Source organism: Triturus cristatus, chromosome 8 (assembly GCF_964204655.1).
Source record: "Triturus cristatus chromosome 8, aTriCri1.1, whole genome shotgun sequence".
Lineage (NCBI taxonomy): Eukaryota > Metazoa > Chordata > Amphibia > Caudata > Salamandridae > Triturus > Triturus cristatus.
The window spans coordinates 111,171,786-111,243,874 of record NC_140591.1 but is presented as its reverse complement, the minus strand read 5'-3'; positions in this window follow the sequence as shown (position 1 = coordinate 111,243,874).

The window sequence follows — 72,089 nt, the reverse complement described above, 5'->3', positions numbered from 1 at the left end:
ATGGTGGTCTTTGCATCCTTCATTTTTTCGAGCGCAATCCTCGTGTAGAATTCGTGAGCGTGGTTAAGCAGATGTGCCTTCTCCCGATTTCCACCCTGAAATGATAGCTGCAATCCTTGATGGTGGTCTTTGCATCCTTCATTTTCTCGAGCGCAATCCTCGAGTAGTTCCTGTGCCAAGGCGGTTCCTTCTCCTTGTCTGCCTCAGAGACACTGCTCTGACCCTTTATAAACAAGAGGCATGTGAACTGCATGGAAGCCCCGCCCGTTTGGCCCCGCCCCACACTCCAGCGGTGGGCAACGTCTTCCCGCCCTTTCCCCCACTATGATGGACAGCTGACTCGAGGGACCCCGGGGCCGTCGGCGCCGTGGCAACGTTACAGACATACATGGTCACTGTAGACGACTCTTCTGGCCCTATACACAGCTTTAGTGTTGGAAAAGAACTATACATTTACCCAACGAGGTAGCACTTACTGATTAGCCAGTAGAAAGTACTCCAGTTGAGTAGAGGTATTGCACAAAACGGTGGCATCTTCTTGGGTGAATATGCAGGGCAGGATTCATTCTGGCACGATGCTCCTGTCACAAAAATTAAACCTCAACAGGAAGCACTTACAGGTATAAATAAAGCAGGTGCCCGAGTGGAAGCTCAAATTCAGTAACGCATTATGAGCCAAAAAATTCGTGAGCGTGGTGGTGGCTTAGCAGATGCGCCTCCTCCTCATTTCCACCCTGAAATGTTAGCTGTAATACTTGATGGTGGTCTTTGCATCCTTCATTTTTTCGAGCGCAATCCTCGTGTAGAATTCGTGAGCGTGGTTAAGCAGAGGGGCCTTCTCCCCATTTCCACCCTGAAACGTGAGCGTGGTTAAGCAGATGTGCCTTCTCCCGATTTCCACCCTGAAATGATAGCTGCAATCCTTGATGGTGGTCTTTGCATCCTTCATTTTCTCGAGCGCAATCCTCGAGTAGTTCCTGTGCCAAGGCGGTTCCTTCTCCTTGTCTGCCTCAGAGACACTGCTCTGACCCTTTATAAACAAGAGGCATGTGAACTGCATGGAAGCCCCGCCCGTTTGGCCCCGCCCCACACACCAGCGGTGGGCATCGTCTTCCCGCCCTTTCCCCCACTATGATGGACAGCTGACTCGAGGAACCCCGGGGCCCGTCGGCGCCGGTAAAGACACACATGGTCACTGTAGACAACTCTTCTGGCCCTTTACGCAGTTGTAGTGTAGGAAAAGCACTATACATTTACCCAACGAGGTAGCACTTACTGATTAGCCAGTAGAAAGTACTCCAGTTGAGTAGAGGTATTGCACAAAACGGCGGTGGCATCTTCGTGGGTAAATATGCAGGGCAGGATTCATTCTGGCACGATGCTCCTGTCACAAAAATTAAACCTCAACAGGAAGCACTTACAGATATAAATAAAGCAGGTGCCCGAGTTGAAGCTCAAATTCAGTAACACATTCATCAGCACAATACATTCTGGAGCTAGGTCGAGGCTGGGCAGGTGTGCTGTTCTCCCCATATCTACCGTCAACAATTAGCTGTGATCCTGGATAGAGCTGTGCATCCATGACTTGCTCGAGCGCAATCCCCGTGTGGTTCCTGACTCCAGGAGGTTCTGTCTCCTCATCTGCTGCTCCGATCGGTCTCTGGCCCTTTATAAACAAGAGGCATGTGAACTGCATGGAAGCCACGCCCGTTTGGCCCCGCCCCACACACCAGCGGTGGGCATCGTCTTCCCGCCCTTTCCCCCACTATGATGGACAGCTGACTCGAGGAACCCCGGGGCCCGTCGGCGCCGGTAAAGACACACATGGTCACTGTAGACAACTCTTCTGGCCCTTTACGCAGTTGTAGTGTAGGAAAAGCACTATACATTTACCCAACGAGGAAGCACTTACTGATTAGCCAGTAGAAAGTACTCCAGTTGAGTAGAGGTATTGCACAAAACGGCGGTGGCATCTTCGTGGGTAAATATGCAGGGCAGGATTCATTCTGGCACGATGCTCCTGTCACAAAAATAAAACCTCAACAGGAAGCACTTACAGATATAAATAAAGCAGGTGCCCGAGTTGAAGCTCAAATTCAGTAACACATTCATCAGCACAATACATTCGGGAGCTAGGTCGAGGCTGGGCAGGTGTGCTGTTCTCCCCATATCTACCGTCAACAATTAGCTGTGATCCTGGATAGAGCTGTGCATCCATGACTTGCTCGAGCGCAATCCCCGTGTGGTTCCTGACACCAGGAGGTTCTGTCTCCTCATCTGCTGCTCCGATCGGTCTCTGGCCCTTTATAAACAAGAGGCATGTGAACTGCGTGGAAGCCACGCCCGTTTGGCCCCGCCCCACACACCAGCGGTGGGCATCGTCTTCCCGCCCTTTCCCCCACTATGATGGACAGCTGACTCGAGGAACCCCGGGGCCCGTCGGCGCCGGTAAAGACACACATGGTCACTGTAGACAACTCTTCTGGCCCTTTACGCAGTTGTAGTGTAGGAAAAGCACTATACATTTACCCAACGAGGTAGCACTTACTGATTAGCCAGTAGAAAGTACTCCAGTTGAGTAGAGGTATTGCACAAAACGGCGGTGGCATCTTCGTGGGTAAATATGCAGGGCAGGATTCATTCTGGCACGATGCTCCTGTCACAAAAATAAAACCTCAACAGGAAGCACTTACAGATATAAATAAAGCAGGTGCCCGAGTTGAAGCTCAAATTCAGTAACGCATTCATCAGCACAATACATTCGGGAGCTAGGTCGAGGCTGGGCAGGTGTGCTGTTCTCCCCATATCTACCGTCAACAATTAGCTGTGATCCTGGATAGAGCTGTGCATCCATGACTTATGACTTGCTCGAGCGCAATCCCCGTGTGGTTCCTGACACCAGGAGGTTCTGTCTCCTCATCTGCTGCTCCGATCGGTCTCTGGCCCTTTATAAACAAGAGGCATGTGAACTGCATGGAAGCCCCGCCCGTTTGGCCCCGCCCCACACACCAGCGGTGGGCATCGTCTTCCCGCCCTTTCCCCCACTATGATGGACAGCTGACTCGAGGAACCCCGGGGCCCGTCGGCGCCGGCAAAGACACACATGGTCACTGTAGACAACTCTTCTGGCCCTTTACGCAGTTGTAGTGTAGGAAAAGCACTATACATTTACCCAAAGAGGTAGCACTTACTGATTAGCCAGTAGAAAGTACTCCAGTTGAGTAGAGGTATTGCACAAAACGGCGGTGGCATCTTCGTGGGTAAATAAGCAGGGCAGGATTCATTCTGGCACGATGCTCCTGTCACAAAAATTAAACCTCAACAGGAAGCACTTACAGATATAAATAAAGCAGGTGCCCGAGTTGAAGCTCAAATTCAGTAACGCATTCATTAGCACAATACATTCGGGAGCTAGGTCGAGGCTGGGCAGGTGTGCTGTTCTCCCCATATCTACCGTCAACAATTAGCTGTGATCCTGGATAGAGCTGTGCATCCATGACTTGCTCGAGCGCAATCCCCGTGTGGTTCCTGACACCAGGAGGTTCTGTCTCCTCATCTGCTGCTCCGATCGGTCTCTGGCCCTTTATAAACAAGAGGCATGTGAACTGCGTGGAAGCCACGCCCGTTTGGCCCCGCCCCACACACCAGCGGTGGGCATCGTCTTCCCGCCCTTTCCCCCACTATGATGGACAGCTGACTCGAGGAACCCCGGGGCCCGTCGGCGCCGGTAAAGACACACATGGTCACTGTAGACAACTCTTCTGGCCCTTTACGCAGTTGTAGTGTAGGAAAAGCACTATACATTTACCCAACGAGGTAGCACTTACTGATTAGCCAGTAGAAAGTACTCCAGTTGAGTAGAGGTATTGCACAAAACGGCGGTGGCATCTTCGTGGGTAAATATGCAGGGCAGGATTCATTCTGGCACGATGCTCCTGTCACAAAAATAAAACCTCAACAGGAAGCACTTACAGATATAAATAAAGCAGGTGCCCGAGTTGAAGCTCAAATTCAGTAACGCATTCATCAGCACAATACATTCGGGAGCTAGGTCGAGGCTGGGCAGGTGTGCTGTTCTCCCCATATCTACCGTCAACAATTAGCTGTGATCCTGGATAGAGCTGTGCATCCATGACTTGCTCGAGCGCAATCCCCGTGTGGTTCCTGACACCAGGAGGTTCTGTCTCCTCATCTGCTGCTCCGATCGGTCTCTGGCCCTTTATAAACAAGAGGCATGTGAACTGCGTGGAAGCCACGCCCGTTTGGCCCCGCCCCACACACCAGCGGTGGGCATCGTCTTCCCGCCCTTTCCCCCCACTATGATGGACAGCTGACTCGAGGAACCCCGGGGCCCGTCGGCGCCGGTAAAGACACACATGGTCACTGTAGACATCTCTTCTGGCCCTTCACGCAGTTGTAGTGTAGGAAAAGCACTATACATTTACCCAACGAGGTAGCACTTACTGATTAGCCAGTAGAAAGTACTCCAGTTGAGTAGAGGTATTGCACAAAACGGCGGTGGCATCTTCGTGGGTAAATATGCAGGGCAGGATTCATTCTGGCACGATGCTCCTGTCACAAAAATTAAACCTCAACAGGAAGCACTTACAGATATAAATAAAGCAGGTGCCCGAGTTGAAGCTCAAATTCAGTAACGCATTCATCAGCACAATACATTCGGGAGCTAGGTCGAGGCTGGGCAGGTGTGCTGTTCTCCCCATATCTACCGTCAACAATTAGCTGTGATCCTGGATAGAGCTGTGCATCCATGACTTGCTCGAGCGCAATCCCCGTGTGGTTCCTGACACCAGGAGGTTCTGTCTCCTCATCTGCTGCTCCGATCGGTCTCTGGCCCTTTATAAACAAGAGGCATGTGAACTGCGTGGAAGCCACGCCCGTTTGGCCCCGCCCCACACACCAGCGGTGGGCATCGTCTTCCCGCCCTTTCCCCCACTATGATGGACAGCTGACTCGAGGAACCCCGGGCCCGTCGGCGCCGGTAAAGACACACATAGTCACTGTAGACAACTCTTCTGGCCCTTTACGCAGTTGTAGTGTAGGAAAAGCACTATACATTTACCCAACGAGGTAGCACTTACTGATTAGCCAGTAGAAAGTACTCCAGTTGAGTAGAGGTATTGCACAAAACGGCGGTGGCATCTTCGTGGGTAAATATGCAGGCCAGGATTCATTCTGGCACGATGCTCCTGTCACAAAAATTAAACCTCAACAGGAAGCACTTACAGATATAAATAAAGCAGGTGCCCGAGTGGAAGCTCAAATTCAGTAACGCATTATGAGCCAAAAAATTCGTGAGCGTGGTGGTGGCTTAGCAGATGCGCCTTCTCCTCATTTCCACCCTGAAATGTTAGCTGTAATACTTGATGGTGGTCTTTGCATCCTTCATTTTTTCGAGCGCAATCCTCGTGTAGAATTCGTGAGCGTGGTTAAGCAGAGGGGCCTTCTCCCCATTTCCACCCTGAAATGTTAGCTGTAATACTTGATGGTGGTCTTTGCATCCTTCATTTTTTCGAGCGCAATCCTCGTGTAGAATTCGTGAGCGTGGTTAAGCAGATGTGCCTTCTCCCGATTTCCACCCTGAAATGATAGCTGCAATCCTTGATGGTGGTCTTTGCATCCTTCATTTTCTCGAGCGCAATCCTCGAGTAGTTCCTGTGCCAAGGCGGTTCCTTCTCCTTGTCTGCCTCAGAGACACTGCTCTGACCCTTTATAAACAAGAGGCATGTGAACTGCATGGAAGCCCCGCCCGTTTGGCCCCGCCCCACACTCCAGCGGTGGGCATCGTCTTCCCGCCCTTTCCCCCACTATGATGGACAGCTGACTCGAGGAACCCCGGGGCCCGTCGGCGCCGGTAAAGACACACATGGTCACTGTAGACAACTCTTCTGGCCCTTTACGCAGTTGTAGTGTAGGAAAAGCACTATACATTTACCCAAAGAGGTAGCACTTACTGATTAGCCAGTAGAAAGTACTCCAGTTGAGTAGAGGTATTGCACAAAACGGCGGTGGCATCTTCGTGGGTAAATAAGCAGGGCAGGATTCATTCTGGCACGATGCTCCTGTCACAAAAATTAAACCTCAACAGGAAGCACTTACAGATATAAATAAAGCAGGTGCCCGAGTTGAAGCTCAAATTCAGTAACGCATTCATCAGCACAATACATTCGGGAGCTAGGTCGAGGCTGGGCAGGTGTGCTGTTCTCCCCATATCTACCGTCAACAATTAGCTGTGATCCTGGATAGAGCTGTGCATCCATGACTTGCTCGAGCGCAATCCCCGTGTGGTTCCTGACACCAGGAGGTTCTGTCTCCTCATCTGCTGCTCCGATCGGTCTCTGGCCCTTTATAAACAAGAGGCATGTGAACTGCGTGGAAGCCACGCCCGTTTGGCCCCGCCCCACACACCAGCGGTGGGCATCGTCTTCCCGCCCTTTCCCCCACTATGATGGACAGCTGACTCGAGGAACCCCGGGGCCCGTCGGCGCCGGTAAAGACACACATGGTCACTGTAGACAACTCTTCTGGCCCTTTACGCAGTTGTAGTGTAGGAAAAGCACTATACATTTACCCAACGAGGTAGCACTTACTGATTAGCCAGTAGAAAGTACTCCAGTTGAGTAGAGGTATTGCACAAAACGGCGGTGGCATCTTCGTGGGTAAATATGCAGGGCAGGATTCATTCTGGCACGATGCTCCTGTCACAAAAATAAAACCTCAACAGGAAGCACTTACAGATATAAATAAAGCAGGTGCCCGAGTTGAAGCTCAAATTCAGTAACGCATTCATCAGCACAATACATTCGGGAGCTAGGTCGAGGCTGGGCAGGTGTGCTGTTCTCCCCATATCTACCGTCAACAATTAGCTGTGATCCTGGATAGAGCTGTGCATCCATGACTTGCTCGAGCGCAATCCCCGTGTGGTTCCTGACACCAGGAGGTTCTGTCTCCTCATCTGCTGCTCCGATCGGTCTCTGGCCCTTTATAAACAAGAGGCATGTGAACTGCGTGGAAGCCACGCCCGTTTGGCCCCGCCCCACACACCAGCGGTGGGCATCGTCTTCCCGCCCTTTCCCCCCACTATGATGGACAGCTGACTCGAGGAACCCCGGGGCCCGTCGGCGCCGGTAAAGACACACATGGTCACTGTAGACATCTCTTCTGGCCCTTCACGCAGTTGTAGTGTAGGAAAAGCACTATACATTTACCCAACGAGGTAGCACTTACTGATTAGCCAGTAGAAAGTACTCCAGTTGAGTAGAGGTATTGCACAAAACGGCGGTGGCATCTTCGTGGGTAAATATGCAGGGCAGGATTCATTCTGGCACGATGCTCCTGTCACAAAAATTAAACCTCAACAGGAAGCACTTACAGATATAAATAAAGCAGGTGCCCGAGTTGAAGCTCAAATTCAGTAACGCATTCATCAGCACAATACATTCGGGAGCTAGGTCGAGGCTGGGCAGGTGTGCTGTTCTCCCCATATCTACCGTCAACAATTAGCTGTGATCCTGGATAGAGCTGTGCATCCATGACTTGCTCGAGCGCAATCCCCGTGTGGTTCCTGACACCAGGAGGTTCTGTCTCCTCATCTGCTGCTCCGATCAGTCTCTGGCCCTTTATAAACAAGAGGCATGTGAACTGCGTGGAAGCCACGCCCGTTTGGCCCCGCCCCACACACCAGCGGTGGGCATCGTCTTCCCGCCCTTTCCCCCACTATGATGGACAGCTGACTCGAGGAACCCCGGGCCCGTCGGCGCCGGTAAAGACACACATAGTCACTGTAGACAACTCTTCTGGCCCTTTACGCAGTTGTAGTGTAGGAAAAGCACTATACATTTACCCAACGAGGTAGCACTTACTGATTAGCCAGTAGAAAGTACTCCAGTTGAGTAGAGGTATTGCACAAAACGGCGGTGGCATCTTCGTGGGTAAATATGCAGGCCAGGATTCATTCTGGCACGATGCTCCTGTCACAAAAATTAAACCTCAACAGGAAGCACTTACAGATATAAATAAAGCAGGTGCCCGAGTGGAAGCTCAAATTCAGTAACGCATTATGAGCCAAAAAATTCGTGAGCGTGGTGGTGGCTTAGCAGATGCGCCTTCTCCTCATTTCCACCCTGAAATGTTAGCTGTAATACTTGATGGTGGTCTTTGCATCCTTCATTTTTTCGAGCGCAATCCTCGTGTAGAATTCGTGAGCGTGGTTAAGCAGAGGGGCCTTCTCCCCATTTCCACCCTGAAATGTTAGCTGTAATACTTGATGGTGGTCTTTGCATCCTTCATTTTTTCGAGCGCAATCCTCGTGTAGAATTCGTGAGCGTGGTTAAGCAGATGTGCCTTCTCCCGATTTCCACCCTGAAATGATAGCTGCAATCCTTGATGGTGGTCTTTGCATCCTTCATTTTCTCGAGCGCAATCCTCGAGTAGTTCCTGTGCCAAGGCGGTTCCTTCTCCTTGTCTGCCTCAGAGACACTGCTCTGACCCTTTATAAACAAGAGGCATGTGAACTGCATGGAAGCCCCGCCCGTTTGGCCCCGCCCCACACTCCAGCGGTGGGCAACGTCTTCCCGCCCTTTCCCCCACTATGATGGACAGCTGACTCGAGGGACCCCGGGGCCGTCGGCGCCGTGGCAACGTTACAGACATACATGGTCACTGTAGACGACTCTTCTGGCCCTATACACAGCTTTAGTGTTGGAAAAGAACTATACATTTACCCAACGAGGTAGCACTTACTGATTAGCCAGTAGAAAGTACTCCAGTTGAGTAGAGGTATTGCACAAAACGGTGGCATCTTCTTGGGTGAATATGCAGGGCAGGATTCATTCTGGCACGATGCTCCTGTCACAAAAATTAAACCTCAACAGGAAGCACTTACAGGTATAAATAAAGCAGGTGCCCGAGTGGAAGCTCAAATTCAGTAACGCATTATGAGCCAAAAAATTCGTGAGCGTGGTGGTGGCTTAGCAGATGAGCCTCCTCCTCATTTCCACCCTGAAATGTTAGCTGTAATACTTGATGGTGGTCTTTGCATCCTTCATTTTTTCGAGCGCAATCCTCGTGTAGAATTCGTGAGCGTGGTTAAGCAGAGGGGCCTTCTCCCCATTTCCACCCTGAAACGTGAGCGTGGTTAAGCAGATGTGCCTTCTCCCGATTTCCACCCTGAAATGATAGCTGCAATCCTTGATGGTGGTCTTTGCATCCTTCATTTTCTCGAGCGCAATCCTCGAGTAGTTCCTGTGCCAAGGCGGTTCCTTCTCCTTGTCTGCCTCAGAGACACTGCTCTGACCCTTTATAAACAAGAGGCATGTGAACTGCATGGAAGCCCCGCCCGTTTGGCCCCGCCCCACACACCAGCGGTGGGCATCGTCTTCCCGCCCTTTCCCCCACTATGATGGACAGCTGACTCGAGGAACCCCGGGGCCCGTCGGCGCCGGTAAAGACACACATGGTCACTGTAGACAACTCTTCTGGCCCTTTACGCAGTTGTAGTGTAGGAAAAGCACTATACATTTACCCAACGAGGTAGCACTTACTGATTAGCCAGTAGAAAGTACTCCAGTTGAGTAGAGGTATTGCACAAAACGGCGGTGGCATCTTCGTGGGTAAATATGCAGGGCAGGATTCATTCTGGCACGATGCTCCTGTCACAAAAATTAAACCTCAACAGGAAGCACTTACAGATATAAATAAAGCAGGTGCCCGAGTTGAAGCTCAAATTCAGTAACACATTCATCAGCACAATACATTCTGGAGCTAGGTCGAGGCTGGGCAGGTGTGCTGTTCTCCCCATATCTACCGTCAACAATTAGCTGTGATCCTGGATAGAGCTGTGCATCCATGACTTGCTCGAGCGCAATCCCCGTGTGGTTCCTGACTCCAGGAGGTTCTGTCTCCTCATCTGCTGCTCCGATCGGTCTCTGGCCCTTTATAAACAAGAGGCATGTGAACTGCATGGAAGCCACGCCCGTTTGGCCCCGCCCCACACACCAGCGGTGGGCATCGTCTTCCCGCCCTTTCCCCCACTATGATGGACAGCTGACTCGAGGAACCCCGGGGCCCGTCGGCGCCGGTAAAGACACACATGGTCACTGTAGACAACTCTTCTGGCCCTTTACGCAGTTGTAGTGTAGGAAAAGCACTATACATTTACCCAACGAGGAAGCACTTACTGATTAGCCAGTAGAAAGTACTCCAGTTGAGTAGAGGTATTGCACAAAACGGCGGTGGCATCTTCGTGGGTAAATATGCAGGGCAGGATTCATTCTGGCACGATGCTCCTGTCACAAAAATAAAACCTCAACAGGAAGCACTTACAGATATAAATAAAGCAGGTGCCCGAGTTGAAGCTCAAATTCAGTAACGCATTCATCAGCACAATACATTCGGGAGCTAGGTCGAGGCTGGGCAGGTGTGCTGTTCTCCCCATATCTACCGTCAACAATTAGCTGTGATCCTGGATAGAGCTGTGCATCCATGACTTATGACTTGCTCGAGCGCAATCCCCGTGTGGTTCCTGACACCAGGAGGTTCTGTCTCCTCATCTGCTGCTCCGATCGGTCTCTGGCCCTTTATAAACAAGAGGCATGTGAACTGCATGGAAGCCCCGCCCGTTTGGCCCCGCCCCACACACCAGCGGTGGGCATCGTCTTCCCGCCCTTTCCCCCACTATGATGGACAGCTGACTCGAGGAACCCCGGGGCCCGTCGGCGCCGGTAAAGACACACATGGTCACTGTAGACAACTCTTCTGGCCCTTTACGCAGTTGTAGTGTAGGAAAAGCACTATACATTTACCCAAAGAGGTAGCACTTACTGATTAGCCAGTAGAAAGTACTCCAGTTGAGTAGAGGTATTGCACAAAACGGCGGTGGCATCTTCGTGGGTAAATAAGCAGGGCAGGATTCATTCTGGCACGATGCTCCTGTCACAAAAATTAAACCTCAACAGGAAGCACTTACAGATATAAATAAAGCAGGTGCCCGAGTTGAAGCTCAAATTCAGTAACGCATTCATCAGCACAATACATTCGGGAGCTAGGTCGAGGCTGGGCAGGTGTGCTGTTCTCCCCATATCTACCGTCAACAATTAGCTGTGATCCTGGATAGAGCTGTGCATCCATGACTTGCTCGAGCGCAATCCCCGTGTGGTTCCTGACACCAGGAGGTTCTGTCTCCTCATCTGCTGCTCCGATCGGTCTCTGGCCCTTTATAAACAAGAGGCATGTGAACTGCGTGGAAGCCACGCCCGTTTGGCCCCGCCCCACACACCAGCGGTGGGCATCGTCTTCCCGCCCTTTCCCCCACTATGATGGACAGCTGACTCGAGGAACCCCGGGGCCCGTCGGCGCCGGTAAAGACACACATGGTCACTGTAGACAACTCTTCTGGCCCTTTACGCAGTTGTAGTGTAGGAAAAGCACTATACATTTACCCAACGAGGTAGCACTTACTGATTAGCCAGTAGAAAGTACTCCAGTTGAGTAGAGGTATTGCACAAAACGGCGGTGGCATCTTCGTGGGTAAATATGCAGGGCAGGATTCATTCTGGCACGATGCTCCTGTCACAAAAATAAAACCTCAACAGGAAGCACTTACAGATATAAATAAAGCAGGTGCCCGAGTTGAAGCTCAAATTCAGTAACGCATTCATCAGCACAATACATTCGGGAGCTAGGTCGAGGCTGGGCAGGTGTGCTGTTCTCCCCATATCTACCGTCAACAATTAGCTGTGATCCTGGATAGAGCTGTGCATCCATGACTTGCTCGAGCGCAATCCCCGTGTGGTTCCTGACACCAGGAGGTTCTGTCTCCTCATCTGCTGCTCCGATCGGTCTCTGGCCCTTTATAAACAAGAGGCATGTGAACTGCGTGGAAGCCACGCCCGTTTGGCCCCGCCCCACACACCAGCGGTGGGCATCGTCTTCCCGCCCTTTCCCCCCACTATGATGGACAGCTGACTCGAGGAACCCCGGGGCCCGTCGGCGCCGGTAAAGACACACATGGTCACTGTAGACATCTCTTCTGGCCCTTCACGCAGTTGTAGTGTAGGAAAAGCACTATACATTTACCCAACGAGGTAGCACTTACTGATTAGCCAGTAGAAAGTACTCCAGTTGAGTAGAGGTATTGCACAAAACGGCGGTGGCATCTTCGTGGGTAAATATGCAGGGCAGGATTCATTCTGGCACGATGCTCCTGTCACAAAAATTAAACCTCAACAGGAAGCACTTACAGATATAAATAAAGCAGGTGCCCGAGTTGAAGCTCAAATTCAGTAACACATTCATCAGCACAATACATTCTGGAGCTAGGTCGAGGCTGGGCAGGTGTGCTGTTCTCCCCATATCTACCGTCAACAATTAGCTGTGATCCTGGATAGAGCTGTGCATCCATGACTTGCTCGAGCGCAATCCCCGTGTGGTTCCTGACTCCAGGAGGTTCTGTCTCCTCATCTGCTGCTCCGATCGGTCTCTGGCCCTTTATAAACAAGAGGCATGTGAACTGCATGGAAGCCACGCCCGTTTGGCCCCGCCCCACACACCAGCGGTGGGCATCGTCTTCCCGCCCTTTCCCCCACTATGATGGACAGCTGACTCGAGGAACCCCGGGGCCCGTCGGCGCCGGTAAAGACACACATGGTCACTGTAGACAACTCTTCTGGCCCTTTACGCAGTTGTAGTGTAGGAAAAGCACTATACATTTACCCAACGAGGTAGCACTTACTGATTAGCCAGTAGAAAGTACTCCAGTTGAGTAGAGGTATTGCACAAAACGGCGGTGGCATCTTCGTGGGTAAATATGCAGGGCAGGATTCATTCTGGCACGATGCTCCTGTCACAAAAATTAAACCTCAACAGGAAGCACTTACAGATATAAATAAAGCAGGTGCCCGAGTTGAAGCTCAAATTCAGTAACGCATTCATCAGCACAATACATTCGGGAGCTAGGTCGAGGCTGGGCAGGTGTGCTGTTCTCCCCATATCTACCGTCAACAATTAGCTGTGATCCTGGATAGAGCTGTGCATCCATGACTTGCTCGAGCGCAATCCCCGTGTGGTTCCTGACTCCAGGAGGTTCTGTCTCCTCATCTGCTGCTCTGATCGGTCTCTGGCCCTTTATAAACAAGAGGCATGTGAACTGCATGGAAGCCACGCCCGTTTGGCCCCGCCCCACACACCAGCGGTGGGCATCGTCTTCCCGCCCTTTCCCCCACTATGATGGACAGCTGACTCCAGGAACCCGGGGCCCGTCGGCGCCGGTAAAGACACACATGGTCACTGTAGACAACTCTTCTGGCCCTTTACGCAGTTGTAGTGTAGGAAAAGCACTATACATTTACTCAACGAGGTAGCACTTACTGATTAGCCAGTAGAAAGTACTCCAGTTGAGTAGAGGTATTGCACAAAACGGCGGTGGCATCTTCGTGGGTAAATATGCAGGCCAGGATTCATTCTGGCACGATGCTCCTGTCACAAAAATTAAACCTCAACAGGAAGCACTTACAGATATAAATAAAGCAGGTGCCCGAGTTGAAGCTCAAATTCAGTAACGCATTCATCAGCACAATACATTCGGGAGCTAGGTCGAGGCTGGGCAGGTGTGCTGTTCTCCCCATATCTACCGCCAACAATTAGCTGTGATCCTGGATAGAGCTGTGCATCCATGACTTGCTCGAGCGCAATCCCCGTGTGGTTCCTGACACCAGGAGGTTCTGTCTCCTCATCTGCTGCTCCGATCGGTCTCTGGCCCTTTATAAACAAGAGGCATGTGAACTGCGTGGAAGCCACGCCCGTTTGGCCCCGCCCCACACACCAGCGGTGGGCATCGTCTTCCCGCCCTTTCCCCCACTATGATGGACAGCTGACTCGAGGAACCCCGGGGCCCGTCGGCGCCGGTAAAGACACACATGGTCACTGTAGACAACTCTTCTGGCCCTTTACGCAGTTGTAGTGTAGGAAAAGCACTATACATTTACCCAACGAGGTAGCACTTACTGATTAGCCAGTAGAAAGTACTCCAGTTGAGTAGAGGTATTGCACAAAACGGCGGTGGCATCTTCGTGGGTAAATATGCAGGGCAGGATTCATTCTGGCACGATGCTCCTGTCACAAAAATTAAACCTCAACAGGAAGCACTTACAGATATAAATAAAGCAGGTGCCCGAGTTGAAGCTCAAATTCAGTAACACATTCATCAGCACAATACATTCGGGAGCTAGGTCGAGGCTGGGCAGGTGTGCTGTTCTCCCCATATCTACCGTCAACAATTAGCTGTGATCCTGGATAGAGCTGTGCATCCATGACTTGCTCGAGCGCAATCCCCGTGTGGTTCCTGACACCAGGAGGTTCTGTCTCCTCATCTGCTGCTCCGATCGGTCTCTGGCCCTTTATAAACAAGAGGCATGTGAACTGCGTGGAAGCCACGCCCGTTTGGCCCCGCCCCACACACCAGCGGTGGGCATCGTCTTCCCGCCCTTTCCCCCACTATGATGGACAGCTGACTCGAGGAACCCCGGGGCCCGTCGGCGCCGGTAAAGACACACATGGTCACTGTAGACAACTCTTCTGGCCCTTTACGCAGTTGTAGTGTAGGAAAAGCACTATACATTTACCCAACGAGGTAGCACTTACTGATTAGCCAGTAGAAAGTACTCCAGTTGAGTAGAGGTATTGCACAAAACGGCGGTGGCATCTTCGTGGGTAAATATGCAGGGCAGGATTCATTCTGGCACGATGCTCCTGTCACAAAAATAAAACCTCAACAGGAAGCACTTACAGATATAAATAAAGCAGGTGCCCGAGTTGAAGCTCAAATTCAGTAACGCATTCATCAGCACAATACATTCGGGAGCTAGGTCGAGGCTGGGCAGGTGTGCTGTTCTCCCCATATCTACCGTCAACAATTAGCTGTGATCCTGGATAGAGCTGTGCATCCATGACTTATGACTTGCTCGAGCGCAATCCCCGTGTGGTTCCTGACACCAGGAGGTTCTGTCTCCTCATCTGCTGCTCCGATCGGTCTCTGGCCCTTTATAAACAAGAGGCATGTGAACTGCATGGAAGCCCCGCCCGTTTGGCCCCGCCCCACACACCAGCGGTGGGCATCGTCTTCCCGCCCTTTCCCCCACTATGATGGACAGCTGACTCGAGGAACCCCGGGGCCCGTCGGCGCCGGTAAAGACACACATGGTCACTGTAGACAACTCTTCTGGCCCTTTACGCAGTTGTAGTGTAGGAAAAGCACTATACATTTACCCAAAGAGGTAGCACTTACTGATTAGCCAGTAGAAAGTACTCCAGTTGAGTAGAGGTATTGCACAAAACGGCGGTGGCATCTTCGTGGGTAAATAAGCAGGGCAGGATTCATTCTGGCACGATGCTCCTGTCACAAAAATTAAACCTCAACAGGAAGCACTTACAGATATAAATAAAGCAGGTGCCCGAGTTGAAGCTCAAATTCAGTAACGCATTCATCAGCACAATACATTCGGGAGCTAGGTCGAGGCTGGGCAGGTGTGCTGTTCTCCCCATATCTACCGTCAACAATTAGCTGTGATCCTGGATAGAGCTGTGCATCCATGACTTGCTCGAGCGCAATCCCCGTGTGGTTCCTGACACCAGGAGGTTCTGTCTCCTCATCTGCTGCTCCGATCGGTCTCTGGCCCTTTATAAACAAGAGGCATGTGAACTGCGTGGAAGCCACGCCCGTTTGGCCCCGCCCCACACACCAGCGGTGGGCATCGTCTTCCCGCCCTTTCCCCCACTATGATGGACAGCTGACTCGAGGAACCCCGGGGCCCGTCGGCGCCGGTAAAGACACACATGGTCACTGTAGACAACTCTTCTGGCCCTTTACGCAGTTGTAGTGTAGGAAAAGCACTATACATTTACCCAACGAGGTAGCACTTACTGATTAGCCAGTAGAAAGTACTCCAGTTGAGTAGAGGTATTGCACAAAACGGCGGTGGCATCTTCGTGGGTAAATATGCAGGGCAGGATTCATTCTGGCACGATGCTCCTGTCACAAAAATAAAACCTCAACAGGAAGCACTTACAGATATAAATAAAGCAGGTGCCCGAGTTGAAGCTCAAATTCAGTAACGCATTCATCAGCACAATACATTCGGGAGCTAGGTCGAGGCTGGGCAGGTGTGCTGTTCTCCCCATATCTACCGTCAACAATTAGCTGTGATCCTGGATAGAGCTGTGCATCCATGACTTGCTCGAGCGCAATCCCCGTGTGGTTCCTGACACCAGGAGGTTCTGTCTCCTCATCTGCTGCTCCGATCGGTCTCTGGCCCTTTATAAACAAGAGGCATGTGAACTGCGTGGAAGCCACGCCCGTTTGGCCCCGCCCCACACACCAGCGGTGGGCATCGTCTTCCCGCCCTTTCCCCCCACTATGATGGACAGCTGACTCGAGGAACCCCGGGGCCCGTCGGCGCCGGTAAAGACACACATGGTCACTGTAGACATCTCTTCTGGCCCTTCACGCAGTTGTAGTGTAGGAAAAGCACTATACATTTACCCAACGAGGTAGCACTTACTGATTAGCCAGTAGAAAGTACTCCAGTTGAGTAGAGGTATTGCACAAAACGGCGGTGGCATCTTCGTGGGTAAATATGCAGGGCAGGATTCATTCTGGCACGATGCTCCTGTCACAAAAATTAAACCTCAACAGGAAGCACTTACAGATATAAATAAAGCAGGTGCCCGAGTTGAAGCTCAAATTCAGTAACGCATTCATCAGCACAATACATTCGGGAGCTAGGTCGAGGCTGGGCAGGTGTGCTGTTCTCCCCATATCTACCGTCAACAATTAGCTGTGATCCTGGATAGAGCTGTGCATCCATGACTTGCTCGAGCGCAATCCCCGTGTGGTTCCTGACACCAGGAGGTTCTGTCTCCTCATCTGCTGCTCCGATCGGTCTCTGGCCCTTTATAAACAAGAGGCATGTGAACTGCGTGGAAGCCACGCCCGTTTGGCCCCGCCCCACACACCAGCGGTGGGCATCGTCTTCCCGCCCTTTCCCCCACTATGATGGACAGCTGACTCGAGGAACCCCGGGCCCGTCGGCGCCGGTAAAGACACACATAGTCACTGTAGACAACTCTTCTGGCCCTTTACGCAGTTGTAGTGTAGGAAAAGCACTATACATTTACCCAACGAGGTAGCACTTACTGATTAGCCAGTAGAAAGTACTCCAGTTGAGTAGAGGTATTGCACAAAACGGCGGTGGCATCTTCGTGGGTAAATATGCAGGCCAGGATTCATTCTGGCACGATGCTCCTGTCACAAAAATTAAACCTCAACAGGAAGCACTTACAGATATAAATAAAGCAGGTGCCCGAGTGGAAGCTCAAATTCAGTAACGCATTATGAGCCAAAAAATTCGTGAGCGTGGTGGTGGCTTAGCAGATGCGCCTTCTCCTCATTTCCACCCTGAAATGTTAGCTGTAATACTTGATGGTGGTCTTTGCATCCTTCATTTTTTCGAGCGCAATCCTCGTGTAGAATTCGTGAGCGTGGTTAAGCAGAGGGGCCTTCTCCCCATTTCCACCCTGAAATGTTAGCTGTAATACTTGATGGTGGTCTTTGCATCCTTCATTTTTTCGAGCGCAATCCTCGTGTAGAATTCGTGAGCGTGGTTAAGCAGATGTGCCTTCTCCCGATTTCCACCCTGAAATGATAGCTGCAATCCTTGATGGTGGTCTTTGCATCCTTCATTTTCTCGAGCGCAATCCTCGAGTAGTTCCTGTGCCAAGGCGGTTCCTTCTCCTTGTCTGCCTCAGAGACACTGCTCTGACCCTTTATAAACAAGAGGCATGTGAACTGCATGGAAGCCCCGCCCGTTTGGCCCCGCCCCACACTCCAGCGGTGGGCAACGTCTTCCCGCCCTTTCCCCCACTATGATGGACAGCTGACTCGAGGGACCCCGGGGCCGTCGGCGCCGTGGCAACGTTACAGACATACATGGTCACTGTAGACGACTCTTCTGGCCCTATACACAGCTTTAGTGTTGGAAAAGAACTATACATTTACCCAACGAGGTAGCACTTACTGATTAGCCAGTAGAAAGTACTCCAGTTGAGTAGAGGTATTGCACAAAACGGTGGCATCTTCTTGGGTGAATATGCAGGGCAGGATTCATTCTGGCACGATGCTCCTGTCACAAAAATTAAACCTCAACAGGAAGCACTTACAGGTATAAATAAAGCAGGTGCCCGAGTGGAAGCTCAAATTCAGTAACGCATTATGAGCCAAAAAATTCGTGAGCGTGGTGGTGGCTTAGCAGATGCGCCTCCTCCTCATTTCCACCCTGAAATGTTAGCTGTAATACTTGATGGTGGTCTTTGCATCCTTCATTTTTTCGAGCGCAATCCTCGTGTAGAATTCGTGAGCGTGGTTAAGCAGAGGGGCCTTCTCCCCATTTCCACCCTGAAACGTGAGCGTGGTTAAGCAGATGTGCCTTCTCCCGATTTCCACCCTGAAATGATAGCTGCAATCCTTGATGGTGGTCTTTGCATCCTTCATTTTCTCGAGCGCAATCCTCGAGTAGTTCCTGTGCCAAGGCGGTTCCTTCTCCTTGTCTGCCTCAGAGACACTGCTCTGACCCTTTATAAACAAGAGGCATGTGAACTGCATGGAAGCCCCGCCCGTTTGGCCCCGCCCCACACACCAGCGGTGGGCATCGTCTTCCCGCCCTTTCCCCCACTATGATGGACAGCTGACTCGAGGAACCCCGGGGCCCGTCGGCGCCGGTAAAGACACACATGGTCACTGTAGACAACTCTTCTGGCCCTTTACGCAGTTGTAGTGTAGGAAAAGCACTATACATTTACCCAACGAGGTAGCACTTACTGATTAGCCAGTAGAAAGTACTCCAGTTGAGTAGAGGTATTGCACAAAACGGCGGTGGCATCTTCGTGGGTAAATATGCAGGGCAGGATTCATTCTGGCACGATGCTCCTGTCACAAAAATAAAACCTCAACAGGAAGCACTTACAGATATAAATAAAGCAGGTGCCCGAGTTGAAGCTCAAATTCAGTAACGCATTCATCAGCACAATACATTCGGGAGCTAGGTCGAGGCTGGGCAGGTGTGCTGTTCTCCCCATATCTACCGTCAACAATTAGCTGTGATCCTGGATAGAGCTGTGCATCCATGACTTATGACTTGCTCGAGCGCAATCCCCGTGTGGTTCCTGACACCAGGAGGTTCTGTCTCCTCATCTGCTGCTCCGATCGGTCTCTGGCCCTTTATAAACAAGAGGCATGTGAACTGCATGGAAGCCCCGCCCGTTTGGCCCCGCCCCACACACCAGCGGTGGGCATCGTCTTCCCGCCCTTTCCCCCACTATGATGGACAGCTGACTCGAGGAACCCCGGGGCCCGTCGGCGCCGGTAAAGACACACATGGTCACTGTAGACAACTCTTCTGGCCCTTTACGCAGTTGTAGTGTAGGAAAAGCACTATACATTTACCCAAAGAGGTAGCACTTACTGATTAGCCAGTAGAAAGTACTCCAGTTGAGTAGAGGTATTGCACAAAACGGCGGTGGCATCTTCGTGGGTAAATAAGCAGGGCAGGATTCATTCTGGCACGATGCTCCTGTCACAAAAATTAAACCTCAACAGGAAGCACTTACAGATATAAATAAAGCAGGTGCCCGAGTTGAAGCTCAAATTCAGTAACGCATTCATCAGCACAATACATTCGGGAGCTAGGTCGAGGCTGGGCAGGTGTGCTGTTCTCCCCATATCTACCGTCAACAATTAGCTGTGATCCTGGATAGAGCTGTGCATCCATGACTTGCTCGAGCGCAATCCCCGTGTGGTTCCTGACACCAGGAGGTTCTGTCTCCTCATCTGCTGCTCCGATCGGTCTCTGGCCCTTTATAAACAAGAGGCATGTGAACTGCGTGGAAGCCACGCCCGTTTGGCCCCGCCCCACACACCAGCGGTGGGCATCGTCTTCCCGCCCTTTCCCCCACTATGATGGACAGCTGACTCGAGGAACCCCGGGGCCCGTCGGCGCCGGTAAAGACACACATGGTCACTGTAGACAACTCTTCTGGCCCTTTACGCAGTTGTAGTGTAGGAAAAGCACTATACATTTACCCAACGAGGTAGCACTTACTGATTAGCCAGTAGAAAGTACTCCAGTTGAGTAGAGGTATTGCACAAAACGGCGGTGGCATCTTCGTGGGTAAATATGCAGGGCAGGATTCATTCTGGCACGATGCTCCTGTCACAAAAATAAAACCTCAACAGGAAGCACTTACAGATATAAATAAAGCAGGTGCCCGAGTTGAAGCTCAAATTCAGTAACGCATTCATCAGCACAATACATTCGGGAGCTAGGTCGAGGCTGGGCAGGTGTGCTGTTCTCCCCATATCTACCGTCAACAATTAGCTGTGATCCTGGATAGAGCTGTGCATCCATGACTTGCTCGAGCGCAATCCCCGTGTGGTTCCTGACTCCAGGAGGTTCTGTCTCCTCATCTGCTGCTCCGATCGGTCTCTGGCCCTTTATAAACAAGAGGCATGTGAACTGCATGGAAGCCACGCCCGTTTGGCCCCGCCCCACACACCAGCGGTGGGCATCGTCTTCCCGCCCTTTCCCCCACTATGATGGACAGCTGACTCGAGGAACCCCGGGGCCCGTCGGCGCCGGTAAAGACACACATGGTCACTGTAGACAACTCTTCTGGCCCTTTACGCAGTTGTAGTGTAGGAAAAGCACTATACATTTACCCAACGAGGTAGCACTTACTGATTAGCCAGTAGAAAGTACTCCAGTTGAGTAGAGGTATTGCACAAAACGGCGGTGGCATCTTCGTGGGTAAATATGCAGGCCAGGATTCATTCTGGCACGATGCTCCTGTCACAAAAATTAAACCTCAACAGGAAGCACTTACAGATATAAATAAAGCAGGTGCCCGAGTGGAAGCTCAAATTCAGTAACGCATTATGAGCCAAAAAATTCGTGAGCGTGGTGGTGGCTTAGCAGATGCGCCTTCTCCTCATTTCCACCCTGAAATGTTAGCTGTAATACTTGATGGTGGTCTTTGCATCCTTCATTTTTTCGAGCGCAATCCTCGTGTAGAATTCGTGAGCGTGGTTAAGCAGAGGGGCCTTCTCCCCATTTCCACCCTGAAATGTTAGCTGTAATACTTGATGGTGGTCTTTGCATCCTTCATTTTTTCGAGCGCAATCCTCGTGTAGAATTCGTGAGCGTGGTTAAGCAGATGTGCCTTCTCCCGATTTCCACCCTGAAATGATAGCTGCAATCCTTGATGGTGGTCTTTGCATCCTTCATTTTCTCGAGCGCAATCCTCGAGTAGTTCCTGTGCCAAGGCGGTTCCTTCTCCTTGTCTGCCTCAGAGACACTGCTCTGACCCTTTATAAACAAGAGGCATGTGAACTGCATGGAAGCCCCGCCCGTTTGGCCCCGCCCCACACTCCAGCGGTGGGCAACGTCTTCCCGCCCTTTCCCCCACTATGATGGACAGCTGACTCGAGGGACCCCGGGGCCGTCGGCGCCGTGGCAACGTTACAGACATACATGGTCACTGTAGACGACTCTTCTGGCCCTATACACAGCTTTAGTGTTGGAAAAGAACTATACATTTACCCAACGAGGTAGCACTTACTGATTAGCCAGTAGAAAGTACTCCAGTTGAGTAGAGGTATTGCACAAAACGGTGGCATCTTCTTGGGTGAATATGCAGGGCAGGATTCATTCTGGCACGATGCTCCTGTCACAAAAATTAAACCTCAACAGGAAGCACTTACAGGTATAAATAAAGCAGGTGCCCGAGTGGAAGCTCAAATTCAGTAACGCATTATGAGCCAAAAAATTCGTGAGCGTGGTGGTGGCTTAGCAGATGAGCCTCCTCCTCATTTCCACCCTGAAATGTTAGCTGTAATACTTGATGGTGGTCTTTGCATCCTTCATTTTTTCGAGCGCAATCCTCGTGTAGAATTCGTGAGCGTGGTTAAGCAGAGGGGCCTTCTCCCCATTTCCACCCTGAAACGTGAGCGTGGTTAAGCAGATGTGCCTTCTCCCGATTTCCACCCTGAAATGATAGCTGCAATCCTTGATGGTGGTCTTTGCATCCTTCATTTTCTCGAGCGCAATCCTCGAGTAGTTCCTGTGCCAAGGCGGTTCCTTCTCCTTGTCTGCCTCAGAGACACTGCTCTGACCCTTTATAAACAAGAGGCATGTGAACTGCATGGAAGCCCCGCCCGTTTGGCCCCGCCCCACACACCAGCGGTGGGCATCGTCTTCCCGCCCTTTCCCCCACTATGATGGACAGCTGACTCGAGGAACCCCGGGGCCCGTCGGCGCCGGTAAAGACACACATGGTCACTGTAGACAACTCTTCTGGCCCTTTACGCAGTTGTAGTGTAGGAAAAGCACTATACATTTACCCAACGAGGTAGCACTTACTGATTAGCCAGTAGAAAGTACTCCAGTTGAGTAGAGGTATTGCACAAAACGGCGGTGGCATCTTCGTGGGTAAATATGCAGGGCAGGATTCATTCTGGCACGATGCTCCTGTCACAAAAATTAAACCTCAACAGGAAGCACTTACAGATATAAATAAAGCAGGTGCCCGAGTTGAAGCTCAAATTCAGTAACACATTCATCAGCACAATACATTCTGGAGCTAGGTCGAGGCTGGGCAGGTGTGCTGTTCTCCCCATATCTACCGTCAACAATTAGCTGTGATCCTGGATAGAGCTGTGCATCCATGACTTGCTCGAGCGCAATCCCCGTGTGGTTCCTGACTCCAGGAGGTTCTGTCTCCTCATCTGCTGCTCCGATCGGTCTCTGGCCCTTTATAAACAAGAGGCATGTGAACTGCATGGAAGCCACGCCCGTTTGGCCCCGCCCCACACACCAGCGGTGGGCATCGTCTTCCCGCCCTTTCCCCCACTATGATGGACAGCTGACTCGAGGAACCCCGGGGCCCGTCGGCGCCGGTAAAGACACACATGGTCACTGTAGACAACTCTTCTGGCCCTTTACGCAGTTGTAGTGTAGGAAAAGCACTATACATTTACCCAACGAGGAAGCACTTACTGATTAGCCAGTAGAAAGTACTCCAGTTGAGTAGAGGTATTGCACAAAACGGCGGTGGCATCTTCGTGGGTAAATATGCAGGGCAGGATTCATTCTGGCACGATGCTCCTGTCACAAAAATAAAACCTCAACAGGAAGCACTTACAGATATAAATAAAGCAGGTGCCCGAGTTGAAGCTCAAATTCAGTAACGCATTCATCAGCACAATACATTCGGGAGCTAGGTCGAGGCTGGGCAGGTGTGCTGTTCTCCCCATATCTACCGTCAACAATTAGCTGTGATCCTGGATAGAGCTGTGCATCCATGACTTATGACTTGCTCGAGCGCAATCCCCGTGTGGTTCCTGACACCAGGAGGTTCTGTCTCCTCATCTGCTGCTCCGATCGGTCTCTGGCCCTTTATAAACAAGAGGCATGTGAACTGCATGGAAGCCCCGCCCGTTTGGCCCCGCCCCACACACCAGCGGTGGGCATCGTCTTCCCGCCCTTTCCCCCACTATGATGGACAGCTGACTCGAGGAACCCCGGGGCCCGTCGGCGCCGGTAAAGACACACATGGTCACTGTAGACAACTCTTCTGGCCCTTTACGCAGTTGTAGTGTAGGAAAAGCACTATACATTTACCCAAAGAGGTAGCACTTACTGATTAGCCAGTAGAAAGTACTCCAGTTGAGTAGAGGTATTGCACAAAACGGCGGTGGCATCTTCGTGGGTAAATAAGCAGGGCAGGATTCATTCTGGCACGATGCTCCTGTCACAAAAATTAAACCTCAACAGGAAGCACTTACAGATATAAATAAAGCAGGTGCCCGAGTTGAAGCTCAAATTCAGTAACGCATTCATCAGCACAATACATTCGGGAGCTAGGTCGAGGCTGGGCAGGTGTGCTGTTCTCCCCATATCTACCGTCAACAATTAGCTGTGATCCTGGATAGAGCTGTGCATCCATGACTTGCTCGAGCGCAATCCCCGTGTGGTTCCTGACACCAGGAGGTTCTGTCTCCTCATCTGCTGCTCCGATCGGTCTCTGGCCCTTTATAAACAAGAGGCATGTGAACTGCGTGGAAGCCACGCCCGTTTGGCCCCGCCCCACACACCAGCGGTGGGCATCGTCTTCCCGCCCTTTCCCCCACTATGATGGACAGCTGACTCGAGGAACCCCGGGGCCCGTCGGCGCCGGTAAAGACACACATGGTCACTGTAGACAACTCTTCTGGCCCTTTACGCAGTTGTAGTGTAGGAAAAGCACTATACATTTACCCAACGAGGTAGCACTTACTGATTAGCCAGTAGAAAGTACTCCAGTTGAGTAGAGGTATTGCACAAAACGGCGGTGGCATCTTCGTGGGTAAATATGCAGGGCAGGATTCATTCTGGCACGATGCTCCTGTCACAAAAATAAAACCTCAACAGGAAGCACTTACAGATATAAATAAAGCAGGTGCCCGAGTTGAAGCTCAAATTCAGTAACGCATTCATCAGCACAATACATTCGGGAGCTAGGTCGAGGCTGGGCAGGTGTGCTGTTCTCCCCATATCTACCGTCAACAATTAGCTGTGATCCTGGATAGAGCTGTGCATCCATGACTTGCTCGAGCGCAATCCCCGTGTGGTTCCTGACACCAGGAGGTTCTGTCTCCTCATCTGCTGCTCCGATCGGTCTCTGGCCCTTTATAAACAAGAGGCATGTGAACTGCGTGGAAGCCACGCCCGTTTGGCCCCGCCCCACACACCAGCGGTGGGCATCGTCTTCCCGCCCTTTCCCCCCACTATGATGGACAGCTGACTCGAGGAACCCCGGGGCCCGTCGGCGCCGGTAAAGACACACATGGTCACTGTAGACATCTCTTCTGGCCCTTTACGCAGTTGTAGTGTAGGAAAAGCACTATACATTTACTCAACGAGGTAGCACTTACTGATTAGCCAGTAGAAAGTACTCCAGTTGAGTAGAGGTATTGCACAAAACGGCGGTGGCATCTTCGTGGGTAAATATGCAGGCCAGGATTCATTCTGGCACGATGCTCCTGTCACAAAAATTAAACCTCAACAGGAAGCACTTACAGATATAAATAAAGCAGGTGCCCGAGTTGAAGCTCAAATTCAGTAACACATTCATCAGCACAATACATTCGGGAGCTAGGTCGAGGCTGGGCAGGTGTGCTGTTCTCCCCATATCTACCGTCAACAATTAGCTGTGATCCTGGATAGAGCTGTGCATCCATGACTTGCTCGAGCGCAATCCCCGTGTGGTTCCTGACACCAGGAGGTTCTGTCTCCTCATCTGCTGCTCCGATCGGTCTCTGGCCCTTTATAAACAAGAGGCATGTGAACTGCGTGGAAGCCACGCCCGTTTGGCCCCGCCCCACACACCAGCGGTGGGCATCGTCTTCCCGCCCTTTCCCCCACTATGATGGACAGCTGACTCCAGGAACCCGGGGCCCGTCGGCGCCGGTAAAGACACACATGGTCACTGTAGACAACTCTTCTGGCCCTTTACGCAGTTGTAGTGTAGGAAAAGCACTATACATTTACTCAACGAGGTAGCACTTACTGATTAGCCAGTAGAAAGTACTCCAGTTGAGTAGAGGTATTGCACAAAACGGCGGTGGCATCTTCGTGGGTAAATATGCAGGCCAGGATTCATTCTGGCACGATGCTCCTGTCACAAAAATTAAACCTCAACAGGAAGCACTTACAGATATAAATAAAGCAGGTGCCCGAGTTGAAGCTCAAATTCAGTAACGCATTCATCAGCACAATACATTCGGGAGCTAGGTCGAGGCTGGGCAGGTGTGCTGTTCTCCCCATATCTACCGCCAACAATTAGCTGTGATCCTGGATAGAGCTGTGCATCCATGACTTGCTCGAGCGCAATCCCCGTGTGGTTCCTGACACCAGGAGGTTCTGTCTCCTCATCTGCTGCTCCGATCGGTCTCTGGCCCTTTATAAACAAGAGGCATGTGAACTGCGTGGAAGCCACGCCCGTTTGGCCCCGCCCCACACACCAGCGGTGGGCATCGTCTTCCCGCCCTTTCCCCCACTATGATGGACAGCTGACTCGAGGAACCCCGGGGCCCGTCGGCGCCGGTAAAGACACACATGGTCACTGTAGACAACTCTTCTGGCCCTTTACGCAGTTGTAGTGTAGGAAAAGCACTATACATTTACCCAACGAGGTAGCACTTACTGATTAGCCAGTAGAAAGTACTCCAGTTGAGTAGAGGTATTGCACAAAACGGCGGTGGCATCTTCGTGGGTAAATATGCAGGGCAGGATTCATTCTGGCACGATGCTCCTGTCACAAAAATTAAACCTCAACAGGAAGCACTTACAGATATAAATAAAGCAGGTGCCCGAGTTGAAGCTCAAATTCAGTAACACATTCATCAGCACAATACATTCGGGAGCTAGGTCGAGGCTGGGCAGGTGTGCTGTTCTCCCCATATCTACCGTCAACAATTAGCTGTGATCCTGGATAGAGCTGTGCATCCATGACTTGCTCGAGCGCAATCCCCGTGTGGTTCCTGACACCAGGAGGTTCTGTCTCCTCATCTGCTGCTCCGATCGGTCTCTGGCCCTTTATAAACAAGAGGCATGTGAACTGCGTGGAAGCCACGCCCGTTTGGCCCCGCCCCACACACCAGCGGTGGGCATCGTCTTCCCGCCCTTTCCCCCACTATGATGGACAGCTGACTCGAGGAACCCCGGGGCCCGTCGGCGCCGGTAAAGACACACATGGTCACTGTAGACAACTCTTCTGGCCCTTTACGCAGTTGTAGTGTAGGAAAAGCACTATACATTTACCCAACGAGGTAGCACTTACTGATTAGCCAGTAGAAAGTACTCCAGTTGAGTAGAGGTATTGCACAAAACGGCGGTGGCATCTTCGTGGGTAAATATGCAGGGCAGGATTCATTCTGGCACGATGCTCCTGTCACAAAAATAAAACCTCAACAGGAAGCACTTACAGATATAAATAAAGCAGGTGCCCGAGTTGAAGCTCAAATTCAGTAACGCATTCATCAGCACAATACATTCGGGAGCTAGGTCGAGGCTGGGCAGGTGTGCTGTTCTCCCCATATCTACCGTCAACAATTAGCTGTGATCCTGGATAGAGCTGTGCATCCATGACTTATGACTTGCTCGAGCGCAATCCCCGTGTGGTTCCTGACACCAGGAGGTTCTGTCTCCTCATCTGCTGCTCCGATCGGTCTCTGGCCCTTTATAAACAAGAGGCATGTGAACTGCATGGAAGCCCCGCCCGTTTGGCCCCGCCCCACACACCAGCGGTGGGCATCGTCTTCCCGCCCTTTCCCCCACTATGATGGACAGCTGACTCGAGGAACCCCGGGGCCCGTCGGCGCCGGTAAAGACACACATGGTCACTGTAGACAACTCTTCTGGCCCTTTACGCAGTTGTAGTGTAGGAAAAGCACTATACATTTACCCAAAGAGGTAGCACTTACTGATTAGCCAGTAGAAAGTACTCCAGTTGAGTAGAGGTATTGCACAAAACGGCGGTGGCATCTTCGTGGGTAAATAAGCAGGGCAGGATTCATTCTGGCACGATGCTCCTGTCACAAAAATTAAACCTCAACAGGAAGCACTTACAGATATAAATAAAGCAGGTGCCCGAGTTGAAGCTCAAATTCAGTAACGCATTCATCAGCACAATACATTCGGGAGCTAGGTCGAGGCTGGGCAGGTGTGCTGTTCTCCCCATATCTACCGTCAACAATTAGCTGTGATCCTGGATAGAGCTGTGCATCCATGACTTGCTCGAGCGCAATCCCCGTGTGGTTCCTGACACCAGGAGGTTCTGTCTCCTCATCTGCTGCTCCGATCGGTCTCTGGCCCTTTATAAACAAGAGGCATGTGAACTGCGTGGAAGCCACGCCCGTTTGGCCCCGCCCCACACACCAGCGGTGGGCATCGTCTTCCCGCCCTTTCCCCCACTATGATGGACAGCTGACTCGAGGAACCCCGGGGCCCGTCGGCGCCGGTAAAGACACACATGGTCACTGTAGACAACTCTTCTGGCCCTTTACGCAGTTGTAGTGTAGGAAAAGCACTATACATTTACCCAACGAGGTAGCACTTACTGATTAGCCAGTAGAAAGTACTCCAGTTGAGTAGAGGTATTGCACAAAACGGCGGTGGCATCTTCGTGGGTAAATATGCAGGGCAGGATTCATTCTGGCACGATGCTCCTGTCACAAAAATAAAACCTCAACAGGAAGCACTTACAGATATAAATAAAGCAGGTGCCCGAGTTGAAGCTCAAATTCAGTAACGCATTCATCAGCACAATACATTCGGGAGCTAGGTCGAGGCTGGGCAGGTGTGCTGTTCTCCCCATATCTACCGTCAACAATTAGCTGTGATCCTGGATAGAGCTGTGCATCCATGACTTGCTCGAGCGCAATCCCCGTGTGGTTCCTGACACCAGGAGGTTCTGTCTCCTCATCTGCTGCTCCGATCGGTCTCTGGCCCTTTATAAACAAGAGGCATGTGAACTGCGTGGAAGCCACGCCCGTTTGGCCCCGCCCCACACACCAGCGGTGGGCATCGTCTTCCCGCCCTTTCCCCCCACTATGATGGACAGCTGACTCGAGGAACCCCGGGGCCCGTCGGCGCCGGTAAAGACACACATGGTCACTGTAGACATCTCTTCTGGCCCTTCACGCAGTTGTAGTGTAGGAAAAGCACTATACATTTACCCAACGAGGTAGCACTTACTGATTAGCCAGTAGAAAGTACTCCAGTTGAGTAGAGGTATTGCACAAAACGGCGGTGGCATCTTCGTGGGTAAATATGCAGGGCAGGATTCATTCTGGCACGATGCTCCTGTCACAAAAATTAAACCTCAACAGGAAGCACTTACAGATATAAATAAAGCAGGTGCCCGAGTTGAAGCTCAAATTCAGTAACGCATTCATCAGCACAATACATTCGGGAGCTAGGTCGAGGCTGGGCAGGTGTGCTGTTCTCCCCATATCTACCGTCAACAATTAGCTGTGATCCTGGATAGAGCTGTGCATCCATGACTTGCTCGAGCGCAATCCCCGTGTGGTTCCTGACACCAGGAGGTTCTGTCTCCTCATCTGCTGCTCCGATCGGTCTCTGGCCCTTTATAAACAAGAGGCATGTGAACTGCGTGGAAGCCACGCCCGTTTGGCCCCGCCCCACACACCAGCGGTGGGCATCGTCTTCCCGCCCTTTCCCCCACTATGATGGACAGCTGACTCGAGGAACCCCGGGCCCGTCGGCGCCGGTAAAGACACACATAGTCACTGTAGACAACTCTTCTGGCCCTTTACGCAGTTGTAGTGTAGGAAAAGCACTATACATTTACCCAACGAGGTAGCACTTACTGATTAGCCAGTAGAAAGTACTCCAGTTGAGTAGAGGTATTGCACAAAACGGCGGTGGCATCTTCGTGGGTAAATATGCAGGCCAGGATTCATTCTGGCACGATGCTCCTGTCACAAAAATTAAACCTCAACAGGAAGCACTTACAGATATAAATAAAGCAGGTGCCCGAGTGGAAGCTCAAATTCAGTAACGCATTATGAGCCAAAAAATTCGTGAGCGTGGTGGTGGCTTAGCAGATGCGCCTTCTCCTCATTTCCACCCTGAAATGTTAGCTGTAATACTTGATGGTGGTCTTTGCATCCTTCATTTTTTCGAGCGCAATCCTCGTGTAGAATTCGTGAGCGTGGTTAAGCAGAGGGGCCTTCTCCCCATTTCCACCCTGAAATGTTAGCTGTAATACTTGATGGTGGTCTTTGCATCCTTCATTTTTTCGAGCGCAATCCTCGTGTAGAATTCGTGAGCGTGGTTAAGCAGATGTGCCTTCTCCCGATTTCCACCCTGAAATGATAGCTGCAATCCTTGATGGTGGTCTTTGCATCCTTCATTTTCTCGAGCGCAATCCTCGAGTAGTTCCTGTGCCAAGGCGGTTCCTTCTCCTTGTCTGCCTCAGAGACACTGCTCTGACCCTTTATAAACAAGAGGCATGTGAACTGCATGGAAGCCCCGCCCGTTTGGCCCCGCCCCACACTCCAGCGGTGGGCAACGTCTTCCCGCCCTTTCCCCCACTATGATGGACAGCTGACTCGAGGGACCCCGGGGCCGTCGGCGCCGTGGCAACGTTACAGACATACATGGTCACTGTAGACGACTCTTCTGGCCCTATACACAGCTTTAGTGTTGGAAAAGAACTATACATTTACCCAACGAGGTAGCACTTACTGATTAGCCAGTAGAAAGTACTCCAGTTGAGTAGAGGTATTGCACAAAACGGTGGCATCTTCTTGGGTGAATATGCAGGGCAGGATTCATTCTGGCACGATGCTCCTGTCACAAAAATTAAACCTCAACAGGAAGCACTTACAGGTATAAATAAAGCAGGTGCCCGAGTGGAAGCTCAAATTCAGTAACGCATTATGAGCCAAAAAATTCGTGAGCGTGGTGGTGGCTTAGCAGATGCGCCTCCTCCTCATTTCCACCCTGAAATGTTAGCTGTAATACTTGATGGTGGTCTTTGCATCCTTCATTTTTTCGAGCGCAATCCTCGTGTAGAATTCGTGAGCGTGGTTAAGCAGAGGGGCCTTCTCCCCATTTCCACCCTGAAACGTGAGCGTGGTTAAGCAGATGTGCCTTCTCCCGATTTCCACCCTGAAATGATAGCTGCAATCCTTGATGGTGGTCTTTGCATCCTTCATTTTCTCGAGCGCAATCCTCGAGTAGTTCCTGTGCCAAGGCGGTTCCTTCTCCTTGTCTGCCTCAGAGACACTGCTCTGACCCTTTATAAACAAGAGGCATGTGAACTGCATGGAAGCCCCGCCCGTTTGGCCCCGCCCCACACACCAGCGGTGGGCATCGTCTTCCCGCCCTTTCCCCCACTATGATGGACAGCTGACTCGAGGAACCCCGGGGCCCGTCGGCGCCGGTAAAGACACACATGGTCACTGTAGACAACTCTTCTGGCCCTTTACGCAGTTGTAGTGTAGGAAAAGCACTATACATTTACCCAACGAGGTAGCACTTACTGATTAGCCAGTAGAAAGTACTCCAGTTGAGTAGAGGTATTGCACAAAACGGCGGTGGCATCTTCGTGGGTAAATATGCAGGGCAGGATTCATTCTGGCACGATGCTCCTGTCACAAAAATAAAACCTCAACAGGAAGCACTTACAGATATAAATAAAGCAGGTGCCCGAGTTGAAGCTCAAATTCAGTAACGCATTCATCAGCACAATACATTCGGGAGCTAGGTCGAGGCTGGGCAGGTGTGCTGTTCTCCCCATATCTACCGTCAACAATTAGCTGTGATCCTGGATAGAGCTGTGCATCCATGACTTATGACTTGCTCGAGCGCAATCCCCGTGTGGTTCCTGACACCAGGAGGTTCTGTCTCCTCATCTGCTGCTCCGATCGGTCTCTGGCCCTTTATAAACAAGAGGCATGTGAACTGCATGGAAGCCCCGCCCGTTTGGCCCCGCCCCACACACCAGCGGTGGGCATCGTCTTCCCGCCCTTTCCCCCACTATGATGGACAGCTGACTCGAGGAACCCCGGGGCCCGTCGGCGCCGGTAAAGACACACATGGTCACTGTAGACAACTCTTCTGGCCCTTTACGCAGTTGTAGTGTAGGAAAAGCACTATACATTTACCCAAAGAGGTAGCACTTACTGATTAGCCAGTAGAAAGTACTCCAGTTGAGTAGAGGTATTGCACAAAACGGCGGTGGCATCTTCGTGGGTAAATAAGCAGGGCAGGATTCATTCTGGCACGATGCTCCTGTCACAAAAATTAAACCTCAACAGGAAGCACTTACAGATATAAATAAAGCAGGTGCCCGAGTTGAAGCTCAAATTCAGTAACGCATTCATCAGCACAATACATTCGGGAGCTAGGTCGAGGCTGGGCAGGTGTGCTGTTCTCCCCATATCTACCGTCAACAATTAGCTGTGATCCTGGATAGAGCTGTGCATCCATGACTTGCTCGAGCGCAATCCCCGTGTGGTTCCTGACACCAGGAGGTTCTGTCTCCTCATCTGCTGCTCCGATCGGTCTCTGGCCCTTTATAAACAAGAGGCATGTGAACTGCGTGGAAGCCACGCCCGTTTGGCCCCGCCCCACACACCAGCGGTGGGCATCGTCTTCCCGCCCTTTCCCCCACTATGATGGACAGCTGACTCGAGGAACCCCGGGGCCCGTCGGCGCCGGTAAAGACACACATGGTCACTGTAGACAACTCTTCTGGCCCTTTACGCAGTTGTAGTGTAGGAAAAGCACTATACATTTACCCAACGAGGTAGCACTTACTGATTAGCCAGTAGAAAGTACTCCAGTTGAGTAGAGGTATTGCACAAAACGGCGGTGGCATCTTCGTGGGTAAATATGCAGGGCAGGATTCATTCTGGCACGATGCTCCTGTCACAAAAATAAAACCTCAACAGGAAGCACTTACAGATATAAATAAAGCAGGTGCCCGAGTTGAAGCTCAAATTCAGTAACGCATTCATCAGCACAATACATTCGGGAGCTAGGTCGAGGCTGGGCAGGTGTGCTGTTCTCCCCATATCTACCGTCAACAATTAGCTGTGATCCTGGATAGAGCTGTGCATCCATGACTTGCTCGAGCGCAATCCCCGTGTGGTTCCTGACTCCAGGAGGTTCTGTCTCCTCATCTGCTGCTCCGATCGGTCTCTGGCCCTTTATAAACAAGAGGCATGTGAACTGCATGGAAGCCACGCCCGTTTGGCCCCGCCCCACACACCAGCGGTGGGCATCGTCTTCCCGCCCTTTCCCCCACTATGATGGACAGCTGACTCGAGGAACCCCGGGGCCCGTCGGCGCCGGTAAAGACACACATGGTCACTGTAGACAACTCTTCTGGCCCTTTACGCAGTTGTAGTGTAGGAAAAGCACTATACATTTACCCAACGAGGTAGCACTTACTGATTAGCCAGTAGAAAGTACTCCAGTTGAGTAGAGGTATTGCACAAAACGGCGGTGGCATCTTCGTGGGTAAATATGCAGGCCAGGATTCATTCTGGCACGATGCTCCTGTCACAAAAATTAAACCTCAACAGGAAGCACTTACAGATATAAATAAAGCAGGTGCCCGAGTGGAAGCTCAAATTCAGTAACGCATTATGAGCCAAAAAATTCGTGAGCGTGGTGGTGGCTTAGCAGATGCGCCTTCTCCTCATTTCCACCCTGAAATGTTAGCTGTAATACTTGATGGTGGTCTTTGCATCCTTCATTTTTTCGAGCGCAATCCTCGTGTAGAATTCGTGAGCGTGGTTAAGCAGAGGGGCCTTCTCCCCATTTCCACCCTGAAATGTTAGCTGTAATACTTGATGGTGGTCTTTGCATCCTTCATTTTTTCGAGCGCAATCCTCGTGTAGAATTCGTGAGCGTGGTTAAGCAGATGTGCCTTCTCCCGATTTCCACCCTGAAATGATAGCTGCAATCCTTGATGGTGGTCTTTGCATCCTTCATTTTCTCGAGCGCAATCCTCGAGTAGTTCCTGTGCCAAGGCGGTTCCTTCTCCTTGTCTGCCTCAGAGACACTGCTCTGACCCTTTATAAACAAGAGGCATGTGAACTGCATGGAAGCCCCGCCCGTTTGGCCCCGCCCCACACACCAGCGGTGGGCAACGTCTTCCCGCCCTTTCCCCCACTATGATGGACAGCTGACTCGAGGGACCCCGGGGCCGTCGGCGCCGTGGCAACGTTACAGACATACATGGTCACTGTAGACGACTCTTCTGGCCCTATACACAGCTTTAGTGTTGGAAAAGAACTATACATTTACCCAACGAGGTAGCACTTACTGATTAGCCAGTAGAAAGTACTCCAGTTGAGTAGAGGTATTGCACAAAACGGTGGCATCTTCTTGGGTGAATATGCAGGGCAGGATTCATTCTGGCACGATGCTCCTGTCACAAAAATTAAACCTCAACAGGAAGCACTTACAGGTATAAATAAAGCAGGTGCCCGAGTGGAAGCTCAAATTCAGTAACGCATTATGAGCCAAAAAATTCGTGAGCGTGGTGGTGGCTTAGCAGATGCGCCTCCTCCTCATTTCCACCCTGAAATGTTAGCTGTAATACTTGATGGTGGTCTTTGCATCCTTCATTTTTTCGAGCGCAATCCTCGTGTAGAATTCGTGAGCGTGGTTAAGCAGAGGGGCCTTCTCCCCATTTCCACCCTGAAACGTGAGCGTGGTTAAGCAGATGTGCCTTCTCCCGATTTCCACCCTGAAATGATAGCTGCAATCCTTGATGGTGGTCTTTGCATCCTTCATTTTCTCGAGCGCAATCCTCGAGTAGTTCCTGTGCCAAGGCGGTTCCTTCTCCTTGTCTGCCTCAGAGACACTGCTCTGACCCTTTATAAACAAGAGGCATGTGAACTGCATGGAAGCCCCGCCCGTTTGGCCCCGCCCCACACACCAGCAGTGGGCATCGTCTTCCCGCCCTTTCCCCCACTATGATGGACAGCTGACTCGAGGAACCCCGGGGCCCGTCGGCGCCGGTAAAGACACACATGGTCACTGTAGACAACTCTTCTGGCCCTTTACGCAGTTGTAGTGTAGGAAAAGCACTATACATTTACCCAAAGAGGTAGCACTTACTGATTAGCCAGTAGAAAGTACTCCAGTTGAGTAGAGGTATTGCACAAAACGGCGGTGGCATCTTCGTGGGTAAATAAGCAGGGCAGGATTCATTCTGGCACGATGCTCCTGTCACAAAAATTAAACCTCAACAGGAAGCACTTACAGATATAAATAAAGCAGGTGCCCGAGTTGAAGCTCAAATTCAGTAACGCATTCATCAGCACAATACATTCGGGAGCTAGGTCGAGGCTGGGCAGGTGTGCTGTTCTCCCCATATCTACCGTCAACAATTAGCTGTGATCCTGGATAGAGCTGTGCATCCATGACTTATGACTTGCTCGAGCGCAATCCCCGTGTGGTTCCTGACACCAGGAGGTTCTGTCTCCTCATCTGCTGCTCCGATCGGTCTCTGGCCCTTTATAAACAAGAGGCATGTGAACTGCATGGAAGCCACGCCCGTTTGGCCCCGCCCCACACACCAGCGGTGGGCATCGTCTTCCCGCCCTTTCCCCCACTATGATGGACAGCTGACTCGAGGAACCCCGGGGCCCGTCGGCGCCGGTAAAGACACACATGGTCACTGTAGACAACTCTTCTGGCCCTTTACGCAGTTGTAGTGTAGGAAAAGCACTATACATTTACCCAACGAGGTAGCACTTACTGATTAGCCAGTAGAAAGTACTCCAGTTGAGTAGAGGTATTGCACAAAACGGCGGTGGCATCTTCGTGGGTAAATATGCAGGGCAGGATTCATTCTGGCACGATGCTCCTGTCACAAAAATTAAACCTCAACAGGAAGCACTTACAGATATAAATAAAGCAGGTGCCCGAGTTGAAGCTCAAATTCAGTAACACATTCATCAGCACAATACATTCTGGAGCTAGGTCGAGGCTGGGCAGGTGTGCTGTTCTCCCCATATCTACCGTCAACAATTAGCTGTGATCCTGGATAGAGCTGTGCATCCATGACTTGCTCGAGCGCAATCCCCGTGTGGTTCCTGACTCCAGGAGGTTCTGTCTCCTCATCTGCTGCTCCGATCGGTCTCTGGCCCTTTATAAACAAGAGGCATGTGAACTGCATGGAAGCCACGCCCGTTTGGCCCCGCCCCACACACCAGCGGTGGGCATCGTCTTCCCGCCCTTTCCCCCACTATGATGGACAGCTGACTCGAGGAACCCCGGGGCCCGTCGGCGCCGGTAAAGACACACATGGTCACTGTAGACTACTCTTCTGGCCCTTTACGCAGTTGTAGTGTAGGAAAAGCACTATACATTTACCCAACGAGGTAGCACTTACTGATTAGCCAGTAGAAAGTACTCCAGTTGAGTAGAGGTATTGCACAAAACGGCGGTGGCATCTTCGTGGGTAAATATGCAGGCCAGGATTCATTCTGGCACGATGCTCCTGTCACAAAAATTAAACCTCAACAGGAAGCACTTACAGATATAAATAAAGCAGGTGCCCGAGTGGAAGCTCAAATTCAGTAACGCATTATGAGCCAAAAAATTCGTGAGCGTGGTGGTGGCTTAGCAGATGCGCCTTCTCCTCATTTCCACCCTGAAATGTTAGCTGTAATACTTGATGGTGGTCTTTGCATCCTTCATTTTTTCGAGCGCAATCCTCGTGTAGAATTCGTGAGCGTGGTTAAGCAGAGGGGCCTTCTCCCCATTTCCACCCTGAAATGTTAGCTGTAATACTTGATGGTGGTCTTTGCATCCTTCATTTTTTCGAGCGCAATCCTCGTGTAGAATTCGTGAGCGTGGTTAAGCAGATGTGCCTTCTCCCGATTTCCACCCTGAAATGATAGCTGCAATCCTTGATGGTGGTCTTTGCATCCTTCATTTTCTCGAGCGCAATCCTCGAGTAGTTCCTGTGCCAAGGCGGTTCCTTCTCCTTGTCTGCCTCAGAGACACTGCTCTGACCCTTTATAAACAAGAGGCATGTGAACTGCATGGAAGCCCCGCCCGTTTGGCCCCGCCCCACACACCAGCGGTGGGCAACGTCTTCCCGCCCTTTCCCCCACTATGATGGACAGCTGACTCGAGGGACCCCGGGGCCGTCGGCGCCGTGGCAACGTTACAGACATACATGGTCACTGTAGACGACTCTTCTGGCCCTATACACAGCTTTAGTGTTGGAAAAGAACTATACATTTACCCAACGAGGTAGCACTTACTGATTAGCCAGTAGAAAGTACTCCAGTTGAGTAGAGGTATTGCACAAAACGGTGGCATCTTCTTGGGTGAATATGCAGGGCAGGATTCATTCTGGCACGATGCTCCTGTCACAAAAATTAAACCTCAACAGGAAGCACTTACAGGTATAAATAAAGCAGGTGCCCGAGTGGAAGCTCAAATTCAGTAACGCATTATGAGCCAAAAAATTCGTGAGCGTGGTGGTGGCTTAGCAGATGCGCCTCCTCCTCATTTCCACCCTGAAATGTTAGCTGTAATACTTGATGGTGGTCTTTGCATCCTTCATTTTTTCGAGCGCAATCCTCGTGTAGAATTCGTGAGCGTGGTTAAGCAGAGGGGCCTTCTCCCCATTTCCACCCTGAAACGTGAGCGTGGTTAAGCAGATGTGCCTTCTCCCGATTTCCACCCTGAAATGATAGCTGCAATCCTTGATGGTGGTCTTTGCATCCTTCATTTTCTCGAGCGCAATCCTCGAGTAGTTCCTGTGCCAAGGCGGTTCCTTCTCCTTGTCTGCCTCAGAGACACTGCTCTGACCCTTTATAAACAAGAGGCATGTGAACTGCATGGAAGCCCCGCCCGTTTGGCCCCGCCCCACACACCAGCGGTGGGCATCGTCTTCCCGCCCTTTCCCCCACTATGATGGACAGCTGACTCGAGGAACCCCGGGGCCCGTCGGCGCCGGTAAAGACACACATGGTCACTGTAGACAACTCTTCTGGCCCTTTACGCAGTTGTAGTGTAGGAAAAGCACTATACATTTACCCAAAGAGGTAGCACTTACTGATTAGCCAGTAGAAAGTACTCCAGTTGAGTAGAGGTATTGCACAAAACGGCGGTGGCATCTTCGTGGGTAAATAAGCAGGGCAGGATTCATTCTGGCACGATGCTCCTGTCACAAAAATTAAACCTCAACAGGAAGCACTTACAGATATAAATAAAGCAGGTGCCCGAGTTGAAGCTCAAATTCAGTAACGCATTCATCAGCACAATACATTCGGGAGCTAGGTCGAGGCTGGGCAGGTGTGCTGTTCTCCCCATATCTACCGTCAACAATTAGCTGTGATCCTGGATAGAGCTGTGCATCCATGACTTATGACTTGCTCGAGCGCAATCCCCGTGTGGTTCCTGACACCAGGAGGTTCTGTCTCCTCATCTGCTGCTCCGATCGGTCTCTGGCCCTTTATAAACAAGAGGCATGTGAACTGCATGGAAGCCACGCCCGTTTGGCCCCGCCCCACACACCAGCGGTGGGCATCGTCTTCCCGCCCTTTCCCCCACTATGATGGACAGCTGACTCGAGGAACCCCGGGGCCCGTCGGCGCCGGTAAAGACACACATGGTCACTGTAGACAACTCTTCTGGCCCTTTACGCAGTTGTAGTGTAGGAAAAGCACTATACATTTACCCAACGAGGTAGCACTTACTGATTAGCCAGTAGAAAGTACTCCAGTTGAGTAGAGGTATTGCACAAAACGGCGGTGGCATCTTCGTGGGTAAATATGCAGGGCAGGATTCATTCTGGCACGATGCTCCTGTCACAAAAATTAAACCTCAACAGGAAGCACTTACAGATATAAATAAAGCAGGTGCCCGAGTTGAAGCTCAAATTCAGTAACACATTCATCAGCACAATACATTCTGGAGCTAGGTCGAGGCTGGGCAGGTGTGCTGTTCTCCCCATATCTACCGTCAACAATTAGCTGTGATCCTGGATAGAGCTGTGCATCCATGACTTGCTCGAGCGCAATCCCCGTGTGGTTCCTGACTCCAGGAGGTTCTGTCTCCTCATCTGCTGCTCCGATCGGTCTCTGGCCCTTTATAAACAAGAGGCATGTGAACTGCATGGAAGCCATGCCCGTTTGGCCCCGCCCCACACACCAGCGGTGGGCATCGTCTTCCCGCCCTTTCCCCCACTATGATGGACAGCTGACTCGAGGAACCCCGGGGCCCGTCGGCGCCGGTAAAGACACACATGGTCACTGTAGACAACTCTTCTGGCCCTTTACGCAGTTGTAGTGTAGGAAAAGCACTATACATTTACCCAACGAGGTAGCACTTACTGATTAGCCAGTAGAAAGTACTCCAGTTGAGTAGAGGTATTGCACAAAACGGAGGTGGCATCTTCGTGGGTAAATATGCAGGGCAGGATTCATTCTGGCACGATGCTCCTGTCACAAAAATAAAACCTCAACAGGAAGCACTTACAGATATAAATAAAGCAGGTGCCCGAGTTGAAGCTCAAATTCAGTAACGCATTCATCAGCACAATACATTCGGGAGCTAGGTCGAGGCTGGGCAGGTGTGCTGTTCTCCCCATATCTACCGTCAACAATTAGCTGTGATCCTGGATAGAGCTGTGCATCCATGACTTATGACTTGCTCGAGCGCAATCCCCGTGTGGTTCCTGACACCAGGAGGTTCTGTCTCCTCATCTGCTGCTCCGATCGGTCTCTGGCCCTTTATAAACAAGAGGCATGTGAACTGCATGGAAGCCCCGCCCGTTTGGCCCCGCCCCACACACCAGCGGTGGGCATCGTCTTCCCGCCCTTTCCCCCACTATGATGGACAGCTGACTCGAGGAACCCCGGGGCCCGTCGGCGCCGGTAAAGACACACATGGTCACTGTAGACAACTCTTCTGGCCCTTTACGCAGTTGTAGTGTAGGAAAAGCACTATACATTTACCCAAAGAGGTAGCACTTACTGATTAGCCAGTAGAAAGTACTCCAGTTGAGTAGAGGTATTGCACAAAACGGCGGTGGCATCTTCGTGGGTAAATAAGCAGGGCAGGATTCATTCTGGCACGATGCTCCTGTCACAAAAATTAAACCTCAACAGGAAGCACTTACAGATATAAATAAAGCAGGTGCCCGAGTTGAAGCTCAAATTCAGTAACGCATTCATCAGCACAATACATTCGGGAGCTAGGTCGAGGCTGGGCAGGTGTGCTGTTCTCCCCATATCTACCGTCAACAATTAGCTGTGATCCTGGATAGAGCTGTGCATCCATGACTTGCTCGAGCGCAATCCCCGTGTGGTTCCTGACACCAGGAGGTTCTGTCTCCTCATCTGCTGCTCCGATCGGTCTCTGGCCCTTTATAAACAAGAGGCATGTGAACTGCGTGGAAGCCACGCCCGTTTGGCCCCGCCCCACACACCAGCGGTGGGCATCGTCTTCCCGCCCTTTCCCCCACTATGATGGACAGCTGACTCGAGGAACCCCGGGGCCCGTCGGCGCCGGTAAAGACACACATGGTCACTGTAGACAACTCTTCTGGCCCTTTACGCAGTTGTAGTGTAGGAAAAGCACTATACATTTACCCAACGAGGTAGCACTTACTGATTAGCCAGTAGAAAGTACTCCAGTTGAGTAGAGGTATTGCACAAAACGGCGGTGGCATCTTCGTGGGTAAATATGCAGGGCAGGATTCATTCTGGCACGATGCCCCTGTCACAAAAATAAAACCTCAACAGGAAGCACTTACAGATATAAATAAAGCAGGTGCCCGAGTTGAAGCTCAAATTCAGTAACGCATTCATCAGCACAATACATTCGGGAGCTAGGTCGAGGCTGGGCAGGTGTGCTGTTCTCCCCATATCTACCGTCAACAATTAGCTGTGATCCTGGATAGAGCTGTGCATCCATGACTTGCTCGAGCGCAATCCCCGTGTGGTTCCTGACACCAGGAGGTTCTGTCTCCTCATCTGCTGCTCCGATCGGTCTCTGGCCCTTTATAAACAAGAGGCATGTGAACTGCGTGGAAGCCACGCCCGTTTGGCCCCGCCCCACACACCAGCGGTGGGCATCGTCTTCCCGCCCTTTCCCCCACTATGATGGACAGCTGACTCGAGGAACCCCGGGCCCGTCGGCGCCGGTAAAGACACACATAGTCACTGTAGACAACTCTTCTGGCCCTTTACGCAGTTGTAGTGTAGGAAAAGCACTATACATTTACCCAACGAGGTAGCACTTACTGATTAGCCAGTAGAAAGTACTCCAGTTGAGTAGAGGTATTGCACAAAACGGCGGTGGCATCTTCGTGGGTAAATATGCAGGCCAGGATTCATTCTGGCACGATGCTCCTGTCACAAAAATTAAACCTCAACAGGAAGCACTTACAGATATAAATAAAGCAGGTGCCCGAGTGGAAGCTCAAATTCAGTAACGCATTATGAGCCAAAAAATTCGTGAGCGTGGTGGTGGCTTAGCAGATGCGCCTTCTCCTCATTTCCACCCTGAAATGTTAGCTGTAATACTTGATGGTGGTCTTTGCATCCTTCATTTTTTCGAGCGCAATCCTCGTGTAGAATTCGTGAGCGTGGTTAAGCAGAGGGGCCTTCTCCCCATTTCCACCCTGAAATGTTAGCTGTAATACTTGATGGTGGTCTTTGCATCCTTCATTTTTTCGAGCGCAATCCTCGTGTAGAATTCGTGAGCGTGGTTAAGCAGATGTGCCTTCTCCCGATTTCCACCCTGAAATGATAGCTGCAATCCTTGATGGTGGTCTTTGCATCCTTCATTTTCTCGAGCGCAATCCTCGAGTAGTTCCTGTGCCAAGGCGGTTCCTTCTCCTTGTCTGCCTCAGAGACACTGCTCTGACCCTTTATAAACAAGAGGCATGTGAACTGCATGGAAGCCCCGCCCGTTTGGCCCCGCCCCACACACCAGCGGTGGGCAACGTCTTCCCGCCCTTTCCCCCACTATGATGGACAGCTGACTCGAGGGACCCCGGGGCCGTCGGCGCCGTGGCAACGTTACAGACATACATGGTCACTGTAGACGACTCTTCTGGCCCTATACACAGCTTTAGTGTTGGAAAAGAACTATACATTTACCCAACGAGGTAGCACTTACTGATTAGCCAGTAGAAAGTACTCCAGTTGAGTAGAGGTATTGCACAAAACGGTGGCATCTTCTTGGGTGAATATGCAGGGCAGGATTCATTCTGGCACGATGCTCCTGTCACAAAAATTAAACCTCAACAGGAAGCACTTACAGGTATAAATAAAGCAGGTGCCCGAGTGGAAGCTCAAATTCAGTAACGCATTATGAGCCAAAAAATTCGTGAGCGTGGTGGTGGCTTAGCAGATGCGCCTCCTCCTCATTTCCACCCTGAAATGTTAGCTGTAATACTTGATGGTGGTCTTTGCATCCTTCATTTTTTCGAGCGCAATCCTCGTGTAGAATTCGTGAGCGTGGTTAAGCAGAGGGGCCTTCTCCCCATTTCCACCCTGAAACGTGAGCGTGGTTAAGCAGATGTGCCTTCTCCCGATTTCCACCCTGAAATGATAGCTGCAATCCTTGATGGTGGTCTTTGCATCCTTCATTTTCTCGAGCGCAATCCTCGAGTAGTTCCTGTGCCAAGGCGGTTCCTTCTCCTTGTCTGCCTCAGAGACACTGCTCTGACCCTTTATAAACAAGAGGCATGTGAACTGCATGGAAGCCCCGCCCGTTTGGCCCCGCCCCACACACCAGCGGTGGGCATCGTCTTCCCGCCCTTTCCCCCACTATGATGGACAGCTGACTCGAGGAACCCCGGGGCCCGTCGGCGCCGGTAAAGACACACATGGTCACTGTAGACAACTCTTCTGGCCCTTTACGCAGTTGTAGTGTAGGAAAAGCACTATACATTTACCCAAAGAGGTAGCACTTACTGATTAGCCAGTAGAAAGTACTCCAGTTGAGTAGAGGTATTGCACAAAACGGCGGTGGCATCTTCGTGGGTAAATAAGCAGGGCAGGATTCATTCTGGCACGATGCTCCTGTCACAAAAATTAAACCTCAACAGGAAGCACTTACAGATATAAATAAAGCAGGTGCCCGAGTTGAAGCTCAAATTCAGTAACGCATTCATCAGCACAATACATTCGGGAGCTAGGTCGAGGCTGGGCAGGTGTGCTGTTCTCCCCATATCTACCGTCAACAATTAGCTGTGATTCTGGATAGAGCTGTGCATCCATGACTTGCTCGAGCGCAATCCCCGTGTGGTTCCTGACACCAGGAGGTTCTGTCTCCTCATCTGCTGCTCCGATCGGTCTCTGGCCCTTTATAAACAAGAGGCATGTGAACTGCGTGGAAGCCACGCCCGTTTGGCCCCGCCCCACACACCAGCGGTGGGCATCGTCTTCCCGCCCTTTCCCCCCACTATGATGGACAGCTGACTCGAGGAACCCCGGGGCCCGTCGGCGCCGGTAAAGACACACATGGTCACTGTAGACATCTCTTCTGGCCCTTCACGCAGTTGTAGTGTAGGAAAAGCACTATACATTTACCCAACGAGGTAGCACTTACTGATTAGCCAGTAGAAAGTACTCCAGTTGAGTAGAGGTATTGCACAAAACGGCGGTGGCATCTTCGTGGGTAAATATGCAGGGCAGGATTCATTCTGGCACGATGCTCCTGTCACAAAAATTAAACCTCAGCAGGAAGCACTTACAGATATAAATAAAGCAGGTGCCCGAGTTGAAGCTCAAATTCAGTAACGCATTCATCAGCACAATACATTCGGGAGCTAGGTCGAGGCTGGGCAGGTGTGCTGTTCTCCCCATATCTACCGTCAACAATTAGCTGTGATCCTGGATAGAGCTGTGCATCCATGACTTGCTCGAGCGCAATCCCCGTGTGGTTCCTGACTCCAGGAGGTTCTGTCTCCTCATCTGCTGCTCTGATCGGTCTCTGGCCCTTTATAAACAAGAGGCATGTGAACTGCATGGAAGCCCCGCCCGTTTGGCCCCGCCCCACACACCAGCGGTGGGCAACGTCTTCCCGCCCTTTCCCCCACTATGATGGACAGCTGACTCGAGGGACCCCGGGGCCGTCGGCGCCGTGGCAACGTTACAGACATACATGGTCACTGTAGACGACTCTTCTGGCCCTATACACAGCTTTAGTGTTGGAAAAGAACTATACATTTACCCAACGAGGTAGCACTTACTGATTAGCCAGTAGAAAGTACTCCAGTTGAGTAGAGGTATTGCACAAAACGGTGGCATCTTCTTGGGTGAATATGCAGGGCAGGATTCATTCTGGCACGATGCTCCTGTCACAAAAATTAAACCTCAACAGGAAGCACTTACAGATATAAATAAAGCAGGTGCCCGAGTTGAAGCTCAAATTCAGTAACGCATTCATCAGCACAATACATTCGGGAGCTAGGTCGAGGCTGGGCAGGTGTGCTGTTCTCCCCATATCTACCGTCAACAATTAGCTGTGATCCTGGATAGAGCTGTGCATCCATGACTTGCTCGAGCGCAATCCCCGTGTGGTTCCTGACTCCAGGAGGTTCTGTCTCCTCATCTGCTGCTCTGATCGGTCTCTGGCCCTTTATAAACAAGAGGCATGTGAACTGCATGGAAGCCACGCCCGTTTGGCCCCGCCCCACACACCAGCGGTGGGCATCGTCTTCCCGCCCTTTCCCCCCACTATGATGGACAGCTGACTCGAGGAACCCCGGGGCCCGTCGGCGCCGGTAAAGACACACATGGTCACTGTAGACATCTCTTCTGGCCCTTCACGCAGTTGTAGTGTAGGAAAAGCACTATACATTTACCCAACGAGGTAGCACTTACTGATTAGCCAGTAGAAAGTACTCCAGTTGAGTAGAGGTATTGCACAAAACGGCGGTGGCATCTTCGTGGGTAAATATGCAGGGCAGGATTCATTCTGGCACGATGCTCCTGTCACAAAAATTAAACCTCAGCAGGAAGCACTTACAGATATAAATAAAGCAGGTGCCCGAGTTGAAGCTCAAATTCAGTAACGCATTCATCAGCACAATACATTCGGGAGCTAGGTCGAGGCTGGGCAGGTGTGCTGTTCTCCCCATATCTACCGTCAACAATTAGCTGTGATCCTGGATAGAGCTGTGCATCCATGACTTGCTCGAGCGCAATCCCCGTGTGGTTCCTGACTCCAGGAGGTTCTGTCTCCTCATCTGCTGCTCTGATCGGTCTCTGGCCCTTTATAAACAAGAGGCATGTGAACTGCATGGAAGCCCCGCCCGTTTGGCCCCGCCCCACACACCAGCGGTGGGCAACGTCTTCCCGCCCTTTCCCCCACTATGATGGACAGCTGACTCGAGGGACCCCGGGGCCGTCGGCGCCGTGGCAACGTTACAGACATACATGGTCACTGTAGACGACTCTTCTGGCCCTATACACAGCTTTAGTGTTGGAAAAGAACTATACATTTACCCAACGAGGTAGCACTTACTGATTAGCCAGTAGAAAGTACTCCAGTTGAGTAGAGGTATTGCACAAAACGGTGGCATCTTCTTGGGTGAATATGCAGGGCAGGATTCATTCTGGCACGATGCTCCTGTCACAAAAATTAAACCTCAACAGGAAGCACTTACAGGTATAAATAAAGCAGGTGCCCGAGTGGAAGCTCAAATTCAGTAACGCATTATGAGCCAAAAAATTCGTGAGCGTGGTGGTGGCTTAGCAGATGCGCCTCCTCCTCATTTCCACCCTGAAATGTTAGCTGTAATACTTGATGGTGGTCTTTGCATCCTTCATTTTTTCGAGCGCAATCCTCGTGTAGAATTCGTGAGCGTGGTTAAGCAGAGGGGCCTTCTCCCCATTTCCACCCTGAAACGTGAGCGTGGTTAAGCAGATGTGCCTTCTCCCGATTTCCACCCTGAAATGATAGCTGCAATCCTTGATGGTGGTCTTTGCATCCTTCATTTTCTCGAGCGCAATCCTCGAGTAGTTCCTGTGCCAAGGCGGTTCCTTCTCCTTGTCTGCCTCAGAGACACTGCTCTGACCCTTTATAAACAAGAGGCATGTGAACTGCATGGAAGCCCCGCCCGTTTGGCCCCGCCCCACACACCAGCGGTGGGCATCGTCTTCCCGCCCTTTCCCCCACTATGATGGACAGCTGACTCGAGGAACCCCGGGGCCCGTCGGCGCCGGTAAAGACACACATGGTCACTGTAGACAACTCTTCTGGCCCTTTACGCAGTTGTAGTGTAGGAAAAGCACTATACATTTACCCAACGAGGTAGCACTTACTGATTAGCCAGTAGAAAGTACTCCAGTTGAGTAGAGGTATTGCACAAAACGGCGGTGGCATCTTCGTGGGTAAATATGCAGGGCAGGATTCATTCTGGCACGATGCTCCTGTCACAAAAATAAAACCTCAACAGGAAGCACTTACAGATATAAATAAAGCAGGTGCCCGAGTTGAAGCTCAAATTCAGTAACGCATTCATCAGCACAATACATTCGGGAGCTAGGTCGAGGCTGGGCAGGTGTGCTGTTCTCCCCATATCTACCGTCAACAATTAGCTGTGATCCTGGATAGAGCTGTGCATCCATGACTTATGACTTGCTCGAGCGCAATCCCCGTGTGGTTCCTGACACCAGGAGGTTCTGTCTCCTCATCTGCTGCTCCGATCGGTCTCTGGCCCTTTATAAACAAGAGGCATGTGAACTGCATGGAAGCCCCGCCCGTTTGGCCCCGCCCCACACACCAGCGGTGGGCATCGTCTTCCCGCCCTTTCCCCCACTATGATGGACAGCTGACTCGAGGAACCCCGGGGCCCGTCGGCGCCGGTAAAGACACACATGGTCACTGTAGACAACTCTTCTGGCCCTTTACGCAGTTGTAGTGTAGGAAAAGCACTATACATTTACCCAAAGAGGTAGCACTTACTGATTAGCCAGTAGAAAGTACTCCAGTTGAGTAGAGGTATTGCACAAAACGGCGGTGGCATCTTCGTGGGTAAATAAGCAGGGCAGGATTCATTCTGGCACGATGCTCCTGTCACAAAAATTAAACCTCAACAGGAAGCACTTACAGATATAAATAAAGCAGGTGCCCGAGTTGAAGCTCAAATTCAGTAACGCATTCATCAGCACAATACATTCGGGAGCTAGGTCGAGGCTGGGCAGGTGTGCTGTTCTCCCCATATCTACCGTCAACAATTAGCTGTGATCCTGGATAGAGCTGTGCATCCATGACTTGCTCGAGCGCAATCCCCGTGTGGTTCCTGACACCAGGAGGTTCTGTCTCCTCATCTGCTGCTCCGATCGGTCTCTGGCCCTTTATAAACAAGAGGCATGTGAACTGCGTGGAAGCCACGCCCGTTTGGCCCCGCCCCACACACCAGCGGTGGGCATCGTCTTCCCGCCCTTTCCCCCCACTATGATGGACAGCTGACTCGAGGAACCCCGGGGCCCGTCGGCGCCGGTAAAGACACACATGGTCACTGTAGACATCTCTTCTGGCCCTTCACGCAGTTGTAGTGTAGGAAAAGCACTATACATTTACCCAACGAGGTAGCACTTACTGATTAGCCAGTAGAAAGTACTCCAGTTGAGTAGAGGTATTGCACAAAACGGCGGTGGCATCTTCGTGGGTAAATATGCAGGGCAGGATTCATTCTGGCACGATGCTCCTGTCACAAAAATTAAACCTCAACAGGAAGCACTTACAGATATAAATAAAGCAGGTGCCCGAGTTGAAGCTCAAATTCAGTAACACATTCATCAGCACAATACATTCTGGAGCTAGGTCGAGGCTGGGCAGGTGTGCTGTTCTCCCCATATCTACCGTCAACAATTAGCTGTGATCCTGGATAGAGCTGTGCATCCATGACTTGCTCGAGCGCAATCCCCGTGTGGTTCCTGACTCCAGGAGGTTCTGTCTCCTCATCTGCTGCTCCGATCGGTCTCTGGCCCTTTATAAACAAGAGGCATGTGAACTGCATGGAAGCCACGCCCGTTTGGCCCCGCCCCACACACCAGCGGTGGGCATCGTCTTCCCGCCCTTTCCCCCACTATGATGGACAGCTGACTCGAGGAACCCCGGGGCCCGTCGGCGCCGGTAAAGACACACATGGTCACTGTAGACAACTCTTCTGGCCCTTTACGCAGTTGTAGTGTAGGAAAAGCACTATACATTTACCCAACGAGGTAGCACTTACTGATTAGCCAGTAGAAAGTACTCCAGTTGAGTAGAGGTATTGCACAAAACGGCGGTGGCATCTTCGTGGGTAAATATGCAGGCCAGGATTCATTCTGGCACGATGCTCCTGTCACAAAAATTAAACCTCAACAGGAAGCACTTACAGATATAAATAAAGCAGGTGCCCGAGTGGAAGCTCAAATTCAGTAACGCATTATGAGCCAAAAAATTCGTGAGCGTGGTGGTGGCTTAGCAGATGCGCCTTCTCCTCATTTCCACCCTGAAATGTTAGCTGTAATACTTGATGGTGGTCTTTGCATCCTTCATTTTTTCGAGCGCAATCCTCGTGTAGAATTCGTGAGCGTGGTTAAGCAGAGGGGCCTTCTCCCCATTTCCACCCTGAAATGTTAGCTGTAATACTTGATGGTGGTCTTTGCATCCTTCATTTTTTCGAGCGCAATCCTCGTGTAGAATTCGTGAGCGTGGTTAAGCAGATGTGCCTTCTCCCGATTTCCACCCTGAAATGATAGCTGCAATCCTTGATGGTGGTCTTTGCATCCTTCATTTTCTCGAGCGCAATCCTCGAGTAGTTCCTGTGCCAAGGCGGTTCCTTCTCCTTGTCTGCCTCAGAGACACTGCTCTGACCCTTTATAAACAAGAGGCATGTGAACTGCATGGAAGCCCCGCCCGTTTGGCCCCGCCCCACACACCAGCGGTGGGCAACGTCTTCCCGCCCTTTCCCCCACTATGATGGACAGCTGACTCGAGGGACCCCGGGGCCGTCGGCGCCGTGGCAACGTTACAGACATACATGGTCACTGTAGACGACTCTTCTGGCCCTATACACAGCTTTAGTGTTGGAAAAGAACTATACATTTACCCAACGAGGTAGCACTTACTGATTAGCCAGTAGAAAGTACTCCAGTTGAGTAGAGGTATTGCACAAAACGGTGGCATCTTCTTGGGTGAATATGCAGGGCAGGATTCATTCTGGCACGATGCTCCTGTCACAAAAATTAAACCTCAACAGGAAGCACTTACAGGTATAAATAAAGCAGGTGCCCGAGTGGAAGCTCAAATTCAGTAACGCATTATGAGCCAAAAAATTCGTGAGCGTGGTGGTGGCTTAGCAGATGCGCCTCCTCCTCATTTCCACCCTGAAATGTTAGCTGTAATACTTGATGGTGGTCTTTGCATCCTTCATTTTTTCGAGCGCAATCCTCGTGTAGAATTCGTGAGCGTGGTTAAGCAGAGGGGCCTTCTCCCCATTTCCACCCTGAAACGTGAGCGTGGTTAAGCAGATGTGCCTTCTCCCGATTTCCACCCTGAAATGATAGCTGCAATCCTTGATGGTGGTCTTTGCATCCTTCATTTTCTCGAGCGCAATCCTCGAGTAGTTCCTGTGCCAAGGCGGTTCCTTCTCCTTGTCTGCCTCAGAGACACTGCTCTGACCCTTTATAAACAAGAGGCATGTGAACTGCATGGAAGCCCCGCCCGTTTGGCCCCGCCCCACACACCAGCGGTGGGCATCGTCTTCCCGCCCTTTCCCCCACTATGATGGACAGCTGACTCGAGGAACCCCGGGGCCCGTCGGCGCCGGTAAAGACACACATGGTCACTGTAGACAACTCTTCTGGCCCTTTACGCAGTTGTAGTGTAGGAAAAGCACTATACATTTACCCAAAGAGGTAGCACTTACTGATTAGCCAGTAGAAAGTACTCCAGTTGAGTAGAGGTATTGCACAAAACGGCGGTGGCATCTTCGTGGGTAAATAAGCAGGGCAGGATTCATTCTGGCACGATGCTCCTGTCACAAAAATTAAACCTCAACAGGAAGCACTTACAGATATAAATAAAGCAGGTGCCCGAGTTGAAGCTCAAATTCAGTAACGCATTCATCAGCACAATACATTCGGGAGCTAGGTCGAGGCTGGGCAGGTGTGCTGTTCTCCCCATATCTACCGTCAACAATTAGCTGTGATCCTGGATAGAGCTGTGCATCCATGACTTATGACTTGCTCGAGCGCAATCCCCGTGTGGTTCCTGACACCAGGAGGTTCTGTCTCCTCATCTGCTGCTCCGATCGGTCTCTGGCCCTTTATAAACAAGAGGCATGTGAACTGCATGGAAGCCACGCCCGTTTGGCCCCGCCCCACACACCAGCGGTGGGCATCGTCTTCCCGCCCTTTCCCCCACTATGATGGACAGCTGACTCGAGGAACCCCGGGGCCCGTCGGCGCCGGTAAAGACACACATGGTCACTGTAGACAACTCTTCTGGCTCTTTACGCAGTTGTAGTGTAGGAAAAGCACTATACATTTACCCAACGAGGTAGCACTTACTGATTAGCCAGTAGAAAGTACTCCAGTTGAGTAGAGGTATTGCACAAAACGGCGGTGGCATCTTCGTGGGTAAATATGCAGGGCAGGATTCATTCTGGCACGATGCTCCTGTCACAAAAATTAAACCTCAACAGGAAGCACTTACAGATATAAATAAAGCAGGTGCCCGAGTTGAAGCTCAAATTCAGTAACACATTCATCAGCACAATACATTCTGGAGCTAGGTCGAGGCTGGGCAGGTGTGCTGTTCTCCCCATATCTACCGTCAACAATTAGCTGTGATCCTGGATAGAGCTGTGCATCCATGACTTGCTCGAGCGCAATCCCCGTGTGGTTCCTGACTCCAGGAGGTTCTGTCTCCTCATCTGCTGCTCCGATCGGTCTCTGGCCCTTTATAAACAAGAGGCATGTGAACTGCATGGAAGCCACGCCCGTTTGGCCCCGCCCCACACACCAGCGGTGGGCATCGTCTTCCCGCCCTTTCCCCCACTATGATGGACAGCTGACTCGAGGAACCCCGGGGCCCGTCGGCGCCGGTAAAGACACACATGGTCACTGTAGACAACTCTTCTGGCCCTTTACGCAGTTGTAGTGTAGGAAAAGCACTATACATTTACCCAACGAGGTAGCACTTACTGATTAGCCAGTAGAAAGTACTCCAGTTGAGTAGAGGTATTGCACAAAACGGCGGTGGCATCTTCGTGGGTAAATATGCAGGGCAGGATTCATTCTGGCACGATGCTCCTGTCACAAAAATAAAACCTCAACAGGAAGCACTTACAGATATAAATAAAGCAGGTGCCCGAGTTGAAGCTCAAATTCAGTAACGCATTCATCAGCACAATACATTCGGGAGCTAGGTCGAGGCTGGGCAGGTGTGCTGTTCTCCCCATATCTACCGTCAACAATTAGCTGTGATCCTGGATAGAGCTGTGCATCCATGACTTATGACTTGCTCGAGCGCAATCCCCGTGTGGTTCCTGACACCAGGAGGTTCTGTCTCCTCATCTGCTGCTCCGATCGGTCTCTGGCCCTTTATAAACAAGAGGCATGTGAACTGCATGGAAGCCCCGCCCGTTTGGCCCCGCCCCACACACCAGCGGTGGGCATCGTCTTCCCGCCCTTTCCCCCACTATGATGGACAGCTGACTCGAGGAACCCCGGGGCCCGTCGGCGCCGGTAAAGACACACATGGTCACTGTAGACAACTCTTCTGGCCCTTTACGCAGTTGTAGTGTAGGAAAAGCACTATACATTTACCCAAAGAGGTAGCACTTACTGATTAGCCAGTAGAAAGTACTCCAGTTGAGTAGAGGTATTGCACAAAACGGCGGTGGCATCTTCGTGGGTAAATAAGCAGGGCAGGATTCATTCTGGCACGATGCTCCTGTCACAAAAATTAAACCTCAACAGGAAGCACTTACAGATATAAATAAAGCAGGTGCCCGAGTTGAAGCTCAAATTCAGTAACGCATTCATCAGCACAATACATTCGGGAGCTAGGTCGAGGCTGGGCAGGTGTGCTGTTCTCCCCATATCTACCGTCAACAATTAGCTGTGATCCTGGATAGAGCTGTGCATCCATGACTTGCTCGAGCGCAATCCCCGTGTGGTTCCTGACACCAGGAGGTTCTGTCTCCTCATCTGCTGCTCCGATCGGTCTCTGGCCCTTTATAAACAAGAGGCATGTGAACTGCGTGGAAGCCACGCCCGTTTGGCCCCGCCCCACACACCAGCGGTGGGCATCGTCTTCCCGCCCTTTCCCCCACTATGATGGACAGCTGACTCGAGGAACCCCGGGGCCCGTCGGCGCCGGTAAAGACACACATGGTCACTGTAGACAACTCTTCTGGCCCTTTACGCAGTTGTAGTGTAGGAAAAGCACTATACATTTACCCAACGAGGTAGCACTTACTGATTAGCCAGTAGAAAGTACTCCAGTTGAGTAGAGGTATTGCACAAAACGGCGGTGGCATCTTCGTGGGTAAATATGCAGGGCAGGATTCATTCTGGCACGATGCCCCTGTCACAAAAATAAAACCTCAACAGGAAGCACTTACAGATATAAATAAAGCAGGTGCCCGAGTTGAAGCTCAAATTCAGTAACGCATTCATCAGCACAATACATTCGGGAGCTAGGTCGAGGCTGGGCAGGTGTGCTGTTCTCCCCATATCTACCGTCAACAATTAGCTGTGATCCTGGATAGAGCTGTGCATCCATGACTTGCTCGAGCGCAATCCCCGTGTGGTTCCTGACACCAGGAGGTTCTGTCTCCTCATCTGCTGCTCCGATCGGTCTCTGGCCCTTTATAAACAAGAGGCATGTGAACTGCGTGGAAGCCACGCCCGTTTGGCCCCGCCCCACACACCAGCGGTGGGCATCGTCTTCCCGCCCTTTCCCCCACTATGATGGACAGCTGACTCGAGGAACCCCGGGCCCGTCGGCGCCGGTAAAGACACACATAGTCACTGTAGACAACTCTTCTGGCCCTTTACGCAGTTGTAGTGTAGGAAAAGCACTATACATTTACCCAACGAGGTAGCACTTACTGATTAGCCAGTAGAAAGTACTCCAGTTGAGTAGAGGTATTGCACAAAACGGCGGTGGCATCTTCGTGGGTAAATATGCAGGCCAGGATTCATTCTGGCACGATGCTCCTGTCACAAAAATTAAACCTCAACAGGAAGCACTTACAGATATAAATAAAGCAGGTGCCCGAGTGGAAGCTCAAATTCAGTAACGCATTATGAGCCAAAAAATTCGTGAGCGTGGTGGTGGCTTAGCAGATGCGCCTTCTCCTCATTTCCACCCTGAAATGTTAGCTGTAATACTTGATGGTGGTCTTTGCATCCTTCATTTTTTCGAGCGCAATCCTCGTGTAGAATTCGTGAGCGTGGTTAAGCAGAGGGGCCTTCTCCCCATTTCCACCCTGAAATGTTAGCTGTAATACTTGATGGTGGTCTTTGCATCCTTCATTTTTTCGAGCGCAATCCTCGTGTAGAATTCGTGAGCGTGGTTAAGCAGATGTGCCTTCTCCCGATTTCCACCCTGAAATGATAGCTGCAATCCTTGATGGTGGTCTTTGCATCCTTCATTTTCTCGAGCGCAATCCTCGAGTAGTTCCTGTGCCAAGGCGGTTCCTTCTCCTTGTCTGCCTCAGAGACACTGCTCTGACCCTTTATAAACAAGAGGCATGTGAACTGCATGGAAGCCCCGCCCGTTTGGCCCCGCCCCACACACCAGCGGTGGGCAACGTCTTCCCGCCCTTTCCCCCACTATGATGGACAGCTGACTCGAGGGACCCCGGGGCCGTCGGCGCCGTGGCAACGTTACAGACATACATGGTCACTGTAGACGACTCTTCTGGCCCTATACACAGCTTTAGTGTTGGAAAAGAACTATACATTTACCCAACGAGGTAGCACTTACTGATTAGCCAGTAGAAAGTACTCCAGTTGAGTAGAGGTATTGCACAAAACGGTGGCATCTTCTTGGGTGAATATGCAGGGCAGGATTCATTCTGGCACGATGCTCCTGTCACAAAAATTAAACCTCAACAGGAAGCACTTACAGGTATAAATAAAGCAGGTGCCCGAGTGGAAGCTCAAATTCAGTAACGCATTATGAGCCAAAAAATTCGTGAGCGTGGTGGTGGCTTAGCAGATGCGCCTCCTCCTCATTTCCACCCTGAAATGTTAGCTGTAATACTTGATGGTGGTCTTTGCATCCTTCATTTTTTCGAGCGCAATCCTCGTGTAGAATTCGTGAGCGTGGTTAAGCAGAGGGGCCTTCTCCCCATTTCCACCCTGAAACGTGAGCGTGGTTAAGCAGATGTGCCTTCTCCCGATTTCCACCCTGAAATGATAGCTGCAATCCTTGATGGTGGTCTTTGCATCCTTCATTTTCTCGAGCGCAATCCTCGAGTAGTTCCTGTGCCAAGGCGGTTCCTTCTCCTTGTCTGCCTCAGAGACACTGCTCTGACCCTTTATAAACAAGAGGCATGTGAACTGCATGGAAGCCCCGCCCGTTTGGCCCCGCCCCACACACCAGCGGTGGGCATCGTCTTCCCGCCCTTTCCCCCACTATGATGGACAGCTGACTCGAGGAACCCCGGGGCCCGTCGGCGCCGGTAAAGACACACATGGTCACTGTAGACAACTCTTCTGGCCCTTTACGCAGTTGTAGTGTAGGAAAAGCACTATACATTTACCCAAAGAGGTAGCACTTACTGATTAGCCAGTAGAAAGTACTCCAGTTGAGTAGAGGTATTGCACAAAACGGCGGTGGCATCTTCGTGGGTAAATAAGCAGGGCAGGATTCATTCTGGCACGATGCTCCTGTCACAAAAATTAAACCTCAACAGGAAGCACTTACAGATATAAATAAAGCAGGTGCCCGAGTTGAAGCTCAAATTCAGTAACGCATTCATCAGCACAATACATTCGGGAGCTAGGTCGAGGCTGGGCAGGTGTGCTGTTCTCCCCATATCTACCGTCAACAATTAGCTGTGATCCTGGATAGAGCTGTGCATCCATGACTTGCTCGAGCGCAATCCCCGTGTGGTTCCTGACACCAGGAGGTTCTGTCTCCTCATCTGCTGCTCCGATCGGTCTCTGGCCCTTTATAAACAAGAGGCATGTGAACTGCGTGGAAGCCACGCCCGTTTGGCCCCGCCCCACACACCAGCGGTGGGCATCGTCTTCCCGCCCTTTCCCCCCACTATGATGGACAGCTGACTCGAGGAACCCCGGGGCCCGTCGGCGCCGGTAAAGACACACATGGTCACTGTAGACATCTCTTCTGGCCCTTCACGCAGTTGTAGTGTAGGAAAAGCACTATACATTTACCCAACGAGGTAGCACTTACTGATTAGCCAGTAGAAAGTACTCCAGTTGAGTAGAGGTATTGCACAAAACGGCGGTGGCATCTTCGTGGGTAAATATGCAGGGCTGGATTCATTCTGGCACGATGCTCCTGTCACAAAAATTAAACCTCAACAGGAAGCACTTACAGATATAAATAAAGCAGGTGCCCGAGTTGAAGCTCAAATTCAGTAACGCATTCATCAGCACAATACATTCGGGAGCTAGGTCGAGGCTGGGCAGGTGTGCTATTCTCCCCATATCTACCGTCAACAATTAGCTGTGATCCTGGATAGAGCTGTGCATCCATGACTTGCTCGAGCGCAATCCCCGTGTGGTTCCTGACTCCAGGAGGTTCTGTCTCCTCATCTGCTGCTCTGATCGGTCTCTGGCCCTTTATAAACAAGAGGCATGTGAACTGCATGGAAGCCACGCCCGTTTGGCCCCGCCCCACACACCAGCGGTGGGCATCGTCTTCCCGCCCTTTCCCCCCACTATGATGGACAGCTGACTCGAGGAACCCCGGGGCCCGTCGGCGCCGGTAAAGACACACATGGTCACTGTCGACATCTCTTCTGGCCCTTCACGCAGTTGTAGTGTAGGAAAAGCACTATACATTTACCCAACGAGGTAGCACTTACTGATTAGCCAGTAGAAAGTACTCCAGTTGAGTAGAGGTATTGCACAAAACGGCGGTGGCATCTTCGTGGGTAAATATGCTGGGCAGGATTCATTCTGGCACGATGCTCCTGTCACAAAAATTAAACCTCAACAGGAAGCACTTACAGATATAAATAAAGCAGGTGCCCGAGTTGAAGCTCAAATTCAGTAACGCATTCATCAGCACAATACATTCGGGAGCTAGGTCGAGGCTGGGCAGGTGTGCTGTTCTCCCCATATCTACCGTCAACAATTAGCTGTGATCCTGGATAGAGCTGTGCATCCATGACTTGCTCGAGCGCAATCCCCGTGTGGTTCCTGACTCCAGGAGGTTCTGTCTCCTCATCTGCTGCTCTGATCGGTCTCTGGCCCTTTATAAACAAGAGGCATGTGAACTGCATGGAAGCCACGCCCGTTTGGCCCCGCCCCACACACCAGCGGTGGGCATCGTCTTCCCGCCCTTTCCCCCCACTATGATGGACAGCTGACTCGAGGAACCCCGGGGCCCGTCGGCGCCGGTAAAGACACACATGGTCACTGTAGACATCTCTTCTGGCCCTTCACGCAGTTGTAGTGTAGGAAAAGCACTATACATTTACCCAACGAGGTAGCACTTACTGATTAGCCAGTAGAAAGTACTCCAGTTGAGTAGAGGTATTGCACAAAACGGCGGTGGCATCTTCGTGGGTAAATATGCAGGGCAGGATTCATTCTGGCACGATGCTCCTGTCACAAAAATTAAACCTCAGCAGGAAGCACTTACAGATATAAATAAAGCAGGTGCCCGAGTTGAAGCTCAAATTCAGTAACGCATTCATCAGCACAATACATTCGGGAGCTAGGTCGAGGCTGGGCAGGTGTGCTGTTCTCCCCATATCTACCGTCAACAATTAGCTGTGATCCTGGATAGAGCTGTGCATCCATGACTTGCTCGAGCGCAATCCCCGTGTGGTTCCTGACTCCAGGAGGTTCTGTCTCCTCATCTGCTGCTCTGATCGGTCTCTGGCCCTTTATAAACAAGAGGCATGTGAACTGCATGGAAGCCACGCCCGTTTGGCCCCGCCCCACACACCAGCGGTGGGCATCGTCTTCCCGCCCTTTCCCCCACTATGATGGACAGCTGACTCCAGGAACCCGGGGCCCGTCGGCGCCGGTAAAGACACACATGGTCACTGTAGACAACTCTTCTGGCCCTTTACGCAGTTGTAGTGTAGGAAAAGCACTATACTTTTACTCAACGAGGTAGCACTTACTGATTAGCCAGTAGAAAGTACTCCAGTTGAGTAGAGGTATTGCACAAAACGGCGGTGGCATCTTCGTGGGTAAATATGCAGGCCAGGATTCATTCTGGCACGATGCTCCTGTCACAAAAATTAAACCTCAACAGGAAGCACTTACAGATATAAATAAAGCAGGTGCCCGAGTTGAAGCTCAAATTCAGTAACGCATTCATCAGCACAATACATTCGGGAGCTAGGTCGAGGCTGGGCAGGTGTGCTGTTCTCCCCATATCTACCGCCAACAATTAGCTGTGATCCTGGATAGAGCTGTGCATCCATGACTTGCTCGAGCGCAATCCCCGTGTGGTTCCTGACACCAGGAGGTTCTGTCTCCTCATCTGCTGCTCCGATCGGTCTCTGGCCCTTTATAAACAAGAGGCATGTGAACTGCGTAAAGACACACATAGTCACTGTAGACAACTCTTCTGGCCCTTTACGCAGTTGTAGTGTAGGAAAAGCACTATACATTTACCCAACGAGGTAGCACTTACTGATTAGCCAGTAGAAAGTACTCCAGTTGAGTAGAGGTATTGCACAAAACGGCGGTGGCATCTTCGTGGGTAAATATGCAGGGCAGGATTCATTCTGGCACGATGCTCCTGTCACAAAAATTAAACCTCAACAGGAAGCACTTACAGATATAAATAAAGCAGGTGCCCGAGTTGAAGCTCAAATTCAGTAACGCATTCATCAGCACAATACATTCGGGAGCTAGGTCGAGGCTGGGCAGGTGTGCTGTTCTCCCCATATCTACCGTCAACAATTAGCTGTGATCCTGGATAGAGCTGTGCATCCATGACTTGCTCGAGCGCAATCCCCGTGTGGTTCCTGACACCAGGAGGTTCTGTCTCCTCATCTGCTGCTCCGATCGGTCTCTGGCCCTTTATAAACAAGAGGCATGTGAACTGCGTGGAAGCCACGCCCGTTTGGCCCCGCCCCACACACCAGCGGTGGGCATCGTCTTCCCGCCCTTTCCCCCCACTATGATGGACAGCTGACTCGAGGAACCCCGGGGCCCGTCGGCGCCGGTAAAGACACACATGGTCACTGTAGACATCTCTTCTGGCCCTTCACGCAGTTGTAGTGTAGGAAAAGCACTATACATTTACCCAACGAGGTAGCACTTACTGATTAGCCAGTAGAAAGTACTCCAGTTGAGTAGAGGTATTGCACAAAACGGCGGTGGCATCTTCGTGGGTAAATATGCAGGGCAGGATTCATTCTGGCACGATGCTCCTGTCACAAAAATTAAACCTCAACAGGAAGCACTTACAGATATAAATAAAGCAGGTGCCCGAGTTGAAGCTCAAATTCAGTAACGCATTCATCAGCACAATACATTCGGGAGCTAGGTCGAGGCTGGGCAGGTGTGCTATTCTCCCCATATCTACCGTCAACAATTAGCTGTGATCCTGGATAGAGCTGTGCATCCATGACTTGCTCGAGCGCAATCCCCGTGTGGTTCCTGACTCCAGGAGGTTCTGTCTCCTCATCTGCTGCTCTGATCGGTCTCTGGCCCTTTATAAACAAGAGGCATGTGAACTGCATGGAAGCCACGCCCGTTTGGCCCCGCCCCACACACCAGCGGTGGGCATCGTCTTCCCGCCCTTTCCCCCCACTATGATGGACAGCTGACTCGAGGAACCCCGGGGCCCGTCGGCGCCGGTAAAGACACACATAGTCACTGTAGACAACTCTTCTGGCCCTTTACGCAGTTGTAGTGTAGGAAAAGCACTATACATTTACCCAACGAGGTAGCACTTACTGATTAGCCAGTAGAAAGTACTCCAGTTGAGTAGAGGTATTGCACAAAACGGCGGTGGCATCTTCGTGGGTAAATATGCAGGGCAGGATTCATTCTGGCACGATGCTCCTGTCACAAAAATTAAACCTCAACAGGAAGCACTTACAGATATAAATAAAGCAGGTGCCCGAGTTGAAGCTCAAATTCAGTAACGCATTCATCAGCACAATACATTCGGGAGCTAGGTCGAGGCTGGGCAGGTGTGCTGTTCTCCCCATATCTACCGTCAACAATTAGCTGTGATCCTGGATAGAGCTGTGCATCCATGACTTGCTCGAGCGCAATCCCCGTGTGGTTCCTGACACCAGGAGGTTCTGTCTCCTCATCTGCTGCTCCGATCGGTCTCTGGCCCTTTATAAACAAGAGGCATGTGAACTGCGTGGAAGCCACGCCCGTTTGGCCCCGCCCCACACACCAGCGGTGGGCATCGTCTTCCCGCCCTTTCCCCCACTATGATGGACAGCTGACTCGAGGAACCCCGGGCCCGTCGGCGCCGGTAAAGACACACATAGTCACTGTAGACAACTCTTCTGGCCCTTTACGCAGTTGTAGTGTAGGAAAAGCACTATACATTTACCCAACGAGGTAGCACTTACTGATTAGCCAGTAGAAAGTACTCCAGTTGAGTAGAGGTATTGCACAAAACGGCGGTGGCATCTTCGTGGGTAAATATGCAGGCCAGGATTCATTCTGGCACGATGCTCCTGTCACAAAAATTAAACCTCAACAGGAAGCACTTACAGATATAAATAAAGCAGGTGCCCGAGTGGAAGCTCAAATTCAGTAACGCATTATGAGCCAAAAAATTCGTGAGCGTGGTGGTGGCTTAGCAGATGCGCCTTCTCCTCATTTCCACCCTGAAATGTTAGCTGTAATACTTGATGGTGGTCTTTGCATCCTTCATTTTTTCGAGCGCAATCCTCGTGTAGAATTCGTGAGCGTGGTTAAGCAGAGGGGCCTTCTCCCCATTTCCACCCTGAAATGTTAGCTGTAATACTTGATGGTGGTCTTTGCATCCTTCATTTTTTCGAGCGCAATCCTCGTGTAGAATTCGTGAGCGTGGTTAAGCAGATGTGCCTTCTCCCGATTTCCACCCTGAAATGATAGCTGCAATCCTTGATGGTGGTCTTTGCATCCTTCATTTTCTCGAGCGCAATCCTCGAGTAGTTCCTGTGCCAAGGCGGTTCCTTCTCCTTGTCTGCCTCAGAGACACTGCTCTGACCCTTTATAAACAAGAGGCATGTGAACTGCATGGAAGCCCCGCCCGTTTGGCCCCGCCCCACACACCAGCGGTGGGCAACGTCTTCCCGCCCTTTCCCCCACTATGATGGACAGCTGACTCGAGGGACCCCGGGGCCGTCGGCGCCGTGGCAACGTTACAGACATACATGGTCACTGTAGACGACTCTTCTGGCCCTATACACAGCTTTAGTGTTGGAAAAGAACTATACATTTACCCAACGAGGTAGCACTTACTGATTAGCCAGTAGAAAGTACTCCAGTTGAGTAGAGGTATTGCACAAAACGGTGGCATCTTCTTGGGTGAATATGCAGGGCAGGATTCATTCTGGCACGATGCTCCTGTCACAAAAATTAAACCTCAACAGGAAGCACTTACAGGTATAAATAAAGCAGGTGCCCGAGTGGAAGCTCAAATTCAGTAACGCATTATGAGCCAAAAAATTCGTGAGCGTGGTGGTGGCTTAGCAGATGCGCCTCCTCCTCATTTCCACCCTGAAATGTTAGCTGTAATACTTGATGGTGGTCTTTGCATCCTTCATTTTTTCGAGCGCAATCCTCGTGTAGAATTCGTGAGCGTGGTTAAGCAGAGGGGCCTTCTCCCCATTTCCACCCTGAAACGTGAGCGTGGTTAAGCAGATGTGCCTTCTCCCGATTTCCACCCTGAAATGATAGCTGCAATCCTTGATGGTGGTCTTTGCATCCTTCATTTTCTCGAGCGCAATCCTCGAGTAGTTCCTGTGCCAAGGCGGTTCCTTCTCCTTGTCTGCCTCAGAGACACTGCTCTGACCCTTTATAAACAAGAGGCATGTGAACTGCATGGAAGCCCCGCCCGTTTGGCCCCGCCCCACACACCAGCGGTGGGCATCGTCTTCCCGCCCTTTCCCCCACTATGATGGACAGCTGACTCGAGGAACCCCGGGGCCCGTCGGCGCCGGTAAAGACACACATGGTCACTGTAGACAACTCTTCTGGCCCTTTACGCAGTTGTAGTGTAGGAAAAGCACTATACATTTACCCAAAGAGGTAGCACTTACTGATTAGCCAGTAGAAAGTACTCCAGTTGAGTAGAGGTATTGCACAAAACGGCGGTGGCATCTTCGTGGGTAAATAAGCAGGGCAGGATTCATTCTGGCACGATGCTCCTGTCACAAAAATTAAACCTCAACAGGAAGCACTTACAGATATAAATAAAGCAGGTGCCCGAGTTGAAGCTCAAATTCAGTAACGCATTCATCAGCACAATACATTCGGGAGCTAGGTCGAGGCTGGGCAGGTGTGCTGTTCTCCCCATATCTACCGTCAACAATTAGCTGTGATCCTGGATAGAGCTGTGCATCCATGACTTGCTCGAGCGCAATCCCCGTGTGGTTCCTGACACCAGGAGGTTCTGTCTCCTCATCTGCTGCTCCGATCGGTCTCTGGCCCTTTATAAACAAGAGGCATGTGAACTGCGTGGAAGCCACGCCCGTTTGGCCCCGCCCCACACACCAGCGGTGGGCATCGTCTTCCCGCCCTTTCCCCCCACTATGATGGACAGCTGACTCGAGGAACCCCGGGGCCCGTCGGCGCCGGTAAAGACACACATGGTCACTGTAGACATCTCTTCTGGCCCTTCACGCAGTTGTAGTGTAGGAAAAGCACTATACATTTACCCAACGAGGTAGCACTTACTGATTAGCCAGTAGAAAGTACTCCAGTTGAGTAGAGGTATTGCACAAAACGGCGGTGGCATCTTCGTGGGTAAATATGCAGGGCAGGATTCATTCTGGCACGATGCTCCTGTCACAAAAATTAAACCTCAACAGGAAGCACTTACAGATATAAATAAAGCAGGTGCCCGAGTTGAAGCTCAAATTCAGTAACGCATTCATCAGCACAATACATTCGGGAGCTAGGTCGAGGCTGGGCAGGTGTGCTATTCTCCCCATATCTACCGTCAACAATTAGCTGTGATCCTGGATAGAGCTGTGCATCCATGACTTGCTCGAGCGCAATCCCCGTGTGGTTCCTGACTCCAGGAGGTTCTGTCTCCTCATCTGCTGCTCTGATCGGTCTCTGGCCCTTTATAAACAAGAGGCATGTGAACTGCATGGAAGCCACGCCCGTTTGGCCCCGCCCCACACACCAGCGGTGGGCATCGTCTTCCCGCCCTTTCCCCCCACTATGTTGGACAGCTGACTCGAGGAACCCCGGGGCCCGTCGGCGCCGGTAAAGACACACATGGTCACTGTCGACATCTCTTCTGGCCCTTCACGCAGTTGTAGTGTAGGAAAAGCACTATACATTTACCCAACGAGGTAGCACTTACTGATTAGCCAGTAGAAAGTACTCCAGTTGAGTAGAGGTATTGCACAAAACGGCGGTGGCATCTTCGTGGGTAAATATGCTGGGCAGGATTCATTCTGGCACGATGCTCCTGTCACAAAAATTAAACCTCAACAGGAAGCACTTACAGATATAAATAAAGCAGGTGCCCGAGTTGAAGCTCAAATTCAGTAACGCATTCATCAGCACAATACATTCGGGAGCTAGGTCGAGGCTGGGCAGGTGTGCTGTTCTCCCCATATCTACCGTCAACAATTAGCTGTGATCCTGGATAGAGCTGTGCATCCATGACTTGCTCGAGCGCAATCCCCGTGTGGTTCCTGACTCCAGGAGGTTCTGTCTCCTCATCTGCTGCTCTGATCGGTCTCTGGCCCTTTATAAACAAGAGGCATGTGAACTGCATGGAAGCCACGCCCGTTTGGCCCCGCCCCACACACCAGCGGTGGGCATCGTCTTCCCGCCCTTTCCCCCCACTATGATGGACAGCTGACTCGAGGAACCCCGGGGCCCGTCGGCGCCGGTAAAGACACACATGGTCACTGTAGACATCTCTTCTGGCCCTTCACGCAGTTGTAGTGTAGGAAAAGCACTATACATTTACCCAACGAGGTAGCACTTACTGATTAGCCAGTAGAAAGTACTCCAGTTGAGTAGAGGTATTGCACAAAACGGCGGTGGCATCTTCGTGGGTAAATATGCAGGGCAGGATTCATTCTGGCACGATGCTCCTGTCACAAAAATTAAACCTCAGCAGGAAGCACTTACAGATATAAATAAAGCAGGTGCCCGAGTTGAAGCTCAAATTCAGTAACGCATTCATCAGCACAATACATTCGGGAGCTAGGTCGAGGCTGGGCAGGTGTGCTGTTCTCCCCATATCTACCGTCAACAATTAGCTGTGATCCTGGATAGAGCTGTGCATCCATGACTTGCTCGAGCGCAATCCCCGTGTGGTTCCTGACTCCAGGAGGTTCTGTCTCCTCATCTGCTGCTCTGATCGGTCTCTGGCCCTTTATAAACAAGAGGCATGTGAACTGCATGGAAGCCACGCCCGTTTGGCCCCGCCCCACACACCAGCGGTGGGCATCGTCTTCCCGCCCTTTCCCCCCACTATGATGGACAGCTGACTCGAGGAACCCGGGGCCCGTCGGCGCCGGTAAAGACACACATGGTCACTGTCGACATCTCTTCTGGCCCTTCACGCAGTTGTAGTGTAGGAAAAGCACTATACATTTACCCAACGAGGTAGCACTTACTGATTAGCCAGTAGAAAGTACTCCAGTTGAGTAGAGGTATTGCACAAAACGGCGGTGGCATCTTCGTGGGTAAATATGCTGGGCAGGATTCATTCTGGCACGATGCTCCTGTCACAAAAATTAAACCTCAACAGGAAGCACTTACAGATATAAATAAAGCAGGTGCCCGAGTTGAAGCTCAAATTCAGTAACGCATTCATCAGCACAATACATTCGGGAGCTAGGTCGAGGCTGGGCAGGTGTGCTGTTCTCCCCATATCTACCGTCAACAATTAGCTGTGATCCTGGATAGAGCTGTGCATCCATGACTTGCTCGAGCGCAATCCCCGTGTGGTTCCTGACTCCAGGAGGTTCTGTCTCCTCATCTGCTGCTCTGATCGGTCTCTGGCCCTTTATAAACAAGAGGCATGTGAACTGCATGGAAGCCACGCCCGTTTGGCCCCGCCCCACACACCAGCGGTGGGCATCGTCTTCCCGCCCTTTCCCCCCACTATGATGGACAGCTGACTCGAGGAACCCCGGGGCCCGTCGGCGCCGGTAAAGACACACATGGTCACTGTAGACATCTCTTCTGGCCCTTCACGCAGTTGTAGTGTAGGAAAAGCACTATACATTTACCCAACGAGGTAGCACTTACTGATTAGCCAGTAGAAAGTACTCCAGTTGAGTAGAGGTATTGCACAAAACGGCGGTGGCATCTTCGTGGGTAAATATGCAGGGCAGGATTCATTCTGGCACGATGCTCCTGTCACAAAAATTAAACCTCAGCAGGAAGCACTTACAGATATAAATAAAGCAGGTGCCCGAGTTGAAGCTCAAATTCAGTAACGCATTCATCAGCACAATACATTCGGGAGCTAGGTCGAGGCTGGGCAGGTGTGCTGTTCTCCCCATATCTACCGTCAACAATTAGCTGTGATCCTGGATAGAGCTGTGCATCCATGACTTGCTCGAGCGCAATCCCCGTGTGGTTCCTGACTCCAGGAGGTTCTGTCTCCTCATCTGCTGCTCTGATCGGTCTCTGGCCCTTTATAAACAAGAGGCATGTGAACTGCATGGAAGCCACGCCCGTTTGGCCCCGCCCCACACACCAGCGGTGGGCATCGTCTTCCCGCCCTTTCCCCCACTATGATGGACAGCTGACTCCAGGAACCCGGGGCCCGTCGGCGCCGGTAAAGACACACATGGTCACTGTAGACAACTCTTCTGGCCCTTTACGCAGTTGTAGTGTAGGAAAAGCACTATACTTTTACTCAACGAGGTAGCACTTACTGATTAGCCAGTAGAAAGTACTCCAGTTGAGTAGAGGTATTGCACAAAACGGCGGTGGCATCTTCGTGGGTAAATATGCAGGCCAGGATTCATTCTGGCACGATGCTCCTGTCACAAAAATTAAACCTCAACAGGAAGCACTTACAGATATAAATAAAGCAGGTGCCCGAGTTGAAGCTCAAATTCAGTAACGCATTCATCAGCACAATACATTCGGGAGCTAGGTCGAGGCTGGGCAGGTGTGCTGTTCTCCCCATATCTACCGCCAACAATTAGCTGTGATCCTGGATAGAGCTGTGCATCCATGACTTGCTCGAGCGCAATCCCCGTGTGGTTCCTGACACCAGGAGGTTCTGTCTCCTCATCTGCTGCTCCGATCGGTCTCTGGCCCTTTATAAACAAGAGGCATGTGAACTGCGTAAAGACACACATAGTCACTGTAGACAACTCTTCTGGCCCTTTACGCAGTTGTAGTGTAGGAAAAGCACTATACATTTACCCAACGAGGTAGCACTTACTGATTAGCCAGTAGAAAGTACTCCAGTTGAGTAGAGGTATTGCACAAAACGGCGGTGGCATCTTCGTGGGTAAATATGCAGGGCAGGATTCATTCTGGCACGATGCTCCTGTCACAAAAATTAAACCTCAACAGGAAGCACTTACAGATATAAATAAAGCAGGTGCCCGAGTTGAAGCTCAAATTCAGTAACGCATTCATCAGCACAATACATTCGGGAGCTAGGTCGAGGCTGGGCAGGTGTGCTGTTCTCCCCATATCTACCGTCAACAATTAGCTGTGATCCTGGATAGAGCTGTGCATCCATGACTTGCTCGAGCGCAATCCCCGTGTGGTTCCTGACACCAGGAGGTTCTGTCTCCTCATCTGCTGCTCCGATCGGTCTCTGGCCCTTTATAAACAAGAGGCATGTGAACTGCGTGGAAGCCACGCCCGTTTGGCCCCGCCCCACACACCAGCGGTGGGCATCGTCTTCCCGCCCTTTCCCCCCACTATGATGGACAGCTGACTCGAGGAACCCCGGGGCCCGTCGGCGCCGGTAAAGACACACATGGTCACTGTAGACATCTCTTCTGGCCCTTCACGCAGTTGTAGTGTAGGAAAAGCACTATACATTTACCCAACGAGGTAGCACTTACTGATTAGCCAGTAGAAAGTACTCCAGTTGAGTAGAGGTATTGCACAAAACGGCGGTGGCATCTTCGTGGGTAAATATGCAGGGCAGGATTCATTCTGGCACGATGCTCCTGTCACAAAAATTAAACCTCAACAGGAAGCACTTACAGATATAAATAAAGCAGGTGCCCGAGTTGAAGCTCAAATTCAGTAACGCATTCATCAGCACAATACATTCGGGAGCTAGGTCGAGGCTGGGCAGGTGTGCTATTCTCCCCATATCTACCGTCAACAATTAGCTGTGATCCTGGATAGAGCTGTGCATCCATGACTTGCTCGAGCGCAATCCCCGTGTGGTTCCTGACTCCAGGAGGTTCTGTCTCCTCATCTGCTGCTCCGATCGGTCTCTGGCCCTTTATAAACAAGAGGCATGTGAACTGCATGGAAGCCACGCCCGTTTGGCCCCGCCCCACACACCAGCGGTGGGCATCGTCTTCCCGCCCTTTCCCCCACTATGATGGACAGCTGACTCGAGGAACCCCGGGGCCCGTCGGCGCCGGTAAAGACACACATGGTCACTGTAGACAACTCTTCTGGCCCTTTACGCAGTTGTAGTGTAGGAAAAGCACTATACATTTACCCAACGAGGTAGCACTTACTGATTAGCCAGTAGAAAGTACTCCAGTTGAGTAGAGGTATTGCACAAAACGGCGGTGGCATCTTCGTGGGTAAATATGCAGGGCAGGATTCATTCTGGCACGATGCTCCTGTCACAAAAATAAAACCTCAACAGGAAGCACTTACAGATATAAATAAAGCAGGTGCCCGAGTTGAAGCTCAAATTCAGTAACGCATTCATCAGCACAATACATTCGGGAGCTAGGTCGAGGCTGGGCAGGTGTGCTGTTCTCCCCATATCTACCGTCAACAATTAGCTGTGATCCTGGATAGAGCTGTGCATCCATGACTTATGACTTGCTCGAGCGCAATCCCCGTGTGGTTCCTGACACCAGGAGGTTCTGTCTCCTCATCTGCTGCTCCGATCGGTCTCTGGCCCTTTATAAACAAGAGGCATGTGAACTGCATGGAAGCCCCGCCCGTTTGGCCCCGCCCCACACACCAGCGGTGGGCATCGTCTTCCCGCCCTTTCCCCCACTATGATGGACAGCTGACTCGAGGAACCCCGGGGCCCGTCGGCGCCGGTAAAGACACACATGGTCACTGTAGACAACTCTTCTGGCCCTTTACGCAGTTGTAGTGTAGGAAAAGCACTATACATTTACCCAAAGAGGTAGCACTTACTGATTAGCCAGTAGAAAGTACTCCAGTTGAGTAGAGGTATTGCACAAAACGGCGGTGGCATCTTCGTGGGTAAATAAGCAGGGCAGGATTCATTCTGGCACGATGCTCCTGTCACAAAAATTAAACCTCAACAGGAAGCACTTACAGATATAAATAAAGCAGGTGCCCGAGTTGAAGCTCAAATTCAGTAACGCATTCATCAGCACAATACATTCGGGAGCTAGGTCGAGGCTGGGCAGGTGTGCTGTTCTCCCCATATCTACCGTCAACAATTAGCTGTGATCCTGGATAGAGCTGTGCATCCATGACTTGCTCGAGCGCAATCCCCGTGTGGTTCCTGACACCAGGAGGTTCTGTCTCCTCATCTGCTGCTCCGATCGGTCTCTGGCCCTTTATAAACAAGAGGCATGTGAACTGCGTGGAAGCCACGCCCGTTTGGCCCCGCCCCACACACCAGCGGTGGGCATCGTCTTCCCGCCCTTTCCCCCACTATGATGGACAGCTGACTCGAGGAACCCCGGGGCCCGTCGGCGCCGGTAAAGACACACATGGTCACTGTAGACAACTCTTCTGGCCCTTTACGCAGTTGTAGTGTAGGAAAAGCACTATACATTTACCCAACGAGGTAGCACTTACTGATTAGCCAGTAGAAAGTACTCCAGTTGAGTAGAGGTATTGCACAAAACGGCGGTGGCATCTTCGTGGGTAAATATGCAGGGCAGGATTCATTCTGGCACGATGCCCCTGTCACAAAAATAAAACCTCAACAGGAAGCACTTACAGATATAAATAAAGCAGGTGCCCGAGTTGAAGCTCAAATTCAGTAACGCATTCATCAGCACAATACATTCGGGAGCTAGGTCGAGGCTGGGCAGGTGTGCTGTTCTCCCCATATCTACCGTCAACAATTAGCTGTGATCCTGGATAGAGCTGTGCATCCATGACTTGCTCGAGCGCAATCCCCGTGTGGTTCCTGACACCAGGAGGTTCTGTCTCCTCATCTGCTGCTCCGATCGGTCTCTGGCCCTTTATAAACAAGAGGCATGTGAACTGCGTGGAAGCCACGCCCGTTTGGCCCCGCCCCACACACCAGCGGTGGGCATCGTCTTCCCGCCCTTTCCCCCACTATGATGGACAGCTGACTCGAGGAACCCCGGGCCCGTCGGCGCCGGTAAAGACACACATAGTCACTGTAGACAACTCTTCTGGCCCTTTACGCAGTTGTAGTGTAGGAAAAGCACTATACATTTACCCAACGAGGTAGCACTTACTGATTAGCCAGTAGAAAGTACTCCAGTTGAGTAGAGGTATTGCACAAAACGGCGGTGGCATCTTCGTGGGTAAATATGCAGGCCAGGATTCATTCTGGCACGATGCTCCTGTCACAAAAATTAAACCTCAACAGGAAGCACTTACAGATATAAATAAAGCAGGTGCCCGAGTGGAAGCTCAAATTCAGTAACGCATTATGAGCCAAAAAATTCGTGAGCGTGGTGGTGGCTTAGCAGATGCGCCTTCTCCTCATTTCCACCCTGAAATGTTAGCTGTAATACTTGATGGTGGTCTTTGCATCCTTCATTTTTTCGAGCGCAATCCTCGTGTAGAATTCGTGAGCGTGGTTAAGCAGAGGGGCCTTCTCCCCATTTCCACCCTGAAATGTTAGCTGTAATACTTGATGGTGGTCTTTGCATCCTTCATTTTTTCGAGCGCAATCCTCGTGTAGAATTCGTGAGCGTGGTTAAGCAGATGTGCCTTCTCCCGATTTCCACCCTGAAATGATAGCTGCAATCCTTGATGGTGGTCTTTGCATCCTTCATTTTCTCGAGCGCAATCCTCGAGTAGTTCCTGTGCCAAGGCGGTTCCTTCTCCTTGTCTGCCTCAGAGACACTGCTCTGACCCTTTATAAACAAGAGGCATGTGAACTGCATGGAAGCCCCGCCCGTTTGGCCCCGCCCCACACACCAGCGGTGGGCAACGTCTTCCCGCCCTTTCCCCCACTATGATGGACAGCTGACTCGAGGGACCCCGGGGCCGTCGGCGCCGTGGCAACGTTACAGACATACATGGTCACTGTAGACGACTCTTCTGGCCCTATACACAGCTTTAGTGTTGGAAAAGAACTATACATTTACCCAACGAGGTAGCACTTACTGATTAGCCAGTAGAAAGTACTCCAGTTGAGTAGAGGTATTGCACAAAACGGTGGCATCTTCTTGGGTGAATATGCAGGGCAGGATTCATTCTGGCACGATGCTCCTGTCACAAAAATTAAACCTCAACAGGAAGCACTTACAGATATAAATAAAGCAGGTGCCCGAGTTGAAGCTCAAATTCAGTAACGCATTCATCAGCACAATACATTCGGGAGCTAGGTCGAGGCTGGGCAGGTGTGCTATTCTCCCCATATCTACCGTCAACAATTAGCTGTGATCCTGGATAGAGCTGTGCATCCATGACTTGCTCGAGCGCAATCCCCGTGTGGTTCCTGACTCCAGGAGGTTCTGTCTCCTCATCTGCTGCTCTGATCGGTCTCTGGCCCTTTATAAACAAGAGGCATGTGAACTGCATGGAAGCCACGCCCGTTTGGCCCCGCCCCACACACCAGCGGTGGGCATCGTCTTCCCGCCCTTTCCCCCCACTATGATGGACAGCTGACTCGAGGAACCCCGGGGCCCGTCGGCGCCGGTAAAGACACACATGGTCACTGTCGACATCTCTTCTGGCCCTTCACGCAGTTGTAGTGTAGGAAAAGCACTATACATTTACCCAACGAGGTAGCACTTACTGATTAGCCAGTAGAAAGTACTCCAGTTGAGTAGAGGTATTGCACAAAACGGCGGTGGCATCTTCGTGGGTAAATATGCTGGGCAGGATTCATTCTGGCACGATGCTCCTGTCACAAAAATTAAACCTCAACAGGAAGCACTTACAGATATAAATAAAGCAGGTGCCCGAGTTGAAGCTCAAATTCAGTAACGCATTCATCAGCACAATACATTCGGGAGCTAGGTCGAGGCTGGGCAGGTGTGCTGTTCTCCCCATATCTACCGTCAACAATTAGCTGTGATCCTGGATAGAGCTGTGCATCCATGACTTGCTCGAGCGCAATCCCCGTGTGGTTCCTGACTCCAGGAGGTTCTGTCTCCTCATCTGCTGCTCTGATCGGTCTCTGGCCCTTTATAAACAAGAGGCATGTGAACTGCATGGAAGCCACGCCCGTTTGGCCCCGCCCCACACACCAGCGGTGGGCATCGTCTTCCCGCCCTTTCCCCCCACTATGATGGACAGCTGACTCGAGGAACCCCGGGGCCCGTCGGCGCCGGTAAAGACACACATGGTCACTGTAGACATCTCTTCTGGCCCTTCACGCAGTTGTAGTGTAGGAAAAGCACTATACATTTACCCAACGAGGTAGCACTTACTGATTAGCCAGTAGAAAGTACTCCAGTTGAGTAGAGGTATTGCACAAAACGGCGGTGGCATCTTCGTGGGTAAATATGCAGGGCAGGATTCATTCTGGCACGATGCTCCTGTCACAAAAATTAAACCTCAGCAGGAAGCACTTACAGATATAAATAAAGCAGGTGCCCGAGTTGAAGCTCAAATTCAGTAACGCATTCATCAGCACAATACATTCGGGAGCTAGGTCGAGGCTGGGCAGGTGTGCTGTTCTCCCCATATCTACCGTCAACAATTAGCTGTGATCCTGGATAGAGCTGTGCATCCATGACTTGCTCGAGCGCAATCCCCGTGTGGTTCCTGACTCCAGGAGGTTCTGTCTCCTCATCTGCTGCTCTGATCGGTCTCTGGCCCTTTATAAACAAGAGGCATGTGAACTGCATGGAAGCCACGCCCGTTTGGCCCCGCCCCACACACCAGCGGTGGGCATCGTCTTCCCGCCCTTTCCCCCACTATGATGGACAGCTGACTCCAGGAACCCGGGGCCCGTCGGCGCCGGTAAAGACACACATGGTCACTGTAGACAACTCTTCTGGCCCTTTACGCAGTTGTAGTGTAGGAAAAGCACTATACTTTTACTCAACGAGGTAGCACTTACTGATTAGCCAGTAGAAAGTACTCCAGTTGAGTAGAGGTATTGCACAAAACGGCGGTGGCATCTTCGTGGGTAAATATGCAGGCCAGGATTCATTCTGGCACGATGCTCCTGTCACAAAAATTAAACCTCAACAGGAAGCACTTACAGATATAAATAAAGCAGGTGCCCGAGTTGAAGCTCAAATTCAGTAACGCATTCATCAGCACAATACATTCGGGAGCTAGGTCGAGGCTGGGCAGGTGTGCTGTTCTCCCCATATCTACCGCCAACAATTAGCTGTGATCCTGGATAGAGCTGTGCATCCATGACTTGCTCGAGCGCAATCCCCGTGTGGTTCCTGACACCAGGAGGTTCTGTCTCCTCATCTGCTGCTCCGATCGGTCTCTGGCCCTTTATAAACAAGAGGCATGTGAACTGCGTAAAGACACACATAGTCACTGTAGACAACTCTTCTGGCCCTTTACGCAGTTGTAGTGTAGGAAAAGCACTATACATTTACCCAACGAGGTAGCACTTACTGATTAGCCAGTAGAAAGTACTCCAGTTGAGTAGAGGTATTGCACAAAACGGCGGTGGCATCTTCGTGGGTAAATATGCAGGGCAGGATTCATTCTGGCACGATGCTCCTGTCACAAAAATTAAACCTCAACAGGAAGCACTTACAGATATAAATAAAGCAGGTGCCCGAGTTGAAGCTCAAAT